Consider the following 70,533-nt stretch of genomic DNA (forward strand, 5'->3'; position numbering starts at 1 on the left):
GGAAAATTTGGATGTTGTGTAAGATAGGTTTCGGAGGGACGAATAGGTCTATGATATACTAGCGGATGATTAGTAGCAAATCTCAACTGAGAGCCTGTATAAGATCACTATATCAGTTGACATCATGTCTAAGAACTGGAACAATTTGAGTCTGGTTGACCAGAAAGAGAAATCTGCCTTAATTCCTGTATCTGTCGATGAATGTATGTACAAAAATGTACATCAAATAATTCTTGCAGTGTGTTTGATCTAAACAATCTGCAGTTGTCACTATTCTTTATACCTTTTTTTCTTTTTCTAGCTGTCATAACCACGTTCGACTAAAAGGGCTTCTTTGCTGTCATTAACATTGGTAACTAGTTTCTTGTGATGATCATCACTGGAACATATTGTAATGAATATGAAATGCGGTTGCTGGTTTGAACAAGGCTGTCTAGAACTTGCTGGATTTAAGCTTCATAAGCGCTTATCTATTATGTAAATTGATGCATAGGTTTTTGCATCATATGTTAGGGAGCAGCAACAGTACAAGAATCCAGCCAGTAACGGTTGGCAACGACCACCAGTTGAGGAGGTGACTACTTTTCTTTTTTTAACATATTGCAACTATGAACCTTGTGTTTACTTGCCTCTGTTTGGAAGTCCTTGTGCAGTTTTGTTATTATCTTTTGGATATTAAGATAACACTTAAAATTTCACTTGCAGGCGTTAGCCAGAATGACAACGCATTTTGCTAGGGTACACTCCAGGCAATGCATAGATGAACCTGAAGTAGCTGAGCACATTGTTGGTCTAACATGCAGTCTAGCCTCCTGCCAATACAGGCAAGGATCAAAAGGCTACCCTAATTAATAATAGAATAGGCAGCCTTCTTTTGTCTTGCACCGGGCATAAAATTATGATTCTCAATTCTAGTAACTTAAAGTGAATATAACAATCGAGTTAGAACCCAAGTTCTGTTCTTGAGCTAGGAAGCTATCCTCAGGCAGCCTTTGGGAGCCCATATGGGATAGAAATATCATATCCGATGTATGGTGGTGCACTTGGATAGGAGAAGCCTGGATAACTTCATATTTAACTCTAGGTATAGTTTTTGGGCGGGACAAATTTAATCCCCCTTGGTTTGGACAGCATGAAAGATAAAGCAAAACCCTAAAGAAAAGAATGAAAGTTTCCTTCCAAGCAAAGATGGTGAGCAGTGGTGCCACAGCCGGTTACGATCATCCCGTGGTGGTCGCCTGAGATTTTTTTGTTTTTTTCTTTTCTGATTTTTTTTGGGGGGGGGGGGGGGGGGGGGTGACGAGGAGGGAGGGGGTTGGGGGCACTAGAATTGAACTTCTTATTTGTTTAATCGATGAATTTCCCGTCCTTTTTTTTAAACGATTTGTATAGTTGTTTAGTATCTTTGCCAAATTCGATTTATCATGGCTGCAACATGATAAATTTTGTCAGAGTTTCCAACCAAAAGTTTTATAGTTATGCGAAAAGTGTACCTTATAGGTTTGGATTCATCCGGCAGAATCTTGTTTTTTGTTGGGGGTGGGAATTTGAATTATACATTTGATTAACTCTCTCTCAACTTCCTATCATTTTTCTTTCATTTTAAATTGTACAAACATTCATGCACTCTACAGAACAATGAGTTAGTTACCTAGATGTGTTTGGATTGACTTTAACTTTTTACTCTTTGCTTTTATAAAAAAAAAAAAAAAATTAAAGAGGAATGGGAGCAAGGTAGAGTTTTAGTTGTCGCTAATCATTTTGAAGGTCATTCTTTAAACGATTGAAGTATTGCTCCAGAATATCAATAGGCCTCTTGTTTATGAATGAATGTCAGCAAATTAAATCAGCTATTTAGCTTAATGTCCTCAATCTGACATTTTGCTGTATCTTGAAATGCAGAAAGAAGTTATCATGGCTTTCTGTTAATGCTAATGGATCCATCATTCCTACGGGTTCTCTTGACAGGAGCTTAATTAAAAATAACTGCTGGTAATTACCCTTTTTACTGTCAACAGATAGTTACAACAAGGATGCGCACTGTGCATAGCATATAAATGTGAAAGGGTTGTAAGAGATGCCTTTTTCCCTTAGCCTAGACTTGTATCGCGTTTTATATTGTTTCCATGAACAGCTAGAGGATAATAACTCTCAGATTCATCTAAGATGAGGTTTTAATTAGTATTTTTCTCGATCCATTAGGTTAGTGGGAGCATTTCATGAATGTTAGGTTTCTCTACTTAAGGGGGAGTTCCACGTCTTAGAAAAACTTGTAGTTACATGTACAACCACTGTTCAATCAATCAGGTTAATTACTCAGTAACCACACCTAGTAGTAAAACTATGTCTACTATATGACAGCTAGGAGTGAGCAGAATGCAGTTCAAGAATGAGTGATGGACTTGAATGTTGTTTTAAAACATTAATGCACCTTTGACAACCAATATTACAAATTGTGATGCCATCAAGTCAAGCATCAACTAAAGGCTTCAGTTGACCCTAGTCAAGAATGAGTGGATTATAACAGAAACACATGCTCTTTCCTTTGAAGCTGTTGTGCCCCAAGTCAAAACCATAAAACGCATCGCTGAGAATTATGATGTTGGTTGCTGGCATTCATGTGGCCTAGACTAGAGAGGAGTTTGCAATTGACTTAAGGGAAGAGGTTTATAGGTTGTCTGGAGTGACTTTTATTGTTTACTTGTTTCAAATGTTGCGGCATGCATACTTTGGTTTTTATTCTAATTTTAAGCATCCAGAACTTTCAGAATGTACAAATGTTAACAGTTCGATTCACATTTTAACGCTTGCATAATGTTGTAATTTTTTGCGGGACAGCAAAAAAATGTGTCTTGCTTTTTAGAAGTCAAAACTAACAAATTCTAGACTTAGATGTATGATCCAACTTGGTGATTATAACCAGAAAAGGAAAGCACAGTAGAAAATGAGCTGCACTTTGCTGTTATCCTAAATCTTCAATAACCCGACATCATCCTTTATTATGATCATTTGATAGGGACACAATCCCTTTTTCTTGGATCAAATACAATTTTATGATTACAGATTTACTACGAGACAGTCGATACCTTATTCATGAGCTTTAGCAACTCTTGTAAGATTAGGAACCCCAGTAGCAAAATTCACATTTCTTTGTCTGCGTTGTTTTGTTCATTGTGCTTGTGCACTCCATATTAATTGTGCTCCTCTTTTAGCGCCTGAAACTATGCATTAGTTCTTATTTTTTATGTTTCTTGATAAGGATTCAGCCATTCCGAGGAAAGAGTAGTGTATTTTTCTCTGTCCCGGGTACAGTCCACATTACTAAGATCTAGTTGAGGCCTCCCCCAACTCCCCCAGCCCAATCCCAAAAGAGAAAAAAGAGAGGAGAAAAATGTAATGTTAAACTTGCTATTGACTTAGACATTTAGGAAGACTCCTCTTTTGCATAGGAAAGTCCAGTACCCTCTCACCCTTTTTTCTGTGCAAAAATGAAGAAAAGAAGAGAGAAGACTCCTCCTTTGCATGCTCTATCTTTATTGGAAATGTAGCAACTTGTGGGTTACCTTATATGGGGCAGTTCTCATGTCATATTTTGTCTGGCGTTTCACCACCAGGTTGAAAGCGTTGATGGCTGTTCCAAAGGTACAGCCACGATTTGCTGTGGCTATATGGAAGAAGTACCCGACCATGAGATCTCTTTTGAATGTCTACATGGACCCAGACAAAACTGTAAGCATCTTCTCAAGCAATTTTTACCTATCATTGATTCTGACAGTGGGCCGTCACATTTGATGACTATGACTATGGCAATGTGCTAGCCTAGCATTTTTCTGCCTGTGTTTTATAGCTTTAAAGCTCTCGTTCGGTTGAAAAATTGCATAATATATTATTGGTTTAGCAATTGAGGTGCTGAAATCAGATATGCTAAATGCAGTTTCTAGACGAGTATCCTCAACTGTAATGTTAGCAATATCCACTAAAAGTAGGAATTATTGAGAAATTGGGGGAGGTTTGTAAAGCTGGTTTCATTGAAAGCATTTGTGATGGAAGAAAGAGATGGTAGAGGGAAAAAGGACGAGCTTCTTTAGGCGTGACCGATAAAGGTCGCTCCATCAGTCTTAGCAAGAGATCGCATTGCAGGGTTCAATAGCAAACAATTGTTTGAAACTCGATACAATTGACTTATACATGCAATGGCACAGCTTTGTCAAAACTTGGTAATTTGTGTCCATCTTTTCAATTGCTATCAGCCTGTTGATTTCTGGGGCTCCATGAACTTCATATGGCAGGAAGCCAAAAGGGGTGCTGAATTTCTTCCTTGTTTGCAACCGTCCTCGTATTAGTAGCTGATCATTTCCAACCATCTTCGAGACTTGTTTCATTTCCCATTGGTTGCTTTCACTGGTTAATTTTTCCTGCATTGCTGATTTTTCCATTGCACAACCTAAAATTAGCAGTTTCAGTTGTATTGGATACTTGTGGAGATTGTTAGCTTTTGCAGGTCTGGCTCATAACTATCAAATTTCTACCAATTAGTTTTATTAGAAAGATTATAATATGCTTTTCTATCTTTCATGATACAAATCTCCCCATGTTTTTTTTTGCTTAGTTCCAGGAGTTTGTGTTGTTTGACATGTACCTTGGTGAACGATATCTCAGGAGTTAAGTAGTGGACAAGAGGATTCTTGAAGATGGCCCTGTGCATGTGAACTGAATGGCCACCGTTGAAGGATTGGAAGGAATGCTCAGATTGGGAGCTGAGCATAAAATTCTTCTCATGTTTTTTGGAACGTTGCATCCCGCATGCTATGCTTACAATTTGTTTTTTTACTTCATTTCTTTTGTATAGGACTTATTTTAGTCTCTTTGTACTCTGGAAATCTTTTTCTCTAGATTTTTATCCAAAGAGACCAGAAATCCATGAGATAAGTGTTGAATTTTTTCTTTTTTTAAAGTTTTTTGCCTCGGAATAATTTTCTTCCTAGGACTGTGAAGTACTTGTTAAAAGTTAAATATACATTGGAAATGAAAGGAAGGAAGCTTTTAATTTGCTTTTTGCTTTTAAGTTACCAAGTGTTGAAAGAGACGCTGAGGAGCAAAAGTGGCTAGCATTCTCTTGAATGTGGGGTCTGGTGGAGAATAGTAGGAAAGTTTGTTTAAAAATTTAGTTAAAATGACCTAAAAAGAGATGCTGTGACTCCATTGCATTTTATGAAGATTTTGTCCCTCGTGGTCTACAGGAATAATAAGTCTCCTATTTGTCTCAACAGCTCTTCACTTTTTGCTATTTAGAAGAGAATGTGATTTGTTTGTCTTAGTTCTTGACCAATGAAGCTTCCTGATATCATTCTTAGATGCTTCAACATCTCTGATCGCAGGTACATGAAAAGGAATTTCACCTTAAGGACTTGACGACAGAAGGTTTACTAGGTGAAGACAGAAGATTAGGCGAGGTGTGCTCTAAAAGAGTGTACAGAATATTCATGGCTCAAAGCAGCGGCATAAGGACCGATGATGTGGAGGACGGTGCTGATTTTTTCGCAACGTAATTCCTTGTCAAACCTCCCTGGCAATTGTATTGTTGGTGCGCATATTGTCTTGGCAGAGCGATCCGCATCTGTTGCATAGTTTTTGCTTTTCAAATGGTGGGCAACAAGCCGTTGCTAAAGTGTATTTGGTTGCATTCAGTCATTCTTGTCCCTTCTTAGGATTTATGTCCTCAATTAATAGGTCTTCCAATGGTCCATGTGTACAGCTTTTGTTCCCCTATTAATGTTATTCAAACGACACTCTGCCTACCTCCACATCTTATTCCCAATGTATGCGAATTTGAAATTTATAGGTCTTTCCTGAACTATTTAAAATTTGGGTAATCCATGTCAATCTTCTTTCGGTGCTGCATCTTTTATCGGTTTATATATCTATTGGCTTATTCATAGATCCGTGAAGCACATAATTTACTATTGAGTTATTCGAACTCGTCGGATTTTAGAGTATGATCTGGTAGGTAGGTGGCCATTGTTAGCAACTACAAAACGACTGGAAAATATGGTGTCTATCAGGAAGTGTAGAAAGAATTTTTGTAAACTTCTAATCTACATCTATGGCGCCTTTCATCTATTTCAAGCAACCCAAGCAATCCGCATAGTTGCTTTCAGAGCAGTGTTATATCCAAAGGCAAAGGAATAGAAAATCATGCACGTTGCTTGTAATCCTGGAAGGATCTCAGCTCTTTCAGAAGTAAGTTCTTGGTTCTGGTTTTCTGAATCAAGAAATTGAATAGATGCCAAATTTTTTTTGGTTTGTCCTATCTCTAACTCTCCTCATTTTTTGACTTTTGTCCTGCAAGAGAGCCGCGGGAGAGTCGAATCCTATATCCGTGATATTGGCGTTTTCATCCCCTTTAATCTTTTTATCAGTAAGACCATGTCTCTATTAATATATGCCAAATTTAAAAGATGCCTCTTTGTGGCTGCATTTATTGAAGACAGTTGCCTCAACTACCTCTGCACAAACATTTGACTTGGATGAGACGCTATTTATTAACTCTCTCTCCATCACATGGGACATACTTGTCTAATCAGACAATGAGCCACCATTTGCAACCTAGCGTTGCTCCCCAAAGGAAAGGACAGGACAGGCAAGGTGGGAGTTGCACTCAGCTAATCAATATGAACTGTTAGGTGCCACATTCTGAACATGATTGGGCCTTGTGGACCTTGGCTCCAATTCACCCACTAGCGGCGGTCAAATCCACTGGTCAGAACTTACCCACTCCTATCTCACAACAGCTCTGGCCACCAATGCCCATTTATCTCCACATGATTCCTTCTTTTCTTCTGTTTCAGGGGAAAATAAGGAGCATCCTGCAAACACATTTCTAAATTTCCTATGTTGGCCTTTCTGGGTTCTCTTGGGTGCACATGAAATTCGACGAGCAATTTGGCTTTCTACTTGATCGGACTTTGAAATGAGAAATAAATCCATCATATCAATTAGCATCCGGAGTATCGTGCATGATTTAGTTAGCTTAATTGACTTTCCTGTTAACACGGATGATGCATTTAAGTAATTGAACCCCTAAAATCCATCGTTGTCTCCCACTAAACCCATTTAAATCTAATCAACAGATACCATACCTCATCCCATCACCACAAACGGCTCGTCCTCTTGCTGTTGCATAACCCAATAAAGTCCTGTCGATGCCAACGCATGCCGCATTATAGAGCTAATAGCACTGAAATAGGTATGCACGGGATGTATTGTACACTACATTTCTTGTCTCTATATAAGATATGATAGAGTCTGCCATTCCTCCACAAGGTCTCTCTGAATATGGAGAAAAGCAAGTCATTCAACGGTTACTCTGCATCTTACTCGGAAATGAGGCTCGGGTTTGAGGAACGGTCCAAGTCGTACAGCTTCAATGGCCCCAGCAATGCCCTTGACGGGTTGGAGAGTTCCGGCAACCCGGAGCTCAAGAGGAGGAGGAGGGTGGCCAGCTATAACATGTACACGATGGAGGGCAAGCTCAAGTCCTCGCTGCGCAACAGTTTCAAGTGGATCAAGAGCAAGTTCTCCGACGATTCCTACCCCGTGTAAAATGCAACAGATGCTACTCTTATTCCTTCTTTCTGCTGCACATTGGAGTTCGGTTTGAAACTCTTATAAACAATCAGAAGCTGGAGAATATGACAGCTTAGACGGGGAATGCGATTCCATGGCTCATAAACTTGTGTATCTACTAAGAATGTTCATTGCTTCGAATCTTCTCTTTTTGCTCCGTAAATGTAATGGGGTTGAGATAATTCAAGTTGAGTGAAGATGGGATGTGATTGCAGTGTTAAATTTCAGGTTCTAGTTACTGCAAAAAAGAATTTAGAAGATATGAAAGAGCAAATATCCGCGCAGCCGACTGCTGCAACTTTCGCCTGATTTTCCCATGAGATTGTTCACGCTGACATCTCCTTTGCTTCATCATAGTAAAATTGATTCTGTTGATATTGATCCAATTTTCTAGAATGGTGAAGAATATTCTAGTATCCATAAAGATGTAGAATACATATTAACATCAAGAGAACTCCAGAAGGTTGAGCCAATAGCTTTCTAAGGAAGTGGGTGGAAGAGACCTATCTTGCAAAACCACTTTTCATAAAACTGTTCTCTCAGCTTGTTCCAACTATTCCACCGAGTTCTCCTTTTCATAACCAAATGACTAGCCTTATATATTGGAACTCCATAAATAAAAAAACTAACAGTGATATCATAGTCTCGTTCGATTGGTATCGGGTGTTTGTCATGTTTACCAGCAACTAAAATCACCCACTTAAATATCCGACACCAAAACTATGGCTAGCTCTACCTCGCACTCACTATCTATTCATACTTTCGACGGAAATAACTATGACTATTGGAGTACAAAAATGACTATTGTCTTGATAGCGCAAGATTTATAGGAATCATAGAGAAAGAATATGCAGCTCCGAAAGAAGGTGCAAGCGTTCCGACGGAGCAAATACAACAGGATGCAAGGGTCTTCATGCCATCTAGCAAGTGCTCTCGGAAACGACATTTTGGAAAATCATTGGAGCGAACGCCGCAAATAGGGCATGTGATATACTACAAGAAGAGTGCCAAGGCACAGCAAAGGTATGTCCCATTAGACTTCAATCTCTTGAAGGGAATTTGAAAATACTAAAAGGAAAGATTATGGGACCATCCAGCAATATTGTGGCAGATTAAAAGTAGTAAATCAAATGAGGGCCTATGGGCTAAATGGTAGTAGACAAAACATTGGTGACACTTACCTAAAAATACAACAGGATTGTTCCACTACCCTTTGGTCAGTGATATTATCTTCGCAGGCCCCCATTTGCTTTACTGGTTCTTTTAATTTGCTACAATATTGTTCGACAATCTCATCATCTTTCATTTTGGCATTTTCGAACCTTTTCTAGGAGATTGAAGTCTAATGTTGCGTACCTTTATTGCGCCTTGAATCTCTTCTTGTACAGTAACCCATGCCCTAGCTCCAATCATTTTCGAGAATGCTTGCTGGATAACACATGGAGCCCCTGCATCTTTTTGTAATTAATCTGCCGAAACACTTGCACCTTCTTTCGGAGCCGTATATTTTTTCTTCGCAATATCCCATAAATCTTGTACCTCAAGATTTTAATTCTCCGGTAGTTATAATTATTTACATCGAATGTGAGGTAGAGTTGGCCATAATTTTGGTGTTGGATATTTAGATAGGTGAATTTAGTAGTAGGTGGATAAGACAAATGCCCAATACCAACCGAAGGAATTTCTCTTATATCACTGTTAGTTTTATTATTTATGGAGTTTGGATAAATAAAGGCAAGTTATATGGTTTTGAAAAGGAAATCTCGGTGGATTAGTTGGGACAAGTTGAGGGAATCGTATTAGGAAAAGTGATTCTACAAGATTTGATGCATGAAGAGGCTGCGGACTTAGTTTCTCTGCACCTGCAACAAGCACTCGATGACCTATATTTATAGGCCTCTATTTTCACTCTATGCTTCTCGAATTTTTACTGTTTGGTTAAGAGTTGCCTCACCAAGAAAAGGGAGTATTAACTCTTACGAGAGTCTTCGTGGTCTCAGGCTCCACGAATGCATTTCTTATTTTAACGTGTTGGCGTCCACACGCCTCGCACTCTCAATTCCCCTCTGTATCTCTGTCTTCCGAAAGATGAAATACCCTCTAGAAGTTTTATATCACGGCGATCCCAAAGTCTAGACAATGACCAAAATAAAGCTTTTTAGAGACTTGCTTAGGTCCAAATGACCTATATTTATAGGACTCTATTTTCACTTTGTACTTCTTGGCTAATTTCTGATTGGCCTCTTTATTCATCAATTTCTAACAAATCTTCTTCACGTGGAACGTCTTTTCAGTGGTGGATATCATCTTGAGGCCGAGTGCGTAACTGATCGTCAATTCTAGAAGTCCAACATGTTAGAAAGCTACATGCACTATAATATTTTCTGTCACAGACACTCCTCTTCAAGGAAAGGCTTAGCAGGATCATGAAAACTTGATACATTTGAACCTAATCCAAATGCGAACAAGAGAAAGAATAGTCGAAATCCGTGAAACATAATGAAGACAAGACCAATTTCAGATCGCAGACTGGAAATGAGTTCAAACAAAAGCTTCTCGGTAGGGCAGGATAAGGGCATTACTTACGTGAAGTTTAACGTCAATCTTCTCAGATGCCTACTATGCATACTTTTTCCCATTTTGCTTAGATTTCTACATATATCATGTTGTAAAAAGATGGAGTCAAATAAGTGCATCGTGCCGAAACAGCACAAAGCCTGGTGCTGTCAAAGTCAGCATCCATGTACTTGCACTAGTAAAACTAACTCCTTTGCTATGAGTTGAAGTAATCATAATTCTTCTCAGATGCCTACTATGCATACTTTTTACATATATCATGTTGTAAAAAGATGGAGTCAAATAAGTGCATCGTGCCGAAACAGCACAAAGCCTGGTGCTGTCAAAGTCAGCATCCATGTACTTGCACTAGTAAAACTAACTCCTTTGCCATGAGTTGAAGTAATCATAATACAATTGAGATAATGACGGATCAAATGATAATCCAATCACTCTTTAGTGGTTTTCAATCTCTTATACGATTGAAAAGGCGAACATACTTTTCCCATGGCTTCTTTTAAATGGTTTGATGGGTATTCAAAAGCCATATTAAGTGCTAGTGGCCACATACGAGAAACATTTATAAGAAGGCACGGAAGATTTTCTAATCGTAGAAAATAGATAGAGCTAACTAAGAGACATAATCACATCCCTTTTAAAAGTTTTACGACTTTCGACACATTTATGCCGTATACTTGAGTAGTTATCTACCAGAAAAGAGCTCCATTACAAATCAAGCACATATGTTGGATGAAACGAAACACCTATGACTAAGATACAGATTACCTTCTGCAAACATTGAACTTCAGCCCTCCAAGGGCAACTACATTGGGACAGATCTATCAACCATTTATCCACATCCCAAGCAACTTCAAAGCTCAAGCGCACTGAACCAAAGTTAAACTCAAATGTCAGAGTTCATAATAGATCCCCATATTTTCAAGATTTCATTTCCATTATCGGAACTCCTAAAAAGACAAGATGAACTATGTGATATCAGAAGACAATTTGATATCCACCGCAAATATTTGATGAAACAGGTAGAACTACTCAGAAGTGAGAAAAGGTGGCATTAAATAGATGACAAATATCTCAACGCAAAGTAGCAACAAACATAAAAGATCAGAGCAATCATGAGACCAATGGAACATCATTTAATGGTAACAATTATTCTACAAGATGACATGAAAAGCATGAAAAGTTTATTTGCATAGTTTCCACTAGATTTGGAGTGCTGGACAAGTAATTGACTTAGTAAATTCTACATCGTTTCTAGGTATCAGAATGCCAGGTGAAATAAACACTGGCTTTCGTAGAGCTGGAGAATGAAATCAGCATCGTTTGTTTCTAATGTAGATCTATGTGAGTAAACTAGTGAAATATAAACAACAAATATCCAGTCGTCGCACAAGGATTCTGAGGAGGGCCTGCCTGTCAATCCCACCGTTGAATCTTGTACTTCTCCAAGCATGATGCATCAGCATATTATCTAACAAATCCACTAATGCTAATAGTATCCCCATTAATAACCTTTCCTGAGGGCAGTCCCAGATCAAACGGTCCCAGAGTGTCGGTCTGCAGCAAACAATAGCATCTAGCAGATTAGCAGAAGTTCCAGTTTTAGACTTAAGCCCTATAAGCTACGATATGAGCTATGACATACCCATTGGATTCCTGCTAGACCAAGGCTGCTTTCGTCATTATAAACTCGTGAACAAAGCTGGAGGGCAGTTTCAGATTCTTGAAAAGCATCAGCATTGAAAGTTTCGGGTTCAATCTTGATCTGTATGTCATCCTATGAAGCATAGTAAAAGTGAGAGTTGTGCTATAAACATGTCAAGTACACCAAGCCAACTGCAAGATAATCTGTTTTTCTTGCCAATAACCCAAGACCTTGGCAACATGCATTTCCTAAGCAAAGCAAAATTCTATTTTACCAAAGCCTTTATTATGATTATTTGGAATGTAAAGACAAAAGAGAGCTCAATACATGACAATAACCAGAAACACTGGAAGCATAAGATTACTCTATCAGAATAGGATCTCAACTTTATCTGTCCCTGGTGTTTTGCGCACACTATGAAGAGCATGACCCCCCAACGTTTCCAACTAGCAAGCCCTTTGCACAGATGATTACGGAAGGACCACAAGGACACTAGCTCATTCAACATAACGCTAGTTTAGAAGTGGCAACTACTATCTCATTCAACATTAAGACAGCTCCAAACTTCCTATTCACAGAATGCAACAATTGCTTCACATGGGTTAAGCTAATCGGTGCCTTAATATCAGACAAAAAAAATGTAACTGTAGAATCAGCACCCGGCAATCAATGGATGGCTGGTAAGACTATTCCACATGATTCCCTGTATTCTTTTTCTTTCCCTTCGTTTTTCCTACTATTTGTTAATATCTAAAAAGTAATGTGTGCTAGGAAGTCAAGCAATCTAACTGAAAGTCTAGAGGTCAAATATTCACAAAGAACTTCTCAAAGAGTAAATAAAAAATAATGGGTATTGAATGTCTTTTATGGTCTGATCCTGATGGCTTTTTCAGCTGAAGTATTATCCCATAGAAGATCATGGACACAATATGACAAGAAAATGAGCTTAAGAAGTTGACAAACCTCAGCTGCTTTGAGAAATTGGCAAGGCCTGGCTCCAATTTCCGTGCAGGAGAGCCCAGCACTGCTACTTCCATTTGAAGTCGATATATCTTTGCTCATAGAGGACTTCTTAAAAGGAAATGCCATGCACGTATCTTCAGCATCCAAAATGGATGAACATGGCTCATTTGTTGACAGCTTTTTACTTTGAGAATGTTTAACATGTGTAGTAATCAATGCATCAAATGAATCAGAGGTACATTGGGAGAAATGAGAGGTTGGAACACACCCATTTGTCTTTGACAAAAAACTGCTGAACATGCCCTGCAAGGATGCCTCTGAAAGCAGACCCCCAATGCTAATGTTTGTGAGATTATCAGTCCATATTTCTGATGATTGCCCGAGACCCCCTTCATTGCACTCAACAGTATTCTATTTTCAAAGGATGAAAATAGTTAGAAGACAAAAATATCCGCATGGAACACGTGAACAACAATTCTTGAAAAAAAAAATATCTTCATAATAAAGCAATTGGACGAGCAAATCAAGGTAATCGTTATGGACGATATCATAGTGAAACCAAATGTTCCAGCTTATGGACCTACAATGGCAAAGCCAAAATACATATACCCTGAACCTACACATATGAGGCTAAGATGGCAAAATGAAGAAGGAAACCTTTAGAAGTCAAATCTATGCTAGAAGGAAAAATATCTGAACCAGATTTTAGTAAGAGTCGAGAAACTTAAGTCTACACCTTTGGAACCTACAACAATGGAAAACATGTCAACAATACATTTTAAAAAAAAGTCACAACCACACCAGCATAGAAAAATGAGCCTTGCTACTACCTAAGTTTTCCACAAGAAGTATAGACACTGAGGGTAATAGAAACAAGACATTTCAATATACATTGCCATGTGAAGAAAATTTCAACCACCTAGTATATAACTTCCTATTTTCTTCTACCCCATTTTAAATATACTTGCTTTGCTTCATGGAAGCAAGTGTGCATGCAAATGAAGCACCCAACAAAGAGTCCAGATACCAACCAATCGTTAAGAACCTTATAAAACCAAATCTATTAAAAACACAAAAAGTGGCAGTAGATATACCATCCGATCTACTGGATGATCCACTAAGTTGTCCACCATGATTTCATGGTCCTTCACACCACCAACTGTTTTTGTTACTTCACTATCTGCCTTCTCAAACTTTCTCCCCTCATCACACTTACTATTGATGTTACTTTCACAACCTTTCTGGATGCCTTCATGTTGGTGAGAATACTTGGTGAGAAATGATGCTGGGTTCAGGGACTTTGCCGGGGTCCACTTAGAAGATTTACCCAGGCTTTCACTTCCAGCATTAGAGAACCAGCCATACCTTGACAAGAAATAAATCAGAATGACTTCGTGCCAAATATAAAACTTAATGTGAAAATGCTAAGTGAGCATCAGACCTTAGGCGGAACAACGTAGGGCTACCAATAGCTGCATGGACATCACCTGCACTTACATCTTTATCATCCAAAGTCCATCTGTCAGGACTACTTTTTGCCTCCTCTATGCTATATGGATAAAGGACAGGTTCTCCAGTTGCAATGGTCGAACTTCCCCACTTAGTTTGCAGGTGCTTCACAACAGAGGAAATCCTTTTCTGAGCTTTTAAAGTGAGCTCCAAATATGGATGATGTCCATCCTACAAGTGCGAAAGATGAATATCAGACTCTCTGCTGCAAATATGTCAATTTATGCTTCTTGGCACCCAAGGATGATAATGTCACCTTTTGCAATCCTAAGCGAGTGACTTCATCAATGGGGAAAAGCTGCAACTTGATCTTTGTCGAAGGATCAAGTCTCTGCGCTGGAGAATGCTGAACTGCAGGCAACTCTTTTTCTGTTTCCAAGAGATATTTACCTTGTTCTGGAAAATGAAAAAAAAAAACATGAAAATCTTGGTTTTATTGGAAGGTAGAGCATCTGTATCACTGTAAGCTAACAAAGTGTTCTAGTAGTTTAGACTTCTCTTAAAAGTAAAGGGGTTTGCACAAAAGCATGGACCCAAGACATACACACGTGGAGACTGAAATTTATTATTCTAGCTTCTCCAAAGTAGAGTGAAAACTTAACAAAAGATTTTCTTTTGGGTTAATTCAATGGAAAGGTCACCCCTCATGCAGCAGAGAAAGGGAAACATCTCACCCATACCTTTTAAAACGTGATGCAGCTGACCCGTTCTCTTTACAGATTTATCCCTTCCCTTGTAAACTTTTTTTGCAATGCCACTAGGAGGAGCCTTCACGTTTCTGTCCTTTACAGGTCTCATTGCAGCTCCACTTCACTACTTTCATAGCATTACCTCACACTTCCATTCACAAAGAAAAATTAGAACTTCAAACCAAGGTACATGGAGATCAGATAAATAATCATCATAAAGAATACAAACACTATGCACAAATATTTTGCTGGAACAAAATCCCAGACTGCTGCTTTCATTTTTCCTCTGCCATCATCGCAATATATAATGATACTTCATTAGAAGAAACACGGACACCGATGCACATAGATCAAAGCCGAGTACCCTGGATTACCCATACTTATATCTAGTTTGGCAAAGTGATAGCAATACCAGGTGCACCCTCAGAGGCAGAACAAAAGCAAGCATCAACACATGAAAAGCATGGAGCTCTAATAGCCCATCAACTGGTCATTATTAATTCCCAAGTAACCTAGAAAGAATCAACAAGAAAAGGAACATTTTTACTGTAATCCTAATCAGAAACTTTTTACCCTCTTCCAACTAAAGAAAGAAACAGAAACAGATAGAACAACCCACTATATAGAACTGACTAATCAAGAGTAAGCTTTGTGCATTGGTTTGTGAAGGTGGGTACTGGGGACAAACATAAAGCTTCTAGAAATAGTAAAGTAAAATGAAGTTTGATTCTACTAAATTTAGACAGAGTCATTATTACTGTCAAGAAAATCTAGTGACTAAGTAGCGGAAACAATGGAAGCGATCAAAACACAAACCCCAAATAAACATGCAGACCCCATATACATTGTTCGACCAATTAACCTAACAGTACAATTTCACTAGGAAATACAACTGTACACTCACCTCTCAAACACTATCTCACTCAACCCAGGTGTCGAAATTGCCAAATCTCACTGTGTTTTGCTCCAACCTTTCTGAGAAATCTGGCGGTTAACACGTGCAAACAGTCATAAGACTTCATATTTATAACTCAATCCTAGTCTTACTCAAAATTGGAAACCTACATCACAGGAAAAGGCATAAAAATGGAAAACCCACTGCACCAACAAACCTACAAGATTAGGAAACCTGCTCTTTCCTTATCTTTCACCAATAAAATTAAGATCCATGAAGTTCGACTTGGGCCATAATTTAAGAGACATTTTGTAAAGTCACCGTGTGAAAAGAACATTTCTGTGGGGGAATTCACCAGAAAAGCAATATTTACACGACAACTCTACTGAGCTATAGGGCCTTCAGCACCACCCATATCTAGGAACTACCCTCCGGATGAACAGCATAAGAATAATTGATCTTACTTCCCCAAGCTTCAAACTTTGTCTCTTTAAGTTCACCGTTTCCAGTTAAATTTGACCGAGCGGGCCACTACACACTCACGGATTCCAAATCCCTTAGGCGTCTCCGTCTTTCTAGACAAATTCTACATGGGTTTGCCTCGACAATAGAAACCCTAGCACTCTGATTCACCGCAAGCCAGTAAATTATCAAGCGAGGGATGGGGCAAAAATAACCATCCCGCACACTCCCTCGCAAAAAAAGCCACGTTCGGGATGTATCGATGCCTAACGAAACGAGGAACACGCCTAACGCATCATGCTCCTACGGTGCAGAAAACAAAATCCCCCGTTCGCTCCGTCGGCATCAATCGATGCGCGCAGGAACCCCGGCAAAACACGGAGCAATCGCAATTCAGCCACTCGAGTTCAACCGCAGGTCACCGAAATCGAGAACAGAACCGTTCGATCGGCACAGCAAAGAGGGGACACAAAGAAAACCAAGGTTACGCGCCGCGACCGGCGCGGCAGCGATTCGAATCCGACCGCGCGGATCCAAACACGGATCGCCGCCGCGAGCGGAAGGAGGGAAAGGCAGGCGGAATCTCGCGTACCTCTGACTGATGTTCGATCCGAGCACCGCCGCGCGCGAGAAGGATCGATCGAGCGAGCGAGAGGGAGAGGAGGAGCGAAGATGGGGGTTGGCGGGAACGAATGGTTTCGTATGGGAAATGAAATGTTGCCGCCTCAAATACTGGTGAATCCCCCATTCGCTGGACCGGGCCGGGCCGGGCCGGGTCGGACCGGGTTTTTGCTCGTGAGCCGACCGGAGATTGGGCTTGGGCTTGGGCTTTTTTTTCTTTTGTGGACCGGTTTATATTCCAATTTTTGGAAACCAAATTTTTTTTTATTATTTCTCGATTATTCGAAAAGAATTATGAGAATATGTTTTGCGAATTCGGTATCTACGTGCTTCGAAGGTTCGAGGCGTTTTTCGTTGAATGAAAGTCAAATTACGAAAGCCGCGAGATTTGAAGAAAAAAGAAAGTCCCTATGAAACAACTTCATCGTACAAATATGGCGACAGAGAAAATCTCGACAAAGAGTTACAGCAGAAGCCGTGTGTTGTGTATGGAGTGAGATCAATTATTGGGAAAAGTGTAATCAAGTCATAAAACTTTATTGGAAATTGTAAATTTGAGGGTATCGGCGATGAAGTTCTCAAGTATCACCTAGACAATTTGAATATTTTGCATTGACGGGACTTGTTTTTTCGGAAAAAAAAAATACAGAAAGGACTCATATCGACTGAGTGTTTAGAAATTTATCGTGTCATGTACATATGATTAGATTTACTAACTCTTATTGGTAAACCAACTCTTATTTGAGTCCTTTTACCCATCTTTATTTGATTGTTTTAAATTGCGAACCATTCTAATACTTTACAATACTTTAGTACCATCTATTTGTCAAAATCATGAAGATTTTAATTCTACTAACTCTTATAGGTAGTGACCAACTATTATTTGATCGGTTCAAAACTACCCACTTTTCCAATAACATACCCATATTTATTTCCATAGCTTGCCGACTTGTTCAGATCACTAATTCTTGTAGGAAATTTCCAGCTGTTATTTGGGTCCACAAATCAACGTTTAGTTTAAGGTTAATACCACGAAAAGCCCTACATTGGTACACCTGTGATAAATTTATCCAAAACTAATTTTTTGACCACCAAAAACTCCAAACTGGTACACCTGTGACAAATAACCTACTTAACTTGGAGGTTAGAGTATTGCTTTTATACGGCGGGAGTCGTTGGTTCAAATTCATATATCCACCTCAATTTCGATCTATTTGAAAATTGCTATAATTTTATTTACCCATACATTTACGAATACATAAGAGTTATGTTCGGAGGAAACCACCATATTCTTCTAAATAGATACTTTTGTTATCTATATCTATGTTATATATATATATATATATAAAAGTTGAATTCAATGAATCCGCTTATTGCAATTGCTCAGCATACCCTTTTTTAGCTTCTAGAATCTTTTTCTTAATTCAAGATCTCTCTTACTAACTGAAATCAACAAAAAAACGAATTCATGAAGGTTCAATTAATGAATCGCTTCTCCGTCTCAATGGTATGTATGTTCGAGGTTCATACGGATACGGAAGAAAAGCTTCTCCATTGATTCAAAGGCTATACCTAAGGTATAGGAAAAGATAAACTTTGTACCGCGCACGTAACTTACACGCACTCTAGAAGGTCGCGTAGGAGAGAATGAATAAATAGAATATGAAAAAAGAAAATAACAAGAAACGAAAGGGATCAAATTCTATTCGTCCTATATCTCATATCCATCTTGTCTATTCCCATCCATTAACTCCTTGAGACTAAACTAGACCTTTGCTTAGGTCTTTCAATTCGCTAAAGTATTTCGAGCTATAATGCCACTAACCCATTTTCTCAGTGAAAGTGCCTCTATAGCCTAGATCGTGCTCAGTTGGATAGGTTCTTACTCTTATTTACGGATCGAAATAACAAAATATCAAATCAATCATTCAAAGGAAGGGGGTTGGCAGGGAAGGTCAGCGAGTTCAGAAGCAGCTTAGCGTTCTACCGTTGCCTCAGGAAGTAAGGGCGTAGTAATTCCCAACCTAGGGAATGGAATGAGTTATAGATAGAAAGAGAGTGGAACTGGATCCTTAGGGCACCAAAACACACGAAGAAAAACATAACGCTGCAAGTCCAACTGCTGCTGCTAGAATAAATACTTCGAGCACCATTCACAACATACAAATTGATAATTCTCTTGATCTAAAATTATCAAAGTCGAGCGAATTAAAATATTTCGACTACACTAGCTGATTCAATTCTGGACAGGCAACCAACAATCCAATTGTGAATATAAATGGCAATCAGGAAAAGTCTTCTACTCCACATCTTTCTCCAACCTTTCATTACACGGACTTTAGAGCAAATATGCATTGCGCTAACCAAGGATATAAGTGAGCATTAGGGATCTATTATTGACCCTATGAACATGGACATCTATGTGCACAAGCAAACTAGACATGACGGTGTTTTAAATTAAGATGGATTCTTTATAAGATCTCTCCCACAGATGGACAATTATCAGCATAAGAGAAAAAAAGAAAAAAGAAAGCAAAGAAAACCTACCCAACACAAACATAGAAAGAGACAAGCTTCACAACTCCCTTGTATCACGGAATTCGGCACATGCATAATTAGTACTGGGAGTCTTGACCAGGACTCTCGGCATGCATATCCATGGAAGTATCATTGGAGCTTGTCGGGTTGTTATCCCTGATCTGATGATGAGGGTTGTTAGTTTCGTTATGTCGCGCAGCATTTCCTGATGATGTGGTGTTCGAATTATAAGCACCTTGCATCAAGTGATAGTGCTGGATGCTCCGACGCACAGGGCTTGAAAGTGCATTCGAAAAGACTGGATTTTTCCCCTGGTGATCAGAATTTCCAGAACGAGGAGCCTGAATTGTCGCCGGTGCAAACAGGTTAGAAGAAACGGGGGCACCGACATTAGCTAAATGCACCGCCGCTTGAGAATTTTGATGCTGAGCCGGCGGCCTCGGGGACATTGGAGCTTCATCTGCTGGATAGTCGAGCTCATTCTACACAAGTTCCAAAACAGAAAGGGAAAAGAAATAACTTATTCAGCTGTGTTGACAAACGGCATGCCTAATTGTTCGGGGACAATGCCAGGAAAGAACTCATGTGAATCCTCTAACGGACACTTTCAGTAAAACTAGAAATACTTCAAACATTGCCATAAACTTCAAGCCATCTTTCACTGATGCACTATTATAAAAAAAATGTCCTGGAGAAAACACCAATCTGTTTCCACCACAGTGGTCGTTTGATCTAGTTAGTTCAAAATCCAAATACATTTTATAAAAAATCCCAGAAGGTAACTCATATCATCTGTCTTCAGATGGCACAAATAGCAACTCAGTCACATCATCTGATGGAATTCACTACCACGCCAAAGTACTAAAGAAGATAAGGCAAGAAAAACCTCAGAAGAATAATTTATCAACAACGCATGCTACAGCCAAGGGTGGTAGAGGAGCCACTAACTGAATTACAAATACAAAATCCTGAATAATGTCTTTGATGTATGTCAATTTTGTTTTTCTACCGAAAGCTACTAATTACCCAATAGAACACTTATTCTGCATTAAAGATTGCTCCAACAAAAACATAACAATGAGATTTACCTAGTTTATGCCTTCAAAGTTCAATCTAATGTATAGGTATCCTGAAACCATTTATTGTAAATCTAGGGGAGTATGAGGTGGTGTTAACCCACAAAAGCATCAAAAGACTTATGCCAAACCAAATGAATAGGAGCTGAGTTCGACGTTGCTTTCAAATACAGTGTGCTCCATACAAGAATCTAGACTCAGTTCTTAAATCACCTTATTTTCGCATGAACCTTGAGTTACTTCTTCAGCTAGAAGATTTTAACTACAGAAGGCCTCTTGCGCAGTCATCTCCCGTTACTATACAATAGATTGGTAATACACATCACGTAGCATCATAGCTCCTTGCAGAATCTTCTGCAACTAAATTTGTACAAGGGTCAGCAGCAGGACCCCCTTGGTTATTTGTATTTTTTTACCTATTAGGGAACATCTACCACGTTTTTAGCCGTCTGTGACCTCCAACATACAAGCCAGACTCCAGACTTATATATAAAGAAGTCAATAACAAAACCCCAGAATCAACCTATAAGAAAAACAAAACCCCAGAACCTCTACATTAAAAAGCCCCTCCCACGAACCGCTACTAATCATCCCTGCACAACTATAGAAACAGTATAGAAAGAAAAACAAAACACAATCCAATGGAAGAAGTAAGTTATGAACATGCCAATTGAGGAAACCAAACACAATTATGATTTATGATGGATTCTGAATATTGACAAACCTGCAAGTATGCAATAATATCAATTGTGGACACTCTTGATCCTTCTTCTTGCTGTCTCAAAATCCATTGATAGAGTTTCTCCTAAGTAAAGATAAGGAGGTAAATGTAAGAAGTAAATTAATCACTGGCTCACGCTCTTACAAAATAAGAATGCATCCAAAAATATTAAGCAGCTAAAACATAACCATAGCATTTCCTAATCATATTCCACTGAAAACATTAGTATATAATCAACTACAAGAAGTTCTCGTCACCCCCCAGCACGGTAGCAACTCTGCCCACAAGCCACCCCATGGTATCATAGAATATATAACCAGGCAACATACGTAAGGAAGAGGTATAAATAACAGATCAGAAGCCGCTGAAAAGAACAACAATGACATGAGAAGCAACTCCCACCCTATGATGACTACCGTCTCTAGTGTTATGAGAGAACGAGTGAACTTATGACTTCCTTCCTTTCCAACTTTTGGCTTGGTAGCATTTGAGTGTTTGGTGTTTGTAACTTCAAACCACCAGGCACCAACCCCCTCGTTAGCCTATGCACCAGTCTTGCCTCTTTATTTTTACTCAAAACAACAATCTGATTATTGGGAAATGCCTTCTCATCAATGCTTCCCCAGACAAACATCACGTATTGTTCGGGCATCTGAGCATCTCTAATGTCAAGGGGGAGGCAGCTGGGCATGCAGGTGAGTGAATATTGATACAGACTAGATACAGACTTCACCATGAAAAGCTTATTAAGAACTCGCCATCACTAGAAAATATTATATTGAAATACTTAACGTGCATAATACGCAGAGGTACACAATCTGTACCAAAGCCATACAAGTCAAGAATCTAGCCAAGGATGCACATCCATTAGTTAACATTTACCACATCATGAAACATAAAATTGAAATGTGTACACCATCTAAGATTGAAGGCCACATCATCCCAAGAAAACTTATAGTCCAAAGAAAAGAAAGGAGCAGAGAGCTAGTTAGTAACATACTCTTAATAGAGAGATCCCAGGAGACCACATAGAGCAAAAAATTCTCTGGATGCTCAAAAACAAAAGCAGCATTTCATTTGTCATGCGCATTATTGGGCAATGCAACTCTGGTCCCCTATCTAACAGAATAAAACCAAAAATATGCCACTTTGGTACCAATTATCAATACCTTGATGAATGCACATGCAATGAATACGCACAACATGGAAAGTCAAATTCTATCACATAGTCATGTATAGGCAGAAGACTAATCTTTTGTTCACTTATAGATAATGAAGGATTTCGTTAATATAAAAAATCTCGTCCGAGATGCACAAGGACAGGAAGAAGAGAAACAAACGAAAAGTAAAACATCACAAAAGTACACATAAACAGCACAAAATGACCAAAGGGCAAAGATTAATCAGAGACTGCAAAAGAGAAGCGACCTAACAATTAAATCCCTCGAACAATCTTTTGTTACATTCTTTCCAAATGCACCACACCAGAAAAGTGGCGCAGCGCTCCAAGAATTCTTAGAGGTTAAGTCTCCAACGTAAGCATTCCAATAGCCAAATATTGGATGACATGTCTTGGCATGACACATACAACCTTAGACAAGCTGAAGATATGATTCCAAAGTTAGAGGGAGAAGTCACAATGAAGAAAGAAATGATCAAACAGATTCACCTGAATGCCTACATACACAACACCAATCCCTAAGGATGAAATTGCGTTTTCTCAGAACTTGAGGTACGAGGTTACTACAGAAAGACCAAGTGACCATTCCACATACAGTGACAATTTTAGCCTAAATAGAGAGTGCCCTATATTCTGGCCCAAAAAACAATGAAAGCGAAAAAGAAAAAGGTAGATCACATGCAAAAAAGCGTGTATAGGAGGAAGAAATCCTTAGTATGCAAATGAAAGTCTACGGTTTGATAATTTAACAGAGGATTCAAGGGCACGCAAGACTTGTGATGGCTTGAAAATTGAAGAAGCTCAAGACTGAAGGTCTACAACTGGGAACTACTTGGTGATACACAAGCGACAGAATCTTTCCTGTTCAAAGAGGTTAACGAATTGAAGTTGAAGCTAACAGAAATCGCCCCATACAATTCTTTTTAGTTACCCCGTTATATCAGTATCTACGCCATTCCTACGGAGAAGATATCTCTGGCATAGGAATCCTGGGCGCCAATCAGAAGGGGAAGAAACAATTTGACTTTCTTTTAGGCTAACTCTTCTCTAACCAGAGTAGAACCGCTTTCTGATTCACTAGCACCAAAAATTCACCAACAGCGAGGCCAACAAGCCCCAGGGGAGGGAAGAGATTGTTTTTGAAGGGCAAGATCTAACTGTATTAGTGTCTAGAATTGATTGTTTTCAGACAACCGCAAGCCCGAAAATCGATATTTAATATTCCATCCAGGATATCTTCAGAGAGAAGATGACCCAAACCCCATGAGGGAAAAACTTCTATCGAGTGAGCAAAAGAAGCGGGGTTGAAAGGGCCGTAGAATTATCTCATAGAGGGTGGACCTACATTGAAGAGTTAACGACTCATCTAAAATGACATAGAGAATATCTATCCGTATTCAGATAGCATTATGATCAATCAAACCTCAAATTGCTGTCATTGTATATGTATATGGTTACTTTATGATACCACAATTCATCAAATATATTCAACTCCAAGGTATAGCAAGACATTATTGGAATTTGGGAGTGTGACTGGTACCCTCATATAGAAAGCTTTCACCAATTAACTTGGATGAAAATTCTTATGAGGGTTAAAGCACCAAGCCGAGATGGATTCAGAGAGAAATTCATTCGTTCAAATTAAGGTGTTGCTAGAAAAGCTCTTACCCTGCATTCCTAACCATAAGTTTGTTTTTGAACTCATTTATTCCAGAAATTAGTTCTTTTCTAGGATATGCCAATCAACAAGATGATACACAACTAAATCTAATTTGAAAATCTTGCAAAATGAGTCGGATACAAATCTTTTCCTCAGTTATTTCAGTTTAGTACACCAGTAGAAGACAAAAAGTCTCTACTTTTTTAACAAAAAATTCGCTCTGCCGCTCTCAACTTTTTCTGTAAGAAGACTTCATTCTGATTTGAGTAGCATGATGCTGCTTCCTTCTGAACATAAGCCTAGAACAAGTAAAGATGAGGACTTGTGGCGCGTGGCATTACAACAACCATCCTCGTTTTAACTCCATAAGAACGCCTTTAACTATTCGAATGTTATTATGTCCTCATGTTCATCCTCATCAACCAAAGCTGTCAAAAAGAGAAGACGAGTTGCCATGCCTATACCTCCAAGCTAAAAGTATCTTTAACAACACATATTACCAAGCAACACAACTCCAAACTCCAATATACCTAACCCAACGTCAGGGAAACTCCCGGACAACGCATCACTAAATCTGCTGTTTGCAAATAAGCTGCCACTCGGTCAAACTAAACCATTCTTTTTAAATAGTCCATTCCCATTAAAGGTGTTCGACCTCACAGCGCCACCGCAAAAATTCTAACAAAAAACGAACCATCACTTGCCGTGCCCATTAATTTTACCAACACACAAGTATTACCAGCAAAATTAATCCACAGGCAAATGCAATCAGAAATCAGCAATCAGCAATCAGCAATCCAACAAACTCATATGATCCCCAAAAGAGAAAATGAAAGACCCAAAGCCCCGACACCCACGCACCCAAAATCAATCAACTGATCCCGGGCACGAGGTCGACATCACGTATAAACCGATCTAGAAGCCCAAAAGCCTCACTGGGTTCATTTTTTTCGCGGCAGAGCACACCGAAACGATTCGAATCCAATTGCCCCCTATCCCAACCCTAAGCAGCACCATCAGATTACCGTATCAAATCAAAACCAACAAAAACCCCACCACCGAACACCGAAGAAGCACCCAAAATCCCCAATCGAATCGGGTATTCCGGAAACCCTCCCCGCCCTTCAAATCGAGCAAGCGAATCAGCCCAGGAACGCCAATCAGGGACAAAAGGCGAGGGGGCAAACGGAATCGGGGGGGAAGGGAGAGACGTACCAGCGCGTGACGCTCCCCGGCCTGGAAGGAGAGGCGCTGGTGGTTCATGGCCTGGGTGTAGAGCTGGGAGAGGGAGTTGGCGGCGCTGCAGAAGGAGGAGTAGAGGCTCCGGTCCACCTCGTCGAGGCGGGACGCGACGGACTTCCTCTTCTTCGCCATGGGTGGATCACCGGAGAGGGGAAAAGGGGTGGGGGGGAAGGTAGGGTTTTCCTCTCCGATCGAATTCGAACCGCGAAGAGAGAGAGAGAGAGAGAGAAGACGAGAGAGAAGATGGCGGAGGGGGGAAGCTTGTAGGGAAAAAGGCGAAAAAGTTTGGGGGGGGATGCTGCAAAGGTTGAGTGGGTACGTGGATATTCAGCCACGTTGATCGTGCGCGGGCCCCTCCCCGCCGCCTCCCTCCGCCGCTCGCGGCTGCGAAGGATGCTAGGTTTACGGCCCCCGAGCCCGAGGGTCCCGGGTCTCGGGAGGTCGCCCGCCCCGGGACTCGGGCGACCCGTATCTACGGTCCGTGGTAGATTTCGATTGCCGTGGTGTTTTGATCGCCGTCGATCGGGACCGTAGGATCGGCGTGGAAGCGTCGGGATATGCCTCGAGTATGGGCCCGTGAGGAAACCCGATCCGAGCAAGTTACCCGATTTGAGTAGATTTTCCCGGTTTTTGAGTAGGTTTCCTAAAAGAAATTTCCTCTTTTTGGATGTATGCATGCGGTGGATTCGGTTATTATACAATAAAGCAAATAAAAGGAGCCTTCGAGTTATCTTCCGTGAGTTTTTTGAGTGAGTTTTCTGTGAAATATTGTGAAATTACACTTGTATTGCTTTGATGTAATCTAGGGCTAGGAAATACTTGAATGATTGAGCCAAATTCATGGGGGATTTTTTTGTGGCCGGCTCTTCTCGTAGAATAGGTACCTACAATCGAATGAGCCATATGAATCTCTGATTTTCTTTATCGTTTGTCGTTGATTTTTGTGATAATTTATTTTTCTTGTGTTAAAATTAAATTGCAAGATACATTATCTTTTGCGTCATTTCACAACAATTGTATTTGAGCTAAGGTTAGTGTTTTTAGAGTTGATTTGGAGCTTTTAATTGTCTTATCATTATTTGAAAATGTTGTGTTTGTAGTTATGTGCGGAGCAAGAATTAAGATCGAGAAGTTCAATGGGAAAAGCAACTTCCGGTAGTGAAGTATTTAGATGCGTGCCTTGTTAACAATTCAAGGTTTGGTGAAAGCATTGGATGATAATGTTAAATTGTAAGAAACGATGAAAGAGCTTATAAGTTAGAGTTGATGGAAAACACAAAAAGCATAATCTTATTAAATTTATTGGATGAAAAGTTGTTTGAATGATCGAAGAGAATGACGTTATGGCGCTATGGGCAAAATTTAAGTCACTTTATCCGAGAAAAAGATTGAGCAATCGTTTATATATGTTGAAAATGATGTTTCAATTCCATCGGAGCCTATTTAAATGAGTTTAACAAACTCATGATGGACTTCAAAAACATGACTTTACCTGATAAGAAACAAGATATGATGATATTGGCATCTTTATCAGATTCTTTTGAGCACTGCTACTAGAGTGCATTACAATTACCTCGATGACGTAAAATTTGCCTAATATTCTAAGAAGTGTCAAAAAAGTTGGAGAAGATAACTTAAGGTAGCAGATGGAAGAGCCTCAACGTTCTACATTGTCGATGTTATCACTACAATTAGGTATGCACTAAAAGATAACGGTAAATGAGTTAAGCTGGAGTTTACAAGTAATGATAATGTTGTCATTACAATATATAATAATTCTAATAATGTCGATGGTGTGTTAATAGTCACCACGAGTTCAGGTGATGATTTGGTGCTTGATTATGGATTTTCTTAGGCATTGATTGACTTCTTTCAGCGCATGGAGGGTGCCAAGGTGCTCATGGTGTGCTGCTTGTGAAGTAGCAGGTATCATATCAATTCAGATTAAGATAGATAATGGACTGGTGAGAATATTGACAAATGTAAGGCATGTACTGAAGTTGAGAAAGAACATTATCTTGACAAGTTTGGAGCTCTTTTACGATCTGCTTATTGCGATGCTGGGGAAGATAGACTACATATTGCGTCTCCTTTAGGGAACAATAGTGATTGGCTCATCCGCTAGATCATATGAGGCTTCAATATAGAACATGACACAATTGTGGCACAGAAGACTTGGACACATAAGTGAGAGGGACGTGATTATTTTGACTTAAAGGGTTTTACTCAGAGGTCATGGGAATGAGAAGGTGAACATTGTGACATGGGTAATCAACGCATATTAAAGTTTAGTACAATGCACCATACCTTAGCTATTGTAGGCTATATACACTCAGACTTATGGGGACCCTCTCAAGTTCTGTATAAGGGTGGTGTTAGGTATGTGTAGTTTTTTACCGATGATCGTTTGAGGGAAGTTTGGATTTGTAGCACAAAAGCGAAGTGCTTGGTCGGTTCAAATTGTGGAAGGCAATGATCGAAAAGTAAATATGATGGAAGATCGTGTACCTGAAAACTAACTAAAGGCTGGAATTCTATTTTGATAAGCTTGACCAGTTTTGGGTAGATGAAGTCATAGTATAACACCGTATTGTGGCCAACAACACACCATAACTGAATGAAGTCGCAGAACTTATGAATGGAATTTTTTGTTAGAGAGCGCGCTCTCTACTTTCCAATGTTGGATTGGATGAAGATTTCAGAGCCAAAACGATGAATGCTACTTGTTAGTTAATAAATAGATCACAATCACCAGCAATTCATTGGAAAGCTCTTGTAGAAATGTATTCAAGTAAGCCTCCTAATTAAATTGGAACGAAAATGTTCAATTGCCTTGCTTATGATCATGTGAGTGAAGCCGTGCCGGAGCTAGAGCAAGGAAGTGTGTATTCTTAATTAGGCTATACACATGTAATGAAGGTATAGAGGTTGTGGTGCACTAAGCAAGATTCACTCGGGTTTATGTTCGGCAAAGAATCCTTGACAAATTTGCTCTATTTTAGAAGAGGAGCGAGAGATCAACTAGAGAGAAAGATTTATACGGTGTTTCAAAATAGGTGGAGCTTCAGGGAGATCCTAGAGATGTTTAGAGGGTGATAGACGGGACATTGTCTACATAGTTGCTAAGTTCCATAGCAATTTTAAGGTCACGATTGATGAAGTTTCGAGGTGGTCAGAGGATATGGATGAAATATAGCAACAGGTGTATGCAAATATAGAAATAGATAATTTGAGTGCAATATAAATAGCTTCAAGTTTGGAGATACAAGGAGTGAAGACTGCTGGAATATTGAGAGTGGCTTGAAGGAGTTACCTCGAGAAAGCTTTGAAGCGTTTAATCACGCAGTTTAGAAATTATGCAAGTACCGCAGTTGCTTCATGTCATAAAATTGTCTTGACTGTTATTGTGTACTCGGATGGAAGCGAAGCAATTGTCCTGTGGTCGGAGGAGGTTTGCCATTTTTTGCTAAGTCGAAGAAGCAGTTTTGTCCATTTCGACCAACATAGCCGAAAGCCCCGCGTTAATCTCCATTTTCACATGTCAAGGACCTTGTCGACTCGTTCAAAACTCGTACGGCGTGACTAAGATCCGAGCCGGAATCACAAGTCAACCTGCTAAAATCACTGAACGGGCGAGTCGACTCGCCTCGGGTCGGGCCGAGATTTCGACACATCTGACTAGTAACTATACTTTCTCAACTCCTGGACTTCAAAAACATTAAAAGTGGACTCAGGCCCCTACTTCACTCACCGACCAGCTACTGAAGTTACGTCCTCGCGTTGCTTTCTACAAACCCTAGCATGGCTCCCACTCTTACAAAGAGCCGACGTGGGGCAAATGGAACTTGCTCAGCAATCCTTCATTTAATTAACAACCGAGCACATCTTTTGACAAGATAAACCACTCAAACTCTTTGCTTTTTTCTTTTACTCTGGAAAGTGGGAACGTGCCTCAACACCCCTTTTGGTACGTCAGCATCTTACATTCAAGATTTCGCATAACTTCGATCATGAAAAGGTATTGAGATCATGCATTCATTACAGTGTTTTCATTCTATTATGGATGCTAAATATCATCTTATTTGGCTATGTAGATGTCCCCGACATGGTTATCATTCTCATGACATATATCGAGGAAATTATTTATCATTTGTACGATCTTACGATACAAATTTGCAAAAACACCCTAGCTATCCTTCGTAAAAAAGAGATCTTGACCATCCTGGCTCCAAATGAACTTTTGAGCAACGAATAGTTTCGTCGGTTATTTTGACCCAGAGGAAGACTCCAACGTGCATGTCAAGTTTGGATGGGTATATATATGTATCGAAATGGGAGTTGAGGGGGCTGAACTAATTAAAATGCTATCAAGAGTGTTCTTACTTCTCTTGTTTTTCTTATGGAAAATGACACAAATGATTTCTGAACTTTAGTACAATTCGTAATGTCATTTCTGAACTTTTAATTTGTGAAATGTCGTCCCTGAACTTGTGACAATATGCAATGTCGTCCTTAAGCTTTTAATTTGTTTAATATGGTTCTTAAACTTTGGTTTAATATTCAATATAGTCCCTAAGCTTTTAAATATTTTCATATAGTCTAGGGACTATATTGAATATATAATAATAGTTCATGGATCACATTGAACAAATTAAAAGTCTAGAGACGGCGTTACACATTAGACCAAAATTCAGGGACCATGTGTGCTATTATCCCTTTATCTTTTTCAGAAGTGTTGAGTGAAAATTGATTGTAACAGTATGAAAAAGTACGGTGTAATTATTATAAGAGTGCTTTGAGCGTATGAAGTATGTGTATTTGTAGAGCAAGCTGTTGTATTTCGCAGAGATACAACTTCATCTATAAACGTTGTCAAGGCTCTAGCAGAAGTTGTTATAAATTTGTTTTACAATCTCTTCCATCCCTTATTCCGTTTACATTTTTGTGGATAGAAGATATTTCCTTTGCATTGCATATTTCATTTACAATCACAATTTCAACATCTACACGTTATTTTATACTTAATCACGAAACTTTAAGAACTCCTATTACAACCAATTCACTCCATTTCAGGCTGAATATCACATTGATCCCGTAAGTCGCCAATGCGGTGTAAAATAGTGCTTTCGATGAAGATGAAGACAACGAAACTCTTAATTAAAAATATGAGCGTGGAATTGTTTGTCAAAATCAATCTGCTAGCTAGCGTGCCAAAAGAGATGTTGATGGAAATCGGCTTGTGCTGAGGCAATCGAACTTTAAATGATTTGAGAGCGAACGTGATTGATCCGCAGTTCTTCACTCGAGCATAAATGGTGTGCAAATTTTATGAATTGTGCAATGGAAAGTGAATCGCACTAGATTGAAAATAATCTAACATTGAAATGCTTGGGCTTGAAGTACATGAAATCAAGATTACAAGTGCGTTTGTTTGAGGAAAAGTGTTTTATGATAATCCGTTTTCCGGACTTTTACCGTTTGGTTCGTCGAAAATGATAATAAGTCAACCGAAAATACTTTCTGGTGAACGAAAACATTCATGTATAAAATTAGGAAAGTGAATTCCCTAATCTAAGAAAGTGAAAACACTTTTCAGAATTACTCATCTTGAATTTGTTACTATTTATTCTTTTCTTTTAATTTTTTGCTTTTCTTTTTCTTTTTTTCTTTTCTAATTCTTTTCTTTTTTTTCTTTTTCCTTCTTCCTCCCTCCGCTGGTCGCCGGCCACAAGCGCGAATTGGCGAAACAAACGCAGTTTGAAATCATTTTTCAAATGAGATCGAAACACCAAAAAAAAATTTCGATCACATATCACCAAACAAAGAAAATTAAATCATTTTGATTTTCCAAAAAATATTTTTCAGAAACGTTACGTTTTCCGTGAAACAAATGCACCCTACATGTATATGTAAAGTGCAGAAAAAGAAAAGTACGCAAAAATAAAGATCAAACTCTTGGAGAGTTAAGAGCGATTGTGCGCATATCTTCTCTTCTTTGATCCCATTTCTTTGTAGTGCTCAATGGAAGTTGCAACTCTTCCTCCTATTTATTTCCATTATGTCTATTTCACGGAAAATAAATAATTTAAAAAAATTAAAATAATCACTTGCATCGCTTGAAATTATTAGTTAATGAAAAGTATTTTCATCATTCACAAAAATTATTGTCGGTAATGAAAACATTTTTCATTCATTTGTTTTTGTAAGCGATATAACCAATTATTTTTTAAGAATTTTTTTTTTTAAATTTTTTATTAGGTTAATACCACGAAAAACTCCAAACTGGTACACCTGTGATAAATTTACCCAAAACTATTTTTTTGACAATAAAAAAATCCCAAACTGGTACACATGTAATTTTATCCCGAACTATTTTTTTTACCATAAAAAACCCCACACTAGTACACCCATGATAATTTTACCCCGATCTAATTTTTTGACCACCAAAAACCCCAAACTGGTACATCTGTGACAAATTTACCCTCCATTAGTTTCCGTTAAATTTTACTGTCAAATTGCTAAGTTTGATGGCATGTGATAGTTGACGGGTGTATTAGTTTGGGGTTTTACCCCTATTTTTGTCACAAGTTTATTAAGTTGTGATTTTTTGTGATATTAATATAATTTAACGGATACTAACGGAGGGTAAATTTGTCACAAATATACAAGTTTGGGGTTTTTAGTAGTCAAAAAATTAGTTTGGGGTAAAATTATCACAATTGTACCAGGGGAAAATTACCAAAAAAGTCATCAACCTTTCAGTTGTGCCAATTCAGTCCTAAACCTTTTTTTTTGCCAATTCAGTCCTTTTGGCCAGCCGGCGCTGACGTGGCCGCCGGCCGGCTGACGTGGCGCCGGCCGGCGTCCACGTGGCAATATTTTTAATATTATTTTATTATTTTCGAATTTTTTTTCCTTTTTTCTTTTTTTTGTTCTTTTCCTTCTCCCCCCTGGCCTGTCCGGCCAGGGGGGAGGCTCGCTGGCGAGGCAGAGCTTGCCATGGCTGGGCGAGCTCCGCCTCGCTAGATCCGGGCAAGGGCGGAGCTCGCCTAGCCATGGCGAGCTCGCCCGGCCAAGGCGAGCTCCGCCTCGCCGGAGGCCGGGCGAGCTCGCCATGGCTAGGCGAGCTCCGCCTCGTCCGGCGGGCGAGGGCGGAGCTCGCCCAGCAATGGCGAGCTCGCCCAGCTCCGGCGAGCCTCCCCTCTGGCCGGACAGGCCAAGGGGGAGAAGAAAAAGAAAAAAAAAAGAAAAAAAATTCGAAAATAATAAAAAATATATTAAAATATTGCCACGTGGACGCCGGCCGGCGCCACGTCAATCGGCCGGCGGCCACGTCAGTGCCGGCCGGCCAAAAGGACTGAATTGGCTGGTTTGCAAAAGGTTTAGGACTGAATTGGCAAAAAAAAAAGGTTTAGGACTGAATTGACACAATTGCAAAAGGTTTAGGACTTTTTTGGTAATTTTCCCATTGTACCAGTGTAGGGTTTTTAGTGGTCAAAAAAATAGTTTGGAGTAAATTTATCATAGGTGTACCAGTTTGGGATTTTTTATGGTCAAAAAATTAATCTGGGGTAAAATTATCACAGGTATACCAATTTGGAGTTTTTCGTGATATTAATCCTGGTTTATTCTTCACCAAACAAACAAATCCTAAATTAAAGTGCTCGTCAACGTCCCCAACTCTTCCATGTGTGTGGTAGTAATCTTCACCTCTTTCCCAGCTCCTTACAAGCCATTCATCCACTTTTTCACTTGCTTTACAATGAAATCATCTTCATTAAGTCTTCACTCCCATGCTCTTTGACCTAGCTGTTCTCACTTGCATCACCCATGCTTCCCCCACTTCGAACTATATACTATAGATCGAGCTCTCTTCCTTCACATAGTTCTAGGCCGAAGTCTCCACAAATCAAATTTTATTTCTATTTTCTAACAAAGTCAATACGCAATTAAAGTGGACACACATGATTTCCTCGATGGGAACATGTATATGTGTAAAAGATGGTACTTCATTCAGCATCAACCCCTTCTAGAAAAAGCGCGTCATTTAAAATGGGTATTAAGATTTTCCCTCAAGTATGACCCTATATTAAATGTTGATATATTGACCCATTTTAACTTGCGTCGACCTGCCCTCGAATTGTATTTGATGAACTTGAATCGTGAAATACGCATTTAGATTGTATGATCGAGGTGAGCGGCTCATCGTGAGCTATGCACCACGAGGAGCTCCAATCTTTTTTATTACCGTCGAAATAGCCTCCATTGCTTGACAATGAGGTTTATATGCTCTTTGTAATCATATGGTCTTCTCAATCTGTAAGTTTAAGCTTTTGGATTGAATTTTCACGACTTTCTAACATTGTATCAGAGTTAGGTTTGCCCCTTTTGCGTGTGCATCCACCCATGTTAGTCAAATTTTCACGTGTCAATTGGACGTGAGAGGGGTGTTGAAATATTCCACGTAGCTTGACAATAGAGTTTATGTGCTCTTTATATTCATGTGGTCTCATTCACCTATAGATTTAAGTTTTTGGGTTGGATTTTCTAACAATTACTAAGTAAATTGTCACGCTCATTACACGCGGTAAGACACCATATTTTCATCAAAATATATAGGAACCAAATTTGCTTAAGCACGATTGAGGATTCTTCATAAGATTGAGAGTATCATCAGAGGGAAAATTGTCCAAAAAATCCTAAACCTATTGCACTTTTGCCAATTGAGTCATGAACCTTTCAACTTTGTCAATTGAGTCCTAAACATTTTCATTTCTTGTCAGTTGAGTCCTAAACCTTTGCATTTCTTGCCAATTGAGTCCATCCGGCTAATTTTGGCCGGAAATCGTTGACGTGAACGCTGGACAGCCACGTGGCGCTGACGTAGACGTCGGACGGCCACGTGGACATTTTAAAATAATATTTTAATAATTTTATGATTTTTTTATTCTTTTTTCTTCTTCTTTTTTTCCTTTTGGTCTCTGTTTTTTTTTTTCTGGGTTTCAACTTAGGGCTGGCAACCCTCGCCAGCTCTGGGGGAGGACGTCGCGGCCCTCGCCTGGGGCTGGCGAGGGCCGCCAAGCCCTCACCTGGCTAGATCGGGCGAGGGCATCGCGATCCTTGCCGGATTTGGGCGAGGGCTCGCGCGCCCTCGCTTTGGCCTGCGAGGGCGTCGCAGCCCTCGCTCAGAGCCGGCAAGGGTCGCCCAGAGCCGGCGAGGGTCGGCCAGCCACCCTCGCCAGCCCTAATTTCAAACCTAGAAAAAAAAACAGAGAAAAGGAAAAAAAAAGCATAAAAAATCATAAATTTATTAAAATATTATTTAAAAATGTCCACGTAGCCGTCCGGCATCCACGTCAGCGATTTCCGGCCAAAATTGGCCGGATGGACTTAATTGGCAAGAAATGAAAAGGTTTAGGACTCAACTGGCAAGAAATGAAAAGGTTTAGAACTCAACTGGCAAAGTTGAAAGATTTAGAACTGAATTGGCTAAAGTGCAATAGGTTTAGGACTGTTTGGACAATTTTCCCTATTATTAGATGAACAAAATTTGTTTAACTTAGAAGAGAATCACAAGAAAAAAAAAGGAAGCAACAATGAGTTATCTTCCAAGTCATTTGTGAAATCGTTGACCTTTATTAGGACGAAATTACTCAATCACTTCTAAACTTATTGTACGGATGTCAATTCGATCATAAACTTTTCAATATTGCCAGTTTAGTCCTAAACCTTCATGTAAAATTCCAATATAATTCTTCTAGTCAATTTTCGCCAGAAATCGCGATACGGTAATCCAGTCATCTTCGGCCGTTTTATGTGGCACACCGTCACATCAACAATTTCCGGCAAAATTTGGCCCCAGTAGGACTGCATCGAAATTTTGCGCAAAGGTTCGGGACTCAATTAGCAATATTATAAAGTTCAAGACCGAATTGGCATCACCCGTAGAATAGGTTTAAGGTTGATTGGACAATTTCTCCTCCTTTATCAGCATGAAATGAGACACTCTCACCAGAGGAAGAGATAATAATACCAAACAAGTTAGATACAAAATATCAACACAATAAGAAAAATAAAGATGGACGCCAAAGTATATAGGCATATGCTCATTAAGCATCACCAAGCAAAGGATTCCCACTACTGGGCAAAAAAGTAAACATATCAAATTAGAAAGAAAAAGAAAATGTATGGAAGAGAGAGAGAGAGAGAGAGAGATTTGTATAAAGAATAAATATTTCTTTTTCGAATAATGAGTGTCCAGACTCGCACCATGACCCACGAATATGTTATTTATGCAAAATTGGAGATTAGGCATGAGCAAAAGTGTCTTCAATGTTGATGTAAACTTGAAAGGGTGTTTTAAAAGTCACATGGCGAGTGTTTTTTTTGTACCAGTGGGGGGAAATTTACTGAAAAATAGGTTATTTGCACGTTTAATAATAATGAAAGTAGAAAAATAATTACTTTAAACATGAAAGACTTTTGTCATAATTGTTCTTTCAAATGAAGATCGGAAGACACGAGGAGGGATAACTGCACAATCGGTCCTAACCCTATTACACGAAAGCCAATCGGGTCACATATTATTTAATTGAACCAAAGCAAATCATAAACCTTCGAGGGGAAATTACAATCGAGTCATCTCAGTTGAGTCTTGTAAGATTTATTTGACATGATAGCTCAATCACCCCTAGCTTTTTTTGCGTTTAAAGGCAATAGCACGACATGGATGAAAGGAGCCGTTTTTCTTTTGTTTTCTCTCTTTTTTTGTTTTTTTACTTCTCTTCTGTTCTTTTCCGGTGCACGAGTTACTGATCATAAATTCGCTGCTGGCTATGGTTGGGGATAATGTCTCTGTTAAAAAAAAATTCACCCACGTAGATAATAAGGAAAATTTGAACCTTATTTTGACCAAAACGGATAGTGTCGAAGGAAGGACAGTCACAGTCGATGACTCTCTCTTCACTCATTCCGTGCTTTCGCCTTTGTTTGAGTATGAGCTTTTCCAAATTTGATTAATTATAGAAGTATTTTAGCAATATGAGTCAGGTCGGGTATGGATCAAGTCGAGTATGATCACTAGATTTGTATTGCATGGAAATATATCAAAACGGGTTAAACGGATCAATTTGAATTAGACCATTTTCGATCTGACCAACTAGTTTGACAGATCTAATTTCTGTTGTGTCTTCCAAGTACACACCCAAAGACATATTGTTGGAAACAATTTAGAGTTGAGTCCTTGCCGCAACTCGAGCTCGTGCTTAATAAGCTCAAATGTTTCATTCTGCATATACATATATATATATATACATATATGTATATATATATATATGTATATATATATATATGTGTGTGTGTGTAGATTATGAATTTTTACAGATATTTGTGTCTATTCAATAGCTATTATTTTTTTTTTTGTAAAATAAAACAATACAAGTTCGTTTAGACTCGTGGGCCTGTGGAGTGGGCCTGTCGAGTACAGTTTTGGTGACCTCAAACTCTACTTGATAAGTAGCTGGAGCCTGGAGTGGCCTGAGGTCGTAGCACGAGGTTGAGGTTGAGCTCAGTACTTGAAATCAGGCGAGTCCATCTCGAATAATCAACTAGTTGAGCGGGTGCTAATGCGAGTAACTTGACTCGGTTTTACCCAACCGTGAGCATTTTCGGGGACAAGCCTGCTTTCATGCTATCAATATTGGGGTACCAAAAAGCATCGACTCACTGCTCTCGATTTGTCTCTCGAAATGACTTTCAAAAAAAAGATTCTATAGATAATATAAATTTTATATATGTTCAATCTTTAGTGGCGGTGGAGCCAACCGAGATGTATATCGCCCAACCTAACCAGACTCGGTCTTCCCAACCTATTTGACTCTTTGGCTACAGTTATTTAGGTAATACTCCTAAAAACGATCGAATCCCTTCCGGGAACAAACGAAACAAAGATATGGACCGGGGCAAATAGATAGTAGTAGATCCAGCCATTACTATCAAAGCTATTGGACGTTAATGGTATTGAACTTATGAGTGTTTGGACCATAACAATTTCGACGAGCAATCACTCACTTTTGACAATTACCCGATTTCACAAGATTGTAGAGAATTGAGGCAATCGTGTGTATTAGAAGTAGACAATAGAGCGGCTATCCCAGCCAAAACTCACCTAGACATTCTCAAACGCTGCTCTTTACTTTGGATATTATATGACAGTTGTGAAATGGAGTGATTCAAAATGTCTTATTGAAGCCCATCCTTTCAGCTTCAAAGTCACTTAAAGAGTGGCGTCTCTCATGTGGGAACCGCGGAAGAAGGCATATTCTATTGAACTTGGTTATAAACCCTAGATCAGATCGTTGACATTCGAGTGAGCTCTTCAATGGAGGCTGGTTTCGTGAAGAAGCAAAGCATTGTTGCCGGAAATATAGTACAATTACAATCAATGATGAAAACAGAGACGATGGCCCACACTCATACGAAGAAGAAGTCAACTAGTGCCAAATGCCATGTTAACTTAATGTTGTAACAATGGACATGAAGTGCATTTTGGCATGGTGGTGACCAGTTAACAATTGCCAAATCGTTTCTGAAAAAATGTTTGGCTAGATCATCTTCTGTTCAAACTTTTTGGGTAGTGATTAAAAGAGATAGATTGTACATATCAATTTGGATAATGCCTTAGATGCAATGTTACTGGGAAAAAGGGACGTCGATCCATCCCGCTAAAGATCCGAACTAGCCCCTCTCAAACGGGACAGGTACGGGTTTGAGGTTTGAGGTAGGGAAGAGCCTAACATGTCGACTGTCTAGTTGACTAAACTTCTATTGAGGACCCGTTTTTTTTTTTCCCTTAAAATTGAACGGTGAGAGGTACGAATGGCACTAGAATTCCACGAATTGCTTGAATAAGAGTTGACGTTACGATTGATGTGAATGTAGGGAAACCTGCTTGCTTGCCCACCAGTGTGGAGATCAAGCATACAAGCTTGCCTTGCATGGAGCATGAGGCAATTATAAGGTATCCCTAATGGTTGTAGGACAAATGATGAGGAGGAGAATGCTCCCCCTATCCCACTTCTGCCTTGTGAATTTACCAATACAATGTGAATGACCTACTCGTCTCAGGATTAAAGAAACCAGATTTTTGGTTCAATGCGCATTCTGGGAATATCGTCTAATTGTAATAACAAAAGAAATACTCAAAGAAAAGAGGCACTCGTGGAACCGATCATGAGCCTGACGAAAATGAAAGAGACCTGCACAAAAATGTCGTGATTTCAATGACATCGTTCATGGAAAATCAATGGAAGGTCGGTGAACTTATATCCCCTTTGCAAGATTTTCATCTGTCAGGACTCGAGGCCATAAACGCCGGCTTGAAGCTTTTACCTTGTACCGGGAATTTACTCTGTTCAACAAAGAAATTGATCTTCCGTGTCTTTATTTGGGTTTGACTTTTCATATCCGCATATGAATCAAACATCGGAATCATCGTCACCCATCATGGTACCCTACACAACTTCTAAGATTAGAGGAGGAAAATAAGTGCAATTTTATGTCCCTCCATCCGTGGGGCATAACGGGCCATAACTCCAGACGCACAACTCTTTAAAGATATTATCATCGACGAACGAGATCTACTCTCTTTCTGTCCGACAATGGCCAAGAAGGGAAAAAGCGATCAAAAACTCCAAATTATACTCACCGTGATACATTTGCTTTAAATTTTCTTCTGTGATACCAAAAAATCTCAAACTTATACCTGCGTGATACATTTACACTCCGTCAAGATTTCGACAACGAGTACCGTTAAAAACTTAGCTAAATGAATGCCGGAAGGCAAACGGTGTTGACATGGCCCCCAAGTGATGTTCATCGTGACACATTTTACCCTAAACTTTCTTCCGTGATACCAAAAATCTCAAACTTGTACCTATGTGATTTTGATCCGACGGAACCTTGATAAAGGGTACATATGTTATAGGCATAAGTTTGAAGTTTTTTATGTCACAAGAATAAATTTTGAGTAAATGTGTCACAATGGCATAATTTGTGATCTTTGGTTACTTTTTTTTTTCTTCTTTAATAAAAACATATATGAAATCAAATGAGCCCTTAATGGCACATGGGACCGACAGTTAAGAGCAAGGGACTTGAAGTGTCCCACACAGCCCAAGTTGGCTGGCTTGGTTTCTTTCTTTTCTTGGCCAAACGATGGAAAATTCAAAATACCCATCAGTCCCTTCACTGATTTCCTTAGAAAAGTCGCCTCCTTTCTGATCTGAATCTCCCCCCTCGATCCAAGTTCAACGAACCCACCAAATATTTTCCTTCTTCCCTTTCGTGACTCCACATATCACGGTGTTGACCAGAAAATCCAGATCGCTCTTGAGCAAAGCATAGAATATGTGATGGGAGTCGGACGAAAATGGTATTCGTATCTTTCCACGGATATATAAAATGGAGGGTGTTGTCTTTCTCATCCGTTCTCTCTCCCCACGTCTTATGATTTTCATTTTCCTGTTATTTTTCTTTCAATATTCAAGAAAAGGGGCATTGGATTTCACGGCAAGAAGTAGCTGACACTTTGCGTTGCGTCCCTCCGTTGCGTGGCGTCCTCCATCTCTCTACATTAACGTTGGAATTCGCATGAAGGGCACACACAGCAGAGAGACAGAGTCCCCCTCTCGACATTCTCCGAGGTCATCTCTCAAGAGGTTTGCCCCCGAAAACCCACATGATTTTCCTGTTTTATTGGCGAAAGATGGGGCCGGGTTTTGAGTATCATGGGCGTTCTGAGGAAATTGCGTTGGTGGGTTCTGTACTTCTGGTAGTTTATAGTTACATGAACTTGCCTTTGGCTGTTTCTCAGCTGATTTTGAGTCTGGATGTTGAATTTTGCGTTTGAAGCATGGATGATCGTATTAGGTTGCTTTAATTTTGTTGACTTGTTCGATCGCGCTGTTCATGCTTTCGGCGACTAATAGATTTCGGTTTCGGTATCTTTTTGCTTATGGATATCGAAAAAGGAGAAGTATATTTGGTCTTTAATGTATAGTGAAGTTTAATTGGTAATGACCATCCTTGTAGGAAGTGAAGTCCAATTGCCGAGATAATATCAAGAATTTCTGCATTTCTTGTAAATCCCCGGATGGAAGTGCCAGTTCTGTGACTCTATCACTCCATGTAATCCTTTGTTTGTCGTTGTGAATCATATGCAGTGCCACATGGAAATTCACAAAGTAGGCGAATCTCCTTAATGCTATGTGATTTTGTCTCTGATGCAGTGGCTGTTTGACCTTTGTGTACCACTTATCTTTTGAGCAGTGTTGTCTTAACCATATTATGTTTTGTGCAGATAAGGAAGTTGTCGACATCACGGTGCAGTGATTGATTTTTACAAAGGTTGAGCGGCAGTGACAGTAGTGATTCGAGGAGAGAGAAGAACATGTCTTCGGCAACTAAGGCTGATAAAAAGGCAGCTGTCGATGCAGCAGCATGGATGTTCAATATTGTCACCTCTGTAGGAATAATACTCGTCAATAAAGCTCTGATGGCTACGTATGGTTTCAGATTTGGTACGTCCTTGGTACGACTATGAGATGAGCATCATCATGGTTGCATCGAATCAATAATTTAGATAAGCTTGGGATTAACTTTTATTGAAGATCAACCTTTATCTTTTCTCTGATTACTCAATACTCTTGATTGTTGATTTGGAGAGTAACCATCTCAAAAACCTTCAATTCTGTTAGAGTGGTCATACGGCTTTCTGGCTTTTCGAGAGTATCTGTCTCATATTGTTTTCACATTTCCTGTTTTACATCTTTTTCCCCGCCTCCTCACCTAAATAACTGAGAGGACATCCCACAAGGTTGATCTGATGTCGCTTTCTATCCAACCTTGTCTGGCAATTGCTTAATGATTCTGCTCGAATAATTTTCTGCAAGACTAAGGCGACAAAGTTTAGCTGTTTCTGAAGCTGAATCGGTGTACTATATTGTCTTGCTCAGTTAGATCCTTATATGGGTCATCAACATGTCCTGCTTTTGTTTGAATGCAAGTTTGAGGATTTGGTTTTCCTTCATGATTAGCTTATTATGGGGACTAGCTCTTGGTCAACTCACTTGAGATAGTTTATGTTGCATATCATTGAAGGAAACTTGAAAGATGATGGTGGAGCCCCACGTTTGAATTTGAAATTCTTCTGATTTAGTCCTTTCCCCTGAAAGAAATTTCCTGTGATTGAATTCTTATATTTTGTGCACTTAGGTTGCAGATCTGTTGACTTTTAGTTCTTGTCTAGCTCTAAATGCCCAAAAAGTTCTTGACTAGTCATTTCAATGATAACTCCTGTGGAGCTTAACTGGTGTTACCATCTGTCAGTAAAGGTTAATAGCTCTTTGTTACTCGTTTTTTCTCAATATTTATCTTCGAACGGCATTTTCTTCTAATTTATTCAAGCAATGCCGGTCAATTTCTATCTTATATCAGCTACCTTTTTGTAGCAGTCAGATCATTGTTTATGATTATGTTAACTAAGGAACTTAATGGACATCCCAGGATGAACTTTTGCATTACCTCAATGGCTGTAATAAAACCTGAGGATGCAATCGGTAGATGGCTAGATTTAGCAATCTGAAAAAGAACTTTTTCTGCTCCTCACTTTAGCAGTCAGTTATGAAAATTTCTCACATCTTTCATGATAAACTGGACATGGATTCTGAAGGGTACTGTCAGGCCAAACGTTGTGATGAATTAGTTGAAGAACTCTTTGCACCTTTGGAAAAGGTTCCGCGCCTCATTTTGTTTCAAGTTTACCTTTTGAGGGCAAGGTTGCAGGGCTAGTTTCCCCCTTCTTTGTCTGATTCTTTAAATATGTATGCTCTCAAATTCTCATGGCATTGATTCATCACACACGAATGATTACCATCTCTATATGCACATTTTACTGGAATACTTTATTAATGAACAAATCTCTCTAATTTTTCTTGGCGACAGTTTTTAGATGAGACAAATGAACGCTCCTTTTCTGCAGAGAGCATAGAATGAATTAATTGTTGGGAATAATTTTCCTCACACTTGTAACCTCTTGTCCACTTGAGTATGCTAATGAGATTGATATTTGCTATTTTCACGATGTTATTTCCAATCAATTGAAATCACTTGCTCCGTGGCCTTAAGTTTGAGATTCCCTTAATGAAGGAAGAACTGAGAAACAAAGAGCAGGAGAAGCAAGCAAAATGATTCATGCTTAATTTATAGGAGTAATCTACCACAATTTCTTTGACTACTCTACACAAAGTACACTAACATTGTCGATATTGATTGGTATCTTGCAGCTACAACTTTAACCGGTCTTCATTTTGCCACAACAACCACGCTGACGCTTGTTTTTAGGTGGCTTGGTTATATTCAGCCCACGAATCTACCAGTCAGTGAGATCTTGAAATTTGTTTTGTTCGCCAACTTCTCCATTGTTGGAATGAACATCAGTCTGATGTGGAACTCTGTCGGATTTTACCAGGTAAGTCTTCGAGAATCGGTACCAGAATCCATTTGCTTTTCTGATGGTGGCGTTGACGAAAATTTAACTTAAAACTTGCATGCTTGTTTTCTCCTTTCAGATTGCAAAGCTGAGTATGATACCAGTGTCTTGTTTTCTCGAAGTTGTCTTGGACCAGGTGCGGTATTCGAGGGATACAAAGCTCAGCATTGCAGTCGTTCTCCTTGGGGTGGCGTTTTGTACCGTCACTGATGTCAGTGTCAACTTCAAGGGCTTTCTAGCTGCCTGTATAGCAGTCTGGAGCACCGCTCTGCAGCAATATGTGAGTAAAAGCCGACTTCACTGAAGCAATTCTTGTCACGTTGACACTTGACATTTAGTATGCTAATTCCAAATCTATTTTCATAGAGAATGATTTTCATACTCTTCATGTGCGTTTCCCAGACATGCCACCAAATCATATCACAGTAACTACATTACCAAAATTCAGTGTAATTTGCTGTTGCTACAGAGACAACTCCAACCATCCTTCATTACAAATTTCTGAAATTGAATAATTCCTAATACAATGTATTGTGACTGCAGTATGTTCACTATCTTCAAAGAAAGTATTCGATAGGATCGTTTAACCTACTGGGGCACACAGCTCCTGTGCAGGCAACTTCTCTGCTTATAGTAGGGCCCTTTCTCGACTATATGTTTACCGGTGAAAGAGTTGATGCCTACCACTACTCTACCACATCTCTTGTAAGTTTTCTATCTTTGTTCACTGTCTTTATTTAAATGACCTATTAGGCAGTGCAAGTTTTTAAAAGAAAATTATTTTGACATCCATGCGGTTGTGAATAAACTGGGCCGTCACTACCTACGTATTAAAAATGACTGAGACCTAGTCTAGGTCACCTAAAACAATTGATTCTGGCCCCCCTCCTCCCCTGGTTAAAAGATGTTTGGCACAAAGTTATGCTGAGGATGGCTCTCTCAAAATCTAATATGGATGGGTTCGTTGCCTGTAATTATTGTTTTGGCAATCTAAGCTCATTGTACGACCTCTTGATTGGTCAAGCCATGTTGAAGTCACTTTTAGAAATACCGGAGCTGGACGTATCTTTCTGCACTTCTACAGCTTTGAAATTGCAACTTCCCTTTTCTGGGCCAAATTCTAATGTGGTGATTGACTTTCCGCGATGTTCTTTGTCTGCACTCTCGTTGCTCTGTGTTTTTAATTGTCCGTCAAATTGATGCAATCTGAGAATATGCAACCGGTTGTGCAGTTGTAGAAGACAGCCTTAACATTTCGGTCATCCATATGACAGAGTTACTGGAGGAAAGGAAATGATTTCGTCAAAATGTGCATGAAAATGATTTTGTTACCTCTGCAAGGTGGTGTGTCTAATCCCATTTGTATGGAAACAAGCCTGCTAAAGATATCTAATTTAGTAACTTCATCACCAAGATCTAGAGCCCAGGGGTACACTTTTCTGGGAAAATTTTATGTTGGACACTCTCCTTTCGTCGTATACATGCAAGTGTGTCGGTTCTTATCTCTACATCTGATTGTATGCTAAACATGCTTAATCGTGCAGGCATTCTTGATCCTCTCTTGTACCATAGCAGTGGGAACCAACCTCAGCCAGTTCATCTGCATAGGCAGGTTCACAGCCGTATCTTTCCAAGTGATTGGCCACATGAAGACCATACTCGTCCTGACCTTAGGATTCATTTTCTTCGGTAAAGAGGGTCTCAATGTGCAAGTAATATTGGGCATGGTTGTTGCCGTGATAGGGATGGTTTGGTATGGTAACGCCTCCTCTAAACCAGGAGGAAAGGAACGTATTAGCTTCTCGAGTCAGAGCAGCAAAAGCCAGAAGCAGGAAAGCCTCCTAGAGTCTACCGAACAAGAAGATAAGGTCTAAATAGGGCTCAAAAGGTTGGTGAGACGTATACCAAGAATTCTCTCTTTCAAGGAGTTGTTATGCATCCGATTTACTGCAATTGGTAGGTCAAGATCATGAGTAACTTGGAAGAATTCTTATCAAGAGAAATAACGGGAATAATTCTTTTCACATGATAGTTCATTTTCTTGTCGTTAATTTTGTTTCGAGTTATAGAAGCCACTGAAATGAGCCAGTCGCAGCCCTAAATGTCGCTCTTATTTTCTTGTTCACTTTCCACACCAAGCCATTGCTGTATCGAACGAGGTTTGTACATTGAGCTGCCCTTACCATTTTGGTAACTATCATAGTGATTTGTTAATCTCTGTGAAGATAGATCATGCCGTTTGAGTCGGAGCCTTTTCTTGTTCGACTGTTATACCTGTGGAAAATGCCATAATAAACCGAATTCATCCTCTCTCTCTCTCTCTGTGAGATTGCATGGACCATCTCTTACAATGAACTTGTGGTTTGTTAGACAGTGGCACAGTTCTGTTAGGGTACATTATGAAAGAATGGACGTGTTCATCAAATTGGAGAAAGAGACTTGTTATGGGCCTTGGCACATTTTCTGAAGTGTGTTGGGGCCCTGCAATTTGACAAAAGTCTCTTGTGGAGTCACTGTCTCATGGGCACCCACTTCAGTGAAGTGGGGACTTGAGTTTCATGGAAAATGACCATCAATTGGACTAGTTCAATAGGTGGAGGGATGAAGTAATTGTGATGCTTTTCCAGATACTGCAGATGTGTAGGGCATATATTCAATTTGTCCTGAGATGTTCATTATGTTTCTTCTGTGAGGGCCATGGTGTTGTCATGTCATTGATCTGAAGCTATAACTTCTCTAACATGAAACCAAGTGAATGAGTGCAGGTTTTGCTCTGTGAGTCCAATTGAAGAACTTTTGCTGCTGTAATGTTATTGAGCAGTGAAAGCCTGCAGCAACTTTGCATGACTAACTATCAAGCAATTGCGTAACTATTACCTCAAACTACGTAGCTCATGACACATTTACCCCATATTAATTTTCGTCTCACAAAAAAAATCTAAATTAATATCCTTGATCCAAATCTATCCTCCATGAGCATGCGTACGTATGAACACGTAATAGATGGTTGCAAGACGGATCTGACATGAAGAATGACAGGTTTGGCAAGGAAAATGTTCAATGTAGTCCCTAAATTGTATGAAAATATTCAATGTTGTCAATCCATTAATCTAAGATCGGGACAACTTTGAACATTTTTATATAATCCAGAAACTAAATTGAACATGTACCAAAATTTCAGGGACAACATTGAGCAAATTAAAAGTTCAGGGATGAAGTTCAGGAACCACATTATACATTGAACCAAGTTCAAGGACCATTTGTGTCATTTTTCCTAATTTTTACTTGAAATCAAAGTTTTCAACTCTTAAATCTTTTAACTATAAAAAGTTCCTCATCAAAAAATTGGATTAATATCACAAAAAAATTACAAATCGGTACACCTGTGACAAATGGGGAGTACAACATAAAACCGATACATCAGTCAACTGTCGCGTGTCATTTAACGGAGCAATTCGACAGTAAAATTTAACGAAAACAAACTGAGGGTAAATTTATCACGGGTGTACTATTTTGGGGTTTTTCGCGGTATTAACCCAAAGTAGTATGGCCTAAACCCTAATAATCCTCGAGGGACGAGTACGCAATTTACTTTTACGATCCGGGGCAAAAACACGAAAAACAGAAAATGCAGGGGTGGAGGGGAGGAAAGAGAGAAAACCCAGTGCGCAAGTCACCTTGCTCTCAAGCTCAAGAGCTAAAAGAAAGCCCAACCAAAAAGTTCCCCCGACACTTCCCTTCTTCTTCTTTCTTCTTCCTTCCTCCGCCGTCGAAGAGCTCGCCGTCGAAGAGCTCACCGGAATCCGGCGAAGATGGAAGACGAAGAGGGATCCCAGCAGCCCCACCTCGTGCTCGCCCACCGCCTCTTCCTCCTCAAGCACCCCGCCGTCCCCGACATCGAGAAGGTCCGCCTCACCGACGACGTCCTCGCCTCCATTAAATCCGACGGTGATTCCTTCGATCCTCCCCCCTCTCTCCGGAAATCCTCTCCGAGCCTCCGTCGTCGGAGATCAGACATGGTTTCGCTGAATGGTTGTTTGGTGGTGTTGTTGCGCTTCTTCGTGCGTTTTTCAGATATGGTTTCGCTGTACGAAACCCTAGCGGCGGAGTCCCTTCTGGAGACGGACGCGGGGCTGCTGGACTCCATGCGCGCGCGCATCGAGGAGGAGATCAAGAAGCTCGACGAGAAGTGAGCTCCCGCGCCTGCCTTTTCCTTGTTAAAATTCGCAGCTTTTTACTGCCCATTTGGTTCAAGAACCCTGAGGTTCGGGTTTTTCTTTTTGCGATGGAGAATGTGTTGTCGTGTGGTTCTCTTGCAATGGATCTGGGAAAATCAATGAATCTGCTGTTGGGATACTTGCTTGAGTGTGGACCTTTTCAGGGAAATTCAGAGATTGATATTGCTAGATATATTTTCTGACTGATAAGAGTAATTTGCTCGGACCATGTTTTGGCACGCAGCGGTGTTTGGTTGTGCTGTGACCGGTAATGCAGCGCGCCTAACAATGCTGTCGAACAACGGTTTTACGGCTTTATCTTGTGGTTCTTTGGACTGAATTAATCCCCTATTTCACGCATTCTGTTGTTAGTTTGATGAGTTGCCATGATTGCCTTTGTGTAGGATAACTGATGCTGAAGAGAACTTGGGCGAAAGTGAAGTTAGGGAAGCTCACTTGGCCAAATCTTTGTATTTCATTCGTATCGGTGACAAGGTAAGTATTTGGCCGTTCTAGTTACCTGCCCCGTTACTTATGGAGTTTGCCGTTGGAATATAATTTCGGTATTATCGTTTTGCGAACATAAGGAAAAAGCATTAGAACAGCTCAAGGTAACAGAAAGTAAAACAGTGGCTGTCGGGCAGAAGATGGACTTGGTCTTCTATACGCTCCAGCTGGGTTTCTTCTACATGGATTTTGATCTCATTTCCAAAAGCATTGATAAAGCAAAGAAGTAGGTGCTAGTGGCATTCTTTGTCCTGTTAGGTTGTTAAACGTTAATATACTAATGAAATACTTGATTAAATTATCGCCAGCTTGTTTGAAGAGGGAGGTGATTGGGAAAGGAAAAACCGTTTGAAGGTGTACGAAGGATTGTATTGCATGTCGACTCGAAATTTCAAGCAGGCTGCCAGTTTATTCCTGGATTCCATCTCAACCTTCACAACTTATGAACTGTTCCCTTATGACACCTTTGTGTTCTACACTGTTCTTACCAGCATCATCTCATTGGATAGAGTTTCCTTGAAGCAGAAGGTAGATACTTTAACTATGATAAGTTCCCATTTTTACCCCTGGTGATATCTCTTTTATGACCGATTGGCACTCCAGAGTCAATATTGAAGGCACTTGTGCTATGGGCAGGTTGTGGATGCTCCAGAGATCTTGACGGTGATTGGAAAAGTACCCCACTTGTCGGAATTTTTGAACTCTCTGTATGATTGTCAATACAAATCTTTCTTTTCTGCTTTTGGTGAGTTACTTCACCATAGACTCTGACTTTGTTGCTACTTTTTGTCCTAAAAACATGTCGCTCGTTCTTGGTCAACTATGGTAAACTCTATCTACAGATTGTATAAGCCTTTATACTTGGCTCTGACGTAGATTACTGCAACTTATTGCTTCTCTCTTGATAGTGTGTGTCTGAAATTTGGATTGCCCATGCAACTCTCCTTAAAACTATTTTGATAGGACTCTTATTCGGTTTGGATGTTGAAATCTCACTGTTTTTTCTGTTTGTTCTGTAAAGCTGGTCTGACTGAGCAAATAAGATTGGATCGCTATCTGCACCCTCACTTCCGGTATTACATGAGGGAGGTCAGAACTGTTGTTTATTCCCAGTTCCTCGAATCCTATAAGAGTGTTACGATTGAAGCTATGGCAAGAGCTTTTGGAGTAACAGTTGATTTCATTGATGCGTAAGTTATCACAATTCTGATCATACTTTATATTAAGGTTTGGTCCTGCTGTCCTCTGGAAGTTGACTTTCATATGATGGAATTATTTGATGTTGTTAGTCTTTGAAATATGCGTTATTTATCTCTGAAATATTCTGCCCTAAATAGACATAAACCTTCTACAGAGAATTATCCCGCTTTATTGCCGCCGGAAAGCTTCACTGCAAGATAGACAAAGTTGCGGGTGTCCTGGAAACTAACAGACCAGATGCAAAGAATGCCCTTTACCAAGCTACCATAAAGCAAGGGGACTTCTTGTTAAATAGGATTCAGAAGCTTTCTCGTGTTATTGATCTGTAAAGTAAGCAGGCAGTTTTCTGATTTGGTGGTTATACCATTGATTTTCAAGTGCTAAAGCATTCAAAGCATCATTGTTGAACTTATCCATGAGTTTACTTTTCGAATCAACATTGGCTCTCTTTTTATATTGAGCTAAACTGGATGAATCTTTGATTTGACGTAGAGACACTGGACCAAATAAGAGAATTTGGTGCCATTGAGTGTTGCTGTAATGTATGGTGATAGAAAAGTTTCCCGATATAGCATCGACCAAGAGCATATCGGTAGACTATTTAGAAGTGGTTGTCTGGAGAAGATGTGGATTTGCATCCTAATGGTACTGTGGAAGGGGATTTCTTCAATTCATGCACTTGGAATTAGACACAGTTGTTGGTTGTATTCTAGATAATAATTGGTAATGAGCTTGATGCATGATAAACCAGGTAAATAGTGATGTTAGGCATTTTTTGGTGAGATTTGGTCCTAGACAGGAGAAAACAACAGCAAATACTGAGTGGTCAAATGCTTAGTTTAGATTCGGCAAATCTGTCTCTCTTTCATGGTAGTCTTGAGGGCCTCGCTTGTCTCTCGGAGTCTTATTCAATGCCCATGGATGACGTTATTTGTGTGCATTTGTGAGGATTCCTCCGGTCGAAAGTATAGCAATTAATTTTATATTGGGACGTGGGAGTGCTGATCGTCGAGGGAATACTGTACCTTGTTCTAATGTGTTGATGCGCTGCACCAGGAGTTTTAGGATTGTTTGTCTGCTCCCACTCTTGAAGGAGATGCATCACATTGCTTTTGCTGGCTAATGTCTTGTAACGATCGCCGGCCTGTCTTGTGCTGCCGGAGAGTGTACTGAACTGCTGGCCATTTGTCTCGGTACCTTCCTCAGTTTTTAACATCCCGTTGTAATGGAATGTTCCGGCCGTGAAAGGAAAGGTCATTTTCTGCTGGGCATCTTAAGAAAATTTATCTTCAGTCGGAAGCCACTTCGTTTTGGATTTTCCATGCTAATGAAAAGTTGTTTATTTACGTGCTTAACAGGGTTAGGGGACTCGAAGTCCAATTTAGACTTTCATTTAAAACGCTGCATCCAAGATTGTCCGTGCAATATGCCAAGACGGGTTTAGACGGGTTTTGTACGACTGGTTCAAACTATAGACATAATTTAACAAAAAACAAAAATCAATGTAAATAGTTCCACCGGCGCTCCACCGGCTGCCGGCTTGTTAGTCATCAGGGATGAGCATGGTGTCATGGATTGGTTTTGGAGTGATGCAACTTCCTTCAGATCATTTATCCCATATAAGTAAGCTTTGTCATGAAATTTATGACTAAATATATTAATGGTTGAGATTTGTCGAGACTCTCATATAAATATCACAGAGTAGAAGATCTTTGTCCGTTCAGTTAGATATTAGGCACCAGATGGGTGCCCTAGCACCCAAGGTTAAGTGCTTGACCTGGCAGCAGATGGCCGACGAGAAGCTATCGCACACAGAGGAGGCCTATAGAAGACGGTGTACTATACCCGATCTCCCGAATGCATCGATTCATTTTGCAAACAACCTTGAAATGAATCAAGTTGATCGGTTTTTGTCTTCGATTAGTTAGCTCAGTTTTCGTCTTGGATTAGCTAACTTGGTTGTCTCATGAAATGTACTTATGTATGTAAGCGTGCAAGCGAGAGCCAGTTTTTACGCTAGGACCTGATTCGATGATTCTTACAAAACTTCGCTCTTTCCCTGTGCTATCATGAGGTCCAAGGTTCGAACTGTTAATCTCTCAACTCTATGGGAAAAGAGATGCCGCAAAGTCAACCGCCGTCTCTCAACGCGTTGTGAGATTGTTACATGAGTTTTCTAGTTGCGACGCAGTCTACCTTGTTGCATGTGCGAAATATAGGAAGAGAACCAGAGCGAAAAACCCTAAAAGCAAAAGAGTACAGCGTTCACCAAATGAGAAAAGATTGGCACCAAAATGAAGCCAAAGTAAGAGCAGGACTTTTGTTCTGACTGATAACAGACGAGAAACCAAAAAAGTCCTAAACTTATTACATTTGTGTCAATTTAGTCCTAAACCTTTCAATTAGATCAATTTAATCCTAAACATTTTTACGATTTGCCAATTGAGTCCTAAACTTTTTAATTGTGCCAATTTAGTCATAAACTTTTTTATGATTTGGCAATTTAGTCCTTGCCAATTTTGATCGAAAATCATTAATGTGATGGTCTAGTCGGAGGTGGCCGTCTTATGCGGCATGGCCGGTGCCGACTTAGACAATTTTCGCAGTTTTTAATTTTTTAAATTTTTTCCTTTTTTCCGTTTCCTTTTCTTTTTTTCTTTTTTTCTTTTCTTATTTTTTCCACCCTTCCTCACCCAGCTCGTTCAAACCAGGTGAGTGCTCGCCTATGGCCAGCAAGGGTCAACCGGTGACCTTGCCGGCCTAGTGTTTGAAAAAATAAGAAAAGAAAAAAAAGAAAAAATCATAAAAATTTTAAAAAAAGTTGTAAAAGTTGTCTATGCCAAGGCCAACCATGCCACATAGGACAGCCGACACTGACTAGACCTCCACATCAGTGATTTCCGATCTAAATTGGCCAAAAGGTCTAAATTGGCCAATTTTCAAAAGGTTTAGAATTAAATTGGCAAATCGTCAAAATGTTTTAAACCAAATTGGCACAATTGAAAGGTTTAGGACTAAATTGGCCAAATTGAGAAATTTAGGACCGAATTAGTACGAATAAAATAGGTTTAGGAGTCATAACAAACCATTGGTGCGTTTTCAAGACAAAGGATGCCGCTTTACATGAGGCACCTTCATTGCATCAATAGACGCAGAATGATCAAAAGTTGTCAACCATCGTACTAATCCACCTTGTAGGCAATGACTCATTCTTATTAAGATATATTATGTGTGCTTGTGCACATAATTATTGGAAATTAAATGTAACTACATATCTACGGCTTTATGGACATAATAAACAGAAAATTATGGACATAACTTGGTTGTCTCATGAAATGCACGTATATATACAAATGTGCAATGTGGGAACCATTTTTTTTGCTAAGACTATGATTCGGTGATTGTAATAAAAGTTCGCTTTTTCCTCGTGCCATCATGAGGTCCAAAGTTCGAATCCTTGATCTATCACATCTATGGGAAAAGAGATGCCCTGAAGTCAAATGTCTCTCTCATCCTAGTGTTATTGAAATTTTTACAAGAATTTCTTGCGTTTCAAAAGAATCTATGTAATAGTATGTGCGAAATATAGGTAAGGAAGAGCAAACTACAGCTCTCAACAGATGTGATTAGTTGGATCGAAAAGGTAGGTGAAAAAACGAAGTCCGAGTAAAAGCAGAACTTTTGTTCCAACTCGTAACAGACCATTGATGCGTTTCCAAACAAATGCTACGGCTCTACGTAAGGCACCTTCATTGCAGTGATAGATGCCGAAAGATCGAAATTTGTCAACGTCATACTAATCCATCTTGTACATGAAGAATTATTTTTATTAAGATATACTATGTAACTGTCGTATAGAGGATACAATTACACATCAGCGATTTTCTGAACGTATATCGGTGTGCGTCCGGAAACTGGTTTTTTTCGCTGAGACGATGATTCCCTAATTGTTTCAAAACTTTGCGTTTTCCCCTTGGGATCCATGGTTCGAACCCTTGATCTCTCACCTCTATTTGCAAAAGAGATGCCTCGAAGTCAACCATCATCTCTCGAAGTGTCCTTTGCTGAAAGTTTTGTTGGAAATATGGGATAAATTGATGGGTGAATGAATGAGAAATTGATGCTCAAAGAACACCCTTGAGTTGGAAGTGGGAAGTGGAAAAAACACTAGTCCCACATTCGAAAAGAAAGAAGGCTATGTAGTGCTTTATATACAGTTACACTCATTTGAAGTGGTAACTATCATAGTACAAACACTATGCCTCGTGCGCAGGCGCAGAGGGGTGCAAATCTGACGCTCGACAAGCTGAAACTTGGGCGCGAGCGCACGTCCCATGTACACGATTGCAGGACCGAAAAGCGGGCCTCGCGACGAGCCCAATTTTGCCTTCTAATTTATTTTTCAACTCAAGCTGTTACAAATTTCAACTTGTAACGTATGATTAATAGCAGGTTAATGGCGTCGTTACGTAATTAATTATATAACGGCAAGCTGTTACGGAATTAATTATATAACGGCTAGCTGTTACGGAATTAATTATATAACGGCAAGCTGTTACGGAATTAATTATAACGGCAAGCTGTTACGGAATTAATTTTATAACGGCAGATTTAATCGGCCGTTATTCCCGATGCATATTAATTTTGTAACGACCGATTTAATCGGCCGTAATGATTCCCGAAATTCTCTCGCCTCTGTTATATTTTATCGAAATCATTCTTCCTCTGTTTAAATTTTTTTTTTCTCTGCATTTGCACTGTTTTTCAGTAGTGTTCATTTCTAGTTTGTTGAAGTTCGCCGGAAGCTTGGAAGTGCCGTGATCTCTTCTTTGCTGTCAACCGTTGTATCCTGGAAAACAGACGTTCACGAAACCTCAATCGTGTACTGGAGGGAACGAATCTGTTTTAAGGAAACTGTGTCGAACACAGGCCTCGGTATCCATTTGTATCGATTCCAATTCTGTTATTATAATTTTATTTCTTTACAATTCTAAATTGTTTGTAATATTTATACTAATGCCGATTTGAATTTGTGCAACAATCTTAAAACAGATTCATGCTTTTAGAAATTCAAATGGCTACTGGTAAAGAAGTCGTGGATGTGGCTGCTGGAAACGATGGTGTCGATGTAGCTGCTGACAACATCACCAAAAACTCTGCCTATGCCTCAGCTGTCCAACTGCCTGGCTCATCCTCTGTTCCTTCGGCGGTTTCTATCCACCGTGGTGAGAAACCTGAAAAGTTCGACGGATCGAACTTTAAAAGGTGGTAGCAAAAAATGCTGTTTTATTTAACAATTTTGAATCTTGCGAGATTCTTGATTGAGGAAGCTCCTAAGTTATCCGATGGAGAAACGGATAAGCAAGCCTTCAACGCTGTTGAAGCATGGAAGCACTCTGACTTCCTGTGTAGGAACTATGTCATGAATGGCTTACATGACTCATTGTGCAATGTCTATTGTGCAAAAAAAGACGGCGAAGGAGTTATGGGAAGCCTTGGACTGGAAATATAAAACAGAGGATGCCGGAGCAAAGAAATTTGTTGTCGGTCGATTCCTCGACTATAAAATGGTGGATTTTAAGACTGTGATCAGTCAAGTGCAAGAAATTCAAGTGATCTTGCATGAAATTCAGGCTGAAGGAATGAACTTGAGTGAAACCTTCCAAGTGGCCGCTATTATTGAAAAGCTACCTCCTGGGTGGAAGGATTTCAAGAACTATCTCAAGCACAAGCGAAAGGAAATGAACCTAGAAGAGCTGATTGTTAGACTTCGAATCGAAGAAGACAATAGAGCATCTAAACGCAAAGGGTTCAATCCTAATACAGCTAAGGCAAATGTTGTGGAGCTTAGGCAAGGCCACAAGAACAAGAAGATTGCCAAGCCAAAGTTGGGGCCAAAAGGAGGAGTTTCCAAGAACAAATTTCAAGGAAAATACTTCAACTGTGGTAAAATGGGGCATAGATCTATGGAATGCAGACTTCCGAAGAAGAAGAATTATGAGACAAATATGGTGAGTGGCATCGCTCAAGACGTGTCAAACATAAACCTTTCTGCAATGGTTTCTGAAGTAAACTTAGTTGGGTCCAATCCGAAGGAATGGTGGATTGACACTGGTGCCACTAGGCACATATGCTCTAACAAGGACCTGTTCACAAATCTTGAACCAATTAAATGGAGAAAAGGTTTTTATGGGAAACTCTGCCTCTTCTGCTGTCGAAGGCCAAGGGAAGGTGTTGCTGAAGATGACATCTGGAAAAGAGCTGACTCTGAACAATGTCCTATATGTGCCAGAAATTCGAAAGAACCTGGTCTCTGGGTTTCTGTTGAACAAGCATAGATTTCGTATGGTGTTTGAGTCAGACAAAGTTATTTTGTCTAAATCTGGAATGTATGTGGGGAAGGGATATGTATCTGATGGGCTTTTTAAGCTTAATGTAATGACAATTATCAATAAAGATAATAAGTTTTCCTTTTATTTGCTTGAGTCTTCCAACTTATGGCATGATAGACTAGGACATGTTAATTATGATACATTGCGTAGATTAATTAACTTGGAACATATACCTTCATTCCAAATTGATTCAAAACATAAATGTGAAATTTGTGTTGAGGCAAAATTAACGAAATCATCATTTCAAATAATTGAAAGAAACACCGAACCCCTTGAATTAATTCATAGTGATGTCTGTGATTTGAAATTCATTCAAACGAGAGGTGGTAATAAATATTTTATTACTTTTATCGATGATAACACCAAATACTGCTATGTGTATTTGCTTAAAAGCAAAGATGAAGCCTTAGAGAAATTTGTTCTCTATAAGAATGAAGTTGAAAATCAACTCAATAAGAAAATTAAAAGATTGAGAAGTGATAGAGGTGGCGAGTATGAAGCACCAATTGGTGAATTTTGTGCACAACACGGAATTATACATGAAGTAATTGCGCCTTACTCTCCTCAATCAAATGGTGTTGCTGAACGTAAAAATCGCACATTGAAAGAAATGATGAACGCGATATTACTAAATTCAGGTTTGCCTCAAAATATGTGGGGAGAAGCTATTTTGTCAAGCAATTACCTTTTAAACAAGGCACCTCGAAAAAAAGAGGATAAAACCCCTTATGAGTTATGGAAAGGTAGGAGACCATCCTACAAACACTTACGAGTGTGGGGGTGTCTTGCAAAAGTGGCAGTTCCAACACCAAAGAAAACAAAGATAGGTCCTAAAACTGTGGACTGTATCTTTATAGGCTATGCACATAACAGTAATGCATATCGATTTCTTGTACATGAATCTAAAATTCCAAATATACACAAGAATACGATCATGGAATCTAGGAATGCATCATTCTTTGAAAATGTATTTCCTTATAAATCCAATGATGGATCAAGTTCATCTAAACGAAAGAATGAAACTATGAATGAAGAAAGTCTTGATTCAGCTCATGAAATTCATGACTCAGATCATGAACTAGAACCGAGACGTAGCAAAAGAGCAAGAGTGGAAAATCTTTTGGAAATGATTTTCTAACTTATTTGTTAGAAAAGGAACCATTAAATTATGCAGAAGCTATGAATTCTTCTGAGGGACCTCTATGGAAAGAAGCAATAAAAAGTGAAGTTGATTCTATTTTGCAGAATCATACTTGGGAGCTAGTGAATCTTCCTCCTGGTTGTAAGCCTTTAAAGTCCAAATGGATTTTTAAAAAGAAAATGAAAGCAAATGGCTCCATTGATAAGTATAAAGCCATACTTGTGATCAAAGGATACAAACAACGAGAAGGCTTAGATTACTTTGATACTTATTCTCCTGTGACGAGAATAACCTCCATTAGGATGATAATTGCAATTGCAGCATTGCGAAATCTAGAAGTACATCAAATGGATGTAAAAACAGCTTTCCTAAATGGTGATTTGGATGAAGAAATCTATATGGAACAACCTGAGGGTTTTATAGTTCCAGGACAAGAAAGGAAAGTTTGTAAATTGGTGAAATCATTGTATGGCCTAAAACAAGTACCAAAGCAGTGGCATGAAAAGTTTGATAATGCAATGATTACCAATGATTTTAAGATTAATGAATGTGATAAATGTGTCTACATTAAAGAGACAACAAATGGCTATGTCATTTTGTGTCTTTACGTAGATGACATACTAATTGTTGGTAGTGATGATAAAATGATCAAATCTACCAAGTATATGTTGAATTCAAGATTTGACATGAAAGATATGGGACCTACTGATATGATTTTAGGAATTAAAATCACAAGAACGTCAGAAGGTCTTATTTTAAACCAGTCACACTATGTGGACAAGATTATTGAAAAATTCAACATGAATGATTCTGGTATTGCTAGAACACCACTAGACAATAGTCTTCATCTGTCCAAGAATAGAGGAGAGGGTATTTCTCAAGTAGAGCATTCTAGAGTTGTTGGAAGAAGTCTAATGTACTTAATGAGTTATACTAGACCAGACATTGCCTATACGGTTAGTAAATTGAGTAAATATACGAGCAATCCAAGTGCTGACCATTGGAAAGCAATAGTGAGAGTATTTAGGTAATTACGATATACTCGGAATTCTGGCCTGCATTATACCAGATACCCAGCTGTTCTAGAAAGATATAGTGATGCGAACTGGATATCTGATATAAAAGACTCAAAATCTACTAGTGGATATGTATTCACACTAGCAGGAGCAGCCGTATCTTGGAAATCCTGTAAACAAACTGTTATAGCTAGATCCACAATGGAATCTGAATTTATAGCTTTAGATAAATGTGGTGAAGAGGCTGAATGGCTACGCCATTTCTTAGAGGATATTCCAAAATGGCAAAAACCTGTGCCACCAATAAGTATACATTGTGATAGTCAATCTGCGATTGGAAGAGCACATAGTGATATGTATAATGATAAGTCTAGACATATACGTCGTAGACATAATACCATTAGACAACTACTCTCAACAGGAATTATCTCTATTGACTACGTAAAGTCAAGGGATAATATTGCGGATCCGCTAACCAAAGGGTTAAATAGAGAATTAGTTGAGAAATCGACAAGAGGAATGGGACTGAAGCCCATGAAAGAATAAGTTGGTATAAAGGAAACCCAACCTAGTTGACTGGAGATCCCAAGATCTAGGTTCAAAGGGACAACCTAATTATATAAACTTAGTGATGTCACTGTGGGGGTTATCCCTAAAACCATTCCTATATAAAATATCAGTGATATTGTAAAGAAAAGGATAGCAATTTTGCTTTAATGATTCTTAAGTGGAGTAAACAAATTACTCAAAAATTAAGTAATCACCTATGTGAGAGAGAAGTGGGGCCGCTTCAAAAGAGAATTATTTAAGGGCTAAATTCTTTAGAAACTCTTGCAGAACCAGGTTGATGTTCATGGCCAAAACAAACATAACTATGAGAACTGAACAAACGTATAGATGATTCCTGTGTGAAGTGTATGGTTCATTTACATAAGAAAGTTGGACAGTTCAAGGACATCATGTCTACTGGACAACTAGTAAAGTAAATATACTTTCACAAGGGAAGGTTCAAAGGGTAACACCTACCTATCCTATACAGGTTTCAATTGTTGAACACTATCACAGAGTCAAAACTAAAACAATTTTCATTCATGTGGGGGATTGTTGGAAATATGGGATAAATTGATGGGTGAATGAATGAGAAATTGATGCTCAAAGAACACCCTTGAGTTGGAAGTGGGAAGTGGAAAAAACACTAGTCCCACATTCGAAAAGAAAGAAGGCTATGTAGTGCTTTATATACAGTTACACTCATTTGAAGTGGTAACTATCATAGCACAAACACTATACCTCGTGCGCAGGCGCAGAGGGGTGCAAATCCGACGCTCGACAAGCTGAAACTTGGGCGCGAGCGCACGTCCCATGTACACGATTGCAGGACCAAAAAGCGGGCCTCGCGACGAGCCCAATTTTGCCTTCTGATTTATTTTTCAACTCAAGCTGTTACAAATTTCAATTTGTAACGTATGATTAATAGCAGGTTAATGGCGTCGTTACGTAATTAATTATATAACGGCAAGCTGTTACGAAATTAATTATATAACGGCTAGCTGTTACGAAATTAATTATATAACGGCAAGCTGTTACGGAATTAATTATAACGGCAAGCTGTTACGGAATTAATTATATAACGGCAAGCTGTTACGGAATTAATTATAATGGCAAGCTGTTACGGAATTAATTTTATAACGTTTATAACAGCAAGCTGTTACGGAATTAATTTTATAACGGTAGATTTAATCGGCCGTTATTCCCGATGCGTATTAATTTTGTAACGACCGATTTAATTGGCCGTAATGATTCCCGAAATTCTCTCCCCTCTGTTCTATTTTATCGAAATCATTCTTCCTCTGTTTAAAATTTTTTTTTTCTCTGCATTTGCACTGTTTTTCAGTAGTGTTCATTTCTAGTTTGTCAAGTTCGCCGGAAGCTTGGAAGTGCCGTGATCTCTTATTTACTGTCAACCGTTGTATCCTGGGAAACAGACGTTCACGAAACCTCAATCGTGTACTGGAGGGAACGAATCTGTTTTAAGGAAACTGTGTTGAACACAGGCCTCGGTATCCATTTGTATCGATTCCAATTCTGTTATTATAATTTTATTTCTTTACAATTCTGAATTGTTTGTAATATTTATACTAATGCCGATTTGAATTTGTGCAACAAGTATTACGTGAAAATTTCTGCGTTGAGAAAGTATTAGAAAGGACCCAAAGCACATAACCCTCTAAGTGAAACAGCAAATTACAGCTCTCAAACATATGTGATCAGCTCTATCGAAAAGGTTAGCAACAAGATGAAGCCAAAGCAAGAGCAGGACTAATGTTCCAACTCGTAACAGAACATCGATGCGCTTCAAGACGGAGGCTACCTCTTTACATAAAGCACTTTCATTACAGTGACACACGCAAAAAGACTAAAATTTGTCAACCATCGTTCTATTCATCTTGTACAAGGCGAATTATTCTTATTAAGATATATTATGTGTGCTCGTGTACGTAATTATTGTAAGTAATATGTAAATTAATATCTGTGAGCTTATGGACATAACAAACAACAAAGTTATGGACATAACTTGATAATCTCAAAAATGGACGTATGTAGGTGTGCGCACAAGACCGATTTTTTTCACTAAGGCGCCGATTCAATGATTGTTATAAAAATTCGCGTTTTTGCCCTACCATAATGAGGTCCAATGTTCGAACCCTCGATCTCTCACCTCTATGTGAAAATCGATGTGTTTTTATTGGCGAGATTTGCGAGATTTGCTCTTTTTCTTATTCAAAGGAAAGGAGAAATTGTAGGCAAATCTATTATAGGCAAATCTATGTTTTGATTGTTTTCATATTTTTGGGTTTGCTTGTTTCCTTTGTTAAAGCATCCCTCGTGTATATTTGCAGAATAATGGCAGCAGATCTCTCTAGGAAAAAATAAGAGAGTTTTTTGCCCGAGGACGTAGGCACATCGCCGAACCTCGTAACTCTTGTGTCCTTCTTTGTGACTACTTTACCAAAATTCAACATGGTATCAGAGCAGGTTTCAGATCGACGATTCCTATGAGTACTGAATTGAATTTCTTTTTGCTCGTCTTCTGTCGTCTCTGCAATTCCCTTTTTTGTTTGCTCTGCGTTATGGGTGATAAAGAGAAAAATGTTTCGGGAATGGAGTCATCGAAGACTGTTGCGGTGACGGGGTCATCGAAGACCGTTGTGCAGGAGGCACACAGTCAGCGACTCACGTCCTTGTTACTGAATGGGAGGAACTTTCTGCCGTGGTCCCGAGCCGTCACCATTGCACTTGGTGGACGATCTCGGTTGGGCCACATCACTGGTCGGACAAAAATTCCTCAAGAGTCAGATCCCTCTTTTGAGGAATGGCAAGCCAATGATCACTGTGTGATGTCTTGGATATTCAATTCCATGGAACCGGAGATCTACGAGATATTTGCATCTTCAGAGTCTGCAAAGGCGTTATGGGATTCGATATACGAGATGTGTGGTCAATCCAGAAATGCATCTCGGATCTTTGAGTTGCAGCAAGGACTTGCTTGTTCTAAGCAAGGCACAACACAATCTTTCACTGAACACCTGGGAAAAATGAAGAAGCAATGGGATGAGCTTCGTCAGTATAGACCTGCGACCCAGAATGCGATGGATTATGTCAATCAAGAAGAACAAGATAAAATCTTTCAGCTGTTAGCAAGTATCAGACCCGAGTTTGAGGACACCAAACGTCAAATTCTTATGAGTCTTGAATTGCCTACTTTCAATGAAGTTTGTGCCATAATCCAAAGTGAGGAAACAAGGAGACGGGTCATGCCTTTGGCCCCAATTACATCAGGAGAACTCGGTGAACAATCGGCCCACAATGCCATCAACATGAAGCAAGGAGACTCCACTGCTCGGTTTGCCAAAGGAAAGTTCAAGAAACCAGTACGGTTTCATTGTGACCGTTGCAATCGTGATGGCCATTCCAAAGAGAGGTGTTGGGTCCTTCATCCGCATTTGCGTCTTTCCAAAGACAGGGGTGCAGAAGCTAAGGTGGCAGTCCAAGAAAATCCAAATGATTTTCAATCCAAGTTAGAGGTTTTGTCTCAACAAGTTCAGCAATTACTTCAGATACATGGCAATGGAACAAATGCCTCCGGCACTGAAACTGGAAATTTGGCTACGACATCTGATAATGTTCATGCTTACTCAGCTATATCCACAACTCAATTTATTGTTGATTCTGGGGCTACAGACCACATGTGTAGTTCTCAAAACTTGCTATCCAATATTACTTCAGATGTGTCATGTCCACCTATTACTATTGCTAATGGTGGGCAGGTTCCAACTAGGGGTGTTGGACAAATTAAATTTTTCTCACATAGCTCTGAAGCTTTATTGGTACCCGAATTATCCTCAAATTTATTGTCAGTTAGCAAATGCACTAACCAGTGGAATTGCAATGCTATTTTTACTCCTCAAAAGGTTTTCTTCCAAGATCGAACCACGAGGAGGATGATTGGTGAGGGGTAGTTGCAAAATGGGCTGTATATGGTGAACTTCAACATCAAAGTTTTGATGGCTCAAAGGAAGACTGTTGGCACATCCCGACTGTGGCATTGGCATTTGGGTCATCCCTCTGACCGGGTGTTACATGCTCTTGATATGACTTTAAGTTATGATTCCAATTGCTGTGATCCTTGTCATTATGCTAAGCGGCATAGGTTACCTTTTCCACATAGCACACATAAATCAGAATAATTATTTTATTTAGTTCACTCAGATGTTTGAGGGGCTTCTCCTCTTGACTCTAAGGAGGGGTTCAAGTATTTTGTTATGTTTATTGATGATAAATCTCAAGCTACATGGCTCTATTTGCTTCAATCCAAAAGTAAAGTTCTGACTGTGTTTCAAGATTTTTGCAATATGGTGAAAAATCAATTTAACACTACAGTAAAGATTCTTCGTACAGACAATGGAACTGAATATACCAATTAGGCTTTTCAAGTGTTCTTGCGTGACATGGGAATCATTCATCAGACCTCTTGCGTGGGAACTTCACAGCAAAATGGAATTGCAGAAAGGAAAAATAGGCATCTACTTGAAGTTACCTGAGCATTATTATTCTCAGGAAATTTACCTAAGACATATTGGGCAGATGCAGTCCTTACCTGCTGTTACTTAATCAACCGTTTGCCTAGTAAGGTGTTCGAATATAAGGTTCCAATTGAAAGTCTGTATAGCCGAAAATTTGGTATCTCTCACCTGAGAATTTTCGGATGCGTGTGTTATGTGCATTCTCAATCTGGTGACAAGCTGGATCCGCATGCTCGAAAGTGTGTTTTCTTAGGATACTCGAATGTCAAGAAGGGATATAAATGCTATGAACCAAGTACTAGACGCGTTTATATTTCTCATGATGTTGTCTTTGATGAGACTAACATGTTTTTTGCTAAGAATCAAATTCAGGGGGAGCAAGATGACTATTCTGAATTTTTGCTTCCTGTCCTACCTATCGAGCCTTCAATGTTCGACCAAGAGGAAATTCCAACAGCGGCTGTTCAAGGGAATCAGCCCATGAATATAGAAGATGTCAACACTGCTCCTGTTCAAGTTGCCGCTAATTTGGAAGTTGGAACTGACGATGCAACAGAGGGAGTTCCAGCAGATACGGCACCTATTATCTCAGCTCCAATCCGCAAATCATCGCGCATTCCAAGGCCTTCAACGCGGCTCCGTGACTTTTTAACATATTATACTATTCAACATCCCATTCAAGATTTTATTGGGTATGATAGAATTTCTCATAAATATTTAAGTTTCTTGTCTGCTATTGAAAATCAACTTGAGCCCAATACCTTCTTGGAAGCTTGTAAAAACAGTGTGTGGGTGAATGCCATGAAAGATGAGCTTCAGGCATTGGACCGTAACAGTACTTGGGAACTTGTTAAATTGCCAAATGGGAAGAAGACAGTTGGATGTCGGTGGATTTACAAGATCAAATATAACAGTGATGGGTCGGTTGAGAGGTACAAAGCTCGACTTGTCGCAAAAGGGTATACTCAAACCTATGGGATTGACTACAAGGAAACATTTGCTCCTGTAGTGAAAATGAGTACTGTTCGTGTCCTTCTATCTTTGGCAGTTAACTGTGGCTGGCCGTTGTTTCGGATGGATGTGAAGAATGCATTCCTCCAAGGAGACCTGGAGGAAGAGGTCTATATGGATGTCCCTCCTGGACATTTTTTAGAGAATGATAAGGGAATGGTTTGCAAATTAAAGAAAGCAATATATGGTCTCAAACAGTCGCCTAGAGCATGGTATGGAAAATTGAGTTCTGCACTCATTAGATTTGGTTTCAAAAGGAGCGCAGCTGACTCTTCAATATTTACTAAAGCAGTTGGTGAAGGTATTGTTGTCATTCTCATTTATGTTGATGATCTTATCATTACTGGCAGTAACTTCACAGGTATTGCAGAGCTTAAGCAAATGTTGAGCAAGGAATTTGACATTAAAGACCTTGGAAAATTGAGGTATTTTTTGGGCATAGAGGTAGCAAGTTCTAACAAAGGTCTATTCCTGACTCAAAGGAAATATGTCTTAGATTTGCTGAAGGAGACAGGTAAGTTGGGCGTTAAACCTGCTAGCACTCCTATGGATTACAACAGTAAGACTGTGTCCAATGAAACACCATTAGAGGATATTGGGCAATTTCAACGTATGGCAAGGAGATTGATTTACCTAACCATTACTAGGCCTGACATTGCTTATTCTGTTAGCTATGTAAGCCAATTTATGCAAAAACCTACACAAGGGCATATGGAGTTGATAAACCAGCTCCTTCGATATCTGAAAGCTTCCCCGGGAAGAGGAATATTGTTGAAGAATAATGGTAATACAGAGATTGTGGGTTTTACTGATGCTGATTGGGCTGGCAATCCTATGGATAGAAAATCTACCACAAGTTTTTGTATCTTTGTTGGTGGAAATATTGTTACCTGGAAAAGTAAGAAGCAAACAGTTGTGGCTAGATCTAGTGCAGAAGCTGAGTACCGAGCCATGGCTGCTGCCACTAGTGAGATCGTATGGCTCCGTTTATTACTTCAAGAATTGGGCCGTGATGCCATGTCTAAATGTACGAAGCTATTCTGTGATAATCAGGCGGCAACACATATTGCTTCAAATCCAGTCTTCCATGAGAGGACCAAACACATAGAGGTCGATTGTCACTTTGTAAGGGAAAAGGTTCAAGACAAGACAATAGAAACGCCATATATTCGTAGTAAGGATCAACTTGCGGATGTCTTCACCAAAGCTTTATCCAAGGGAGTATTTCAAGATATGGTGAACAAGTTGACCTCAGACAATGTCTTCGCTCCAACTTGAGGGGGAGTATTGGCGAGATTTGCGAGATTTGCGCTTTTTCTTATTCAAAGGAAAGGAGAGATTGTAGGCAAATCTGTATTTTGATTGTTTTCATATTTTTGGGTTTGCTTGTTTCCTTTGTTAAAGCATCCCTCGTGTATATTTGCAGAATAATGGCAGCATATCTCTCTAGGAAAAAATAAGAGAGTTTTTTGCCCGAGGACGTAGGCACATCGTCGAACCTCGTAACTCTTGTGTCCTTCTTTGTGACTACTTTACCAAAATTCAACAGTTTTCATTGCTGGGATTGCTACGTGATTTTTCTTGCATCGCGAAAAAATTCTGCGTTATTGCACGTGAGAAATATAGGAAGGGAACCGGAGTGAAAAACCCTCCAAGTGAAAGAGCAAACTATAGCTCTCTACAAATGTGATCACTTGTATCCAAAAGGTTGACAACAAAAAGAAGCCAAAATAAGAGCAGGACTTCCGTTCCAACTGGCAACAGACGATTGATGTGCTTCAAGACAAAGGCTAACCGCTTTGCATAAGACACTTTCATTGCAGTGACAAACGCAAAAAATCAAAATCTGTCAACCACCATACTAACCCACTTTGTTTAAGGCGAATTATTCTTATTAAGATATATTGTGTGCACTCGTGCATGTAATTATTACGAGGAAATGATAAACATTAAAATTATGGACATAACTTGGTGGTCTCATGAAATGCACCTATGTATATAGGTGTGCGCCGCACGGGAGCCGGTTTTTCCACTGAGACATCAGTGATTGTTATAGACATTCATTTTTTCCCCATGCTATCCTTCGGTCCAAGGTTCAAACCCTTGATCTCTCACCTCTATGGGAAAAGAGATGACGGGAAGTCAACCATCGTCTCTCGACGTATTGCTGCTGAAATTTGTGCATGAATCTTCTTGCATTGCGAAAGAATCTATGTTATTGCATGTGCGAAATATAGGAAGGGAACCAAAGCGGAAAACCCTCTAAGTGAAAGAGCAAACTACAGCTCCCAATAGATTTGATTGGTTGTATCGAAAAGGTTAGCTACAAAACGAAGCCGAAGAGCAGGACTTTTGTTCCAACTTGTAAGAGGACATTGATGCACTTTAAGATAAAGCCTACCGCTTTTCGTAAGACACCTTCCTTGCAGTGACAGATGCAGAAAGATCAAAATTTGTCAACTGTCGTACTAATCTGGCTTATACACGGCGAATTATTTTTATTAAGATATATTGTACGCCCAAAAACGTAATTGTCTTGTATAAAATGTAAAGTTATACAGGCAATTTTATGGACATAACTTGATTGTCTAATGAAATGCACGTAGGTTGATAAGTGCGCGTGCGGGAACCAATTTTTTCGACAAGATGATGATTCCGGGATTGTTTTAAAATGTCGCTTTTTCTCCGTGCCATCATGAGGTCCAAGGTTGCAACCCTTGATCTCTACCGCTATGGGAGAAGAGATACCGTGAAGTCAAATGTCAACTTTCGACGTGTGGTTGCTCAGATTGTTACGTGAATTCTCTTGCTTTTTGAAAGAATCTACATTGTTGAATGTGCAAAATATAGAAAGGTAATCCGAGTGGAAAACTCTCTAAGTTAAAGTGCAAACTACATCTCTCAACAAACGCAATCAGCTGGTACCGAAAAGGTCGGCAACAAAACGAAGCCAAAGTAAGAGCAGGACTTTTGTTCCTACTCGTAGCAAACACTTCAAGACAAGGGTTACAGCTCAAAGGTAAGGCACCTTCGTCGCAGTGACAGACGCAGAACGACGAGAATTTGTCGACCGTCGCACTAATCCACCTCGATACACGGCGAACTATTCTTATCAAGATATACTATGCGATGCAATAAACAGTAGAGTTAAGTTAGGGCATGGTCTTCATCACAACCACCAAACTCGCCATCTGTTGAGCCATGTAGTGGTAACAACCGACTGAGAACTGCTGAGGTAAAACTACATAAGGTGCTGACGAAAATGGGGTGACCCCACATTTAATTCGAAGAGACATGTTTGAAATGCTTGCAAACTTACAATCCTCGGAAATGGAGCAGATGGTTGGAGAAATTAGTTCGCTCGCATTTACTTGCTGCTCGAGAAAAATGCCAAAACGTTCGGTTCAGCAGAATTCAGGAACAGATAGATGCGGCTGCTTCAAAGGGGGGGTCCCGACATCTTTGTACTTACGAGCGTTTCCCACTGCCTGCATTTCCACATGCGTGTAGGGTTGCATGAATCATTGAGGAAAATTTACTGCTCTTTTTGCCATGACCTCTCCTGTTTTTGGAGAGACGCTTTGGATCTTGAATCAATGGAGAGTGGAGACAAATTTGATTTTATGTACAGTGAGAAAGATTGGGAAGTGATGATGATGATGATGATGATGATGATGATGAATGAGCATATGAGCGGGGGATGCATGAGCATCGAGTTAACACCCAGGTAGCTCGATGTCCGCGCTCATCTTTCAAGAGGGTATGAGTTTGTAACTAAGGAGAGAAATAAGGGCATGGAAAAATTTGCATCTCCTGCTCCGTGAGATTTCGTGAAACCATTTTGACTGTTCTAAAAGCTTATAAAAATCCATCATCAAGCAGATATCCCCTTATGGAATTTGTTACTGGGGTGGACACACGCACAAAAGGTATAGCACCTAGCTCTGATACCATATAAAATTTCGTGAGACCACTACCAATTATTTAAAAAGTTTAAGTTAATAGGTAGAGGGAGACTATATATATATATAAAGAGCATATAAGACACGTTATAAAGTAATGTGGGATATTTCAACAACATAAGCGATGAACATCAATTATAAGTAGGGAAAATTTCAAATAAGGGCGTGAAGTGCCCTCGTTTTATCAAATAAGAGCTTGAAGTGCTTTCATTTTTTCAAAGAAAGGTATGCAGTGGCTATGTGTGTTTGAAAGAAGGATTTGACTTTCCGAATGGTAATGGTATTTTCGTCTTTTAACTATCTTGAATTTTTTTTCCTTTCTATCTTTTTCTGGTTTTTTCTTTGTTCTTTGCCTGTGGCCGGTTTTGGTGGCCGGCCGGCCACCGGCAAAGCCCGAAAAGTGCTGGACAAGGGTGGCCCTTGCCAGATCTGGGCAAGGGTCGCCTCGCCAGCTACGGGCGAGAGACGGCGAGGCGACCCTCGCCCTGGGCAAGGCCACCCTCGAAAGCCTCGGGCGAGGGCCCAAAGTATGCGTTGACCATCATGGGGTTGGATTCTCTTGCCCTCCATGGGCTTTCCTCAAGGCCCAAACCCTAGTTTCAAAACACCAAGATTTGCCACTCTCTCTCTAAAAACACCCCCTCTCTCTCTCTCTCTCTCTCTAGAACCCCCCACAAGAAATTGCACTCATACCCAAATTATTTTTGGAGGTGGGGTCTCGACCCTCTCTCTCTCTCTCTCTCTCTCTCTCTAGAAGTCGCCATCTCCTCTCGTGTGGCCATATGTTTTTCATCCTCATCTTTTCTCTCTCTCTCTCTCGTACTTCCACCAAAATAATACGAAGCTTTTCTAGACCAAAAAAGAGAAGCTTGACCCACACCTTCTCTCTCCCACCAACATAACCCACGAACTTAATTATCACCACATCATTTTATTACTATTATTATTTAAAATATACATTTTTCATATTTTTAAACTCCCCCTCTTGGAGCATTTGGAACCCTAAACACTTCCCTCCCCTCCCCTTAAGGGCGTGCAAAACGGACTGCCCGAATCAAAAACTGACCGGTCCATTTGGTCCGGTTCCCGGTTCCGAGGAGGAATCAGATCGACTATGTATACTTTTTTTGTTTTTTATTTCTTCAAAAAAGTTAGTAAAATGTGAACTAAACCCACGTACAACACTTTCCTCTTATCGTCGCTCCACAATGACTCTTCACTCATCATCGCTTCCGTCGATACGTTAAAATTTGTCACTTTCTCTCGTTGTGGTGGGAAAAAAAAATAAAAAAGCGAACGGTTCCATTGGACTGGAGCCGGATCAAGAATCAATCACCCCAACCTCCCCCGCCTTATCCTGCGCACCCCGCCCGATTTTTTGATTATTTTATGTTTTCATTTTTTCCTATTTTTGCTACATTTGTCCCCTCCCTTTTTTTTACATTTTTTGGGATTTGCCCATATTAGTGCAAGTTCGATTCCAACTACTCGTCCGACCCGAAAACAAAAAAAAAAAAGAGAAAAAAAAATCCTGTAGACTACTCGGAAAAGGCGCGGGCCCCTCCATCCCCACCATTCAAGTGGGCCCCCACGCCGTTCCCCGCCAATAATTGCGCGCGCGTGTTGGCGCACGTGTGGTGTTCCGCAGCGGAGCGCAGCCCCTTCCCCCTCCCCCCGACAATCATACTTGGATGGCGCATACGATTTCAATGCAAATCTCCCACGCGCGCATGTTTTCAGCATGAAACGGTTAAAGGGACAGTTCGAGAGCGGTTTTTGTCCTAGCTATTCAAGTGGACTAAGACCCCCTTTCAATAATAAGAATCCATGAATACGTACATGCGCATACGTATATACGTATATATAGAGACGCGCGCGCGCACGTTGGATTCGATTCTTTCTCGGTATGATCTCCGAACAAAAAACTAGCATCGACTTACTTCCGTATCCGGAGGCCCGGACCCTAGACAGGGTCGATGAGGAGTGTCCCGATCGGTTACGCACGCTGGTGGTCGGTACATGGAAAATTCATATAAACCCTTTTGTTGATTGTGCCTTTCCTAAAAACATGGGATCCCGTTGGATCAACTAACATACCCTTTCCGGCCTAAGTTTCCGTGTCCGCCGTCCCTAATATGAATCCTCAGCCGTGCATATCGGGCCGAGACGGTAGAGTTGTTCGATTTTCGTTCTCAGCCATTTTCGCGCACGGTTCGAACGAGATGGGCGATCGATGGAAGAGCAAAGACATGTCGTCGCGCGGCCAAATACACACATGTGGCGTAAGACATAGGCAACCGCGGTAGTTTTCTTATTCCTACCATGGGTTCTAAACCGTATTATAGTGTACGAAAGCCGAAAGGGTTGAGTAACGAAGGATAAGTTCTCAGTCTAACTGTTGCAGATCTCCCGAATTCTTGTAACTAAACATCGTTCGCCGTCAAAGTGACATTGGCAATACGTTTATCAAGCAATTGCAAGAGATCTTACATAGGGGTGTGCAAAACAGACCGCCCAAACCGAGAACCACCCGGATCGAACCGGACGGTTTGGTCCGATTACCGGTTCATAAAAGTGGAACCGGTGTCCTTGCAGTTTGGTTCCTGGTTCCAAGTAGAACCGGACCGACTACCATATATAAATTTTTTTATGATTATGTGTCGTCGGCATGAGGAAAACAATTCTAATTTTAGAACATATGTGTAGTTGGCATGGGGAACACAATTCATCATCGCATTGGCTTGAATTGCATGCTTGTTTTTGTAAATATGTACAGTCGGCATGGGGAACACAATTCTAGTTTCAAAATATACTGTATCAAGTAGTGAAAAACAAAAAAGTGACCGGTTCCATTGGACCGGTCCGGTCCCCGGTCTCCAATTTTGGAAACTGAAAGCCGATCACTCTTGATCTTACGCGATGCATATGAAACGAACGAGACAATATATACGTATCTTACACTTATGATTACGACGATACGATGCGATTCGTCGTCGTTGTAGCGTCGTACGTGGATTTTAAGACGATACGTCGTCGCAACAAACAAATGTTACG

The 70,533-nt window shown here is 39.8% G+C and overlaps 5 protein-coding genes and 1 long non-coding RNA gene across 15 annotated transcripts in view; 4 read left to right on the plus strand and 2 right to left on the minus strand.

The window, feature by feature from the left end:
* LOC115682013 (crossover junction endonuclease EME1B-like) overlaps window positions 1–5,899 on the plus strand; it is a 15,940-nt gene extending 10,041 nt beyond the window's left edge. For 4 of the 5 annotated variants that reach the window (XM_030606140.2, XM_056303260.1, XM_030606141.2 and 1 more), the window contains exons 8-12: window positions 514–574; window positions 706–824; window positions 1,903–1,992; window positions 3,615–3,729; window positions 5,379–5,899. In XM_030606140.2, coding sequence (XP_030462000.1) covers window positions 514–574; window positions 706–824; window positions 1,903–1,992; window positions 3,615–3,729; window positions 5,379–5,549 — 556 coding nt within the window. In that variant the 3' untranslated portion in view covers window positions 5,550–5,899. Of the gene's footprint in view, window positions 1–493; window positions 575–705; window positions 825–1,902; window positions 1,993–3,614; window positions 3,730–5,378 lie in introns of all 5 variants that reach the window. The other variant, XM_056303262.1, reaches the window with a different exon arrangement.
* A 1,071-nt stretch (window positions 5,900–6,970) lies between these two features.
* LOC130135007 (uncharacterized) lies at window positions 6,971–7,848 on the plus strand. Its single transcript, XR_008814501.1, has 2 exons — window positions 6,971–7,246; window positions 7,324–7,848. It is a non-coding gene; the product is annotated as an uncharacterized LOC130135007 (long non-coding RNA).
* Window positions 7,849–11,362: 3,514 nt separating this feature from the next.
* LOC115681927 (TSL-kinase interacting protein 1) lies at window positions 11,363–17,056 on the minus strand. Of its 4 annotated transcripts, none has more exons than XM_030606041.2 (9): window positions 16,956–17,056; window positions 15,911–15,990; window positions 14,998–15,154; window positions 14,574–14,686; window positions 14,250–14,488; window positions 13,903–14,173; window positions 12,809–13,219; window positions 11,846–11,977; window positions 11,363–11,757 (listed from the first exon to the last, which is right to left on the minus strand). In XM_030606041.2, the coding sequence occupies exons 3-9, from the start codon at window positions 15,113–15,115 to the stop codon at window positions 11,668–11,670; spliced, it is 1,374 nt and encodes a 457-aa protein (XP_030461901.1). In that variant the 5' UTR covers window positions 15,116–15,154; window positions 15,911–15,990; window positions 16,956–17,056; the 3' UTR covers window positions 11,363–11,667. The 4 variants fall into 4 exon arrangements, with proteins under 4 accessions (XP_030461901.1, XP_056159072.1, XP_056159073.1 ...); XM_056303097.1 differs by having other exon boundaries at window positions 14,574–14,713; XM_056303098.1 differs by lacking the exon at window positions 16,956–17,056 and adding an exon at window positions 16,671–16,822 and having other exon boundaries at window positions 14,574–14,713.
* Window positions 17,057–19,420: 2,364 nt separating this feature from the next.
* LOC115681989 (uncharacterized) lies at window positions 19,421–25,656 on the minus strand. Its single transcript, XM_030606098.2, has 3 exons — window positions 25,375–25,656; window positions 21,323–21,403; window positions 19,421–20,004 (listed from the first exon to the last, which is right to left on the minus strand). The coding sequence occupies exons 1-3, from the start codon at window positions 25,531–25,533 to the stop codon at window positions 19,600–19,602; spliced, it is 645 nt and encodes a 214-aa protein (XP_030461958.1). The 5' UTR covers window positions 25,534–25,656; the 3' UTR covers window positions 19,421–19,599.
* Window positions 25,657–39,596: 13,940 nt separating this feature from the next.
* LOC115681954 (UDP-rhamnose/UDP-galactose transporter 4) lies at window positions 39,597–45,259 on the plus strand. Of its 3 annotated transcripts, none has more exons than XM_030606066.2 (7): window positions 39,597–39,832; window positions 39,948–40,213; window positions 40,760–40,979; window positions 42,744–42,928; window positions 43,029–43,229; window positions 43,493–43,654; window positions 44,494–45,259. In XM_030606066.2, exons 3-7 carry the CDS (start codon window positions 40,850–40,852, stop codon window positions 44,821–44,823), a joined length of 1,008 nt encoding a protein of 335 aa, XP_030461926.1. In that variant the 5' UTR covers window positions 39,597–39,832; window positions 39,948–40,213; window positions 40,760–40,849; the 3' UTR covers window positions 44,824–45,259. The 3 variants fall into 3 exon arrangements, with proteins under 3 accessions (XP_030461926.1, XP_030461925.1, XP_030461924.1); XM_030606065.2 differs by having other exon boundaries at window positions 39,598–39,832; window positions 39,948–40,118; XM_030606064.2 differs by lacking the exon at window positions 39,597–39,832 and having other exon boundaries at window positions 39,848–40,118.
* A 1,443-nt stretch (window positions 45,260–46,702) lies between these two features.
* On the plus strand, window positions 46,703–49,440 carry LOC115681953 (26S proteasome non-ATPase regulatory subunit 6). The gene is made up of 8 exons (XM_030606063.2): window positions 46,703–46,897; window positions 47,024–47,138; window positions 47,571–47,661; window positions 47,754–47,899; window positions 47,982–48,201; window positions 48,310–48,418; window positions 48,695–48,863; window positions 49,028–49,440. The coding sequence occupies exons 1-8, from the start codon at window positions 46,762–46,764 to the stop codon at window positions 49,200–49,202; spliced, it is 1,161 nt and encodes a 386-aa protein (XP_030461923.1). The 5' UTR covers window positions 46,703–46,761; the 3' UTR covers window positions 49,203–49,440.
* Window positions 49,441–70,533: the final 21,093 nt, after the last annotated feature.

This window comes from Syzygium oleosum, unplaced genomic scaffold (genome assembly GCF_021117445.2).
Source record: "Syzygium oleosum isolate NSW1041296 unplaced genomic scaffold, Sole_v2.1 Sole_v2.26, whole genome shotgun sequence".
NCBI lineage: Eukaryota > Viridiplantae > Streptophyta > Magnoliopsida > Myrtales > Myrtaceae > Syzygium > Syzygium oleosum.

What these genes read in the sequence shown, in the direction of transcription:
- LOC115681927 (XM_030606038.2), bottom strand. Translation starts at nt 15,115, where the DNA reads ATGAGACCTGTAAAGGACAGAAACGTGAAGGCTCCTCCTAGTGGCATT. An exon ending in CTCGCTTAGGATTGCAAAAG is followed by an intron (nt 14,489 to 14,573) that starts GTGACATTATCA and finishes TCGCACTTGTAG; the next exon opens with GATGGACATCATCCATATTT. An exon ending in CCTACGTTGTTCCGCCTAAG is followed by an intron (nt 14,174 to 14,249) that starts GTCTGATGCTCA and finishes TTTCTTGTCAAG; the next exon opens with GTATGGCTGGTTCTCTAATG.
- LOC115681989 (XM_030606098.2), bottom strand. Translation starts at nt 25,533, where the DNA reads ATGGCGAAGAAGAGGAAGTCCGTCGCGTCCCGCCTCGACGAGGTGGAC. An exon ending in CCGGGGAGCGTCACGCGCTG is followed by an intron (nt 21,404 to 25,374) that starts GTACGTCTCTCC and finishes ATCTTTACTTAG; the next exon opens with GAGAAACTCTATCAATGGAT. An exon ending in ATATTATTGCATACTTGCAG is followed by an intron (nt 20,005 to 21,322) that starts GTTTGTCAATAT and finishes GAACTTGTGTAG; the next exon opens with AATGAGCTCGACTATCCAGC.
- LOC115681954 (XM_030606066.2), top strand. Translation starts at nt 40,850, where the DNA reads ATGTCTTCGGCAACTAAGGCTGATAAAAAGGCAGCTGTCGATGCAGCA. An exon ending in TACGTATGGTTTCAGATTTG is followed by an intron (nt 40,980 to 42,743) that starts GTACGTCCTTGG and finishes GGTATCTTGCAG; the next exon opens with CTACAACTTTAACCGGTCTT. An exon ending in ACTCTGTCGGATTTTACCAG is followed by an intron (nt 42,929 to 43,028) that starts GTAAGTCTTCGA and finishes TTCTCCTTTCAG; the next exon opens with ATTGCAAAGCTGAGTATGAT.
- LOC115681953 (XM_030606063.2), top strand. Translation starts at nt 46,762, where the DNA reads ATGGAAGACGAAGAGGGATCCCAGCAGCCCCACCTCGTGCTCGCCCAC. An exon ending in ATCAAGAAGCTCGACGAGAA is followed by an intron (nt 47,139 to 47,570) that starts GTGAGCTCCCGC and finishes GCCTTTGTGTAG; the next exon opens with GATAACTGATGCTGAAGAGA. An exon ending in TCATTCGTATCGGTGACAAG is followed by an intron (nt 47,662 to 47,753) that starts GTAAGTATTTGG and finishes TGCGAACATAAG; the next exon opens with GAAAAAGCATTAGAACAGCT.